General features: G+C 39.1%; 1 long non-coding RNA gene and 1 pseudogene across 1 annotated transcript; one reads left to right on the forward strand and one right to left on the reverse strand.

The window, feature by feature from the left end:
- Window positions 1-6,653: 6,653 nt before the first annotated feature.
- On the forward strand, window positions 6,654-35,384 carry LOC122213558. The gene is made up of 3 exons (XR_006199583.1): window positions 6,654-6,758; window positions 31,960-32,138; window positions 35,236-35,384. It is a non-coding gene; the product is annotated as an uncharacterized LOC122213558 (long non-coding RNA).
- A 2,523-nt stretch (window positions 35,385-37,907) lies between these two features.
- On the reverse strand, window positions 37,908-39,893 carry LOC122213216 (annotated as a pseudogene).
- Between the last annotated feature and the right edge of the window lie 32,196 nt (window positions 39,894-72,089).

Genomic DNA, 72,089 nt, shown 5'->3' on the forward strand with positions numbered 1-72,089 from the left:
ATATAAGGCTATAAAACTAGCCTCAGGTTCATTTTTAAATATTTCATGTTTTATTTTCTATTAGCTTCCCCCCCGCCCTTTCATTCTTCTTCCAACCCGTCAATCCTCTTTCGACACTGCTTGTCATAGTAATCTTTGTAACATTTGAATCTGAATCTGCCATTGCCTTGAAATAGTCCTTCTCTGGCTCATTGCCTAAAGGTCAAAGTTCACGCTCTATAGTGGTTGATACAAACTCTTCATAATCTAACTTGTATTATTTTATCTTGCTCTGTTTGGAATGTCCTCTCTGTTTCTCCTTTGCCTTCCTGTCTACTTGCTAATATAGGAAGGAGTATGGACTCATCTGGAAGGATTCAGTAAAAACCTCACATCCTCTATTACTTCTTTTATGACCATCTTCTCTGCTGGAAGAATTGACCATCTTTTCCTTTCTGCTAAAGCACTGGGAATACAGGACTTATGACGAGCCTCTTCACTCATCTAGAGGGAATTGTGCATTATTTAATGGCAAATTTGGAACCAAGTTCTAGACCTTGGGTATAGGCATAGAAATAAATTTTCAGACTCCAACCAAATGCTTGAAATGAACAGAATCATGAACCAAGCCCCATGATGAATTTCAGTGGTATGTGGGATATAGACAGCTACATTATAGGCCAAACTTACTGGTTTATTGTTTCTAATCTAGCAAAATATCTTGAACTGGAACTTAAGTGTTACATCCTTAAGCTACAGCATAAAATACTGTGATATTTAAATTGCATGTTTGTGTCACTCGAGTCCCTTATTCCTCTCTTCATAATGAGCCCAATGACACTACTAATATCATCAGCTTTATTCACTGACACCACATCGCTGCAGTGTTCTGCTTGGAACCTTATCCTAAACAAGGAGCACATGGGAGGCAAATCTTATTTCCTGTGCTGACAATATCTGATGTCTCACACTTAGACACAGTAGTGGCCTGAGACAACTATTGCTGCTTAAATGTTGGGAAAGTTGTCTGCTTTCCCCTATTATACATCTATCACATATGATTTGTAAGCTCTTAAGAAAATACAAGTAAAAATAAGCAGAAGAAATATAAATTACCTATGAGTTATTTCCTATCCCCTTCCCCCAAAGCAGGGTCTTATCTTTTGGAAAAAATTTCATCTAACACCTTTCTACATATTGTGCTTCTATGACATCATTCTACACATTGTGCTTCTTTTTTTTAAAATCTAAGATATTCATGTATTTTATTTTATTTTTTAAATTTAAATTCAAGTTAGTTAACATACAGTGTAGTCTTGGTTTCAGGGATAGAAACCAGTGACTGATCTCTTACATATGACACCCAGTGCTCATCACTAAAAGTGCCCTCAATGCCCATCACCCATTCAACCCGTCTCCCCACCACCTCCCCTTGAGCAACCCTGTATTTAAGAGGCTCTTATGATTTGCCTCCCTTTGTGTTTTTATCTTATTTTTCCTTCTCTTCCCCTATGTTCATCTGTTGTTTCTTAAATTCCACATAAGAGCGAAATCATATGGTGTATATCTTTCTCTGACTTACTTCGCTTAACATAATACACCCTAGTTCATTCCACATTGTTGCAAATGGCAAGATTTCATTCTTTTTGATTGCTGAGTAATATTCCGTTATATATATATGAGTATACATATATATACATATATGTATACATATATATATACATATATACACATATACATATATATACACACATACATATATATATATGTGTGTATACATATATACACATATACATATGCATATATCATATCTTCTTTGTCCGTTCATCAGTAAATGGACTTTTGGGGTCTTCCCATATTTTGGCTATTGTTGATAGCACTGTTATAAACATTGGGGTACATATGCCCCTTTGACTCAGCATTTTTGTATTCTTTGAATAAATACCTAGTAGTGCAATTGCTGGGTCATAGGGTAGTTCTATTTTTAATTTTTTGAGGAACGTCCATCCTATTTTCCAGAGTGGCTGCCCCAGTTTGCATTCCCATCAACTGTGCAAAAGGGTTCCTCGTTTCTCTGCATCCTCACCAACATCTGTTATTTCCTGAGTTGTTAATTTTAGCCATTCTGACAACTGTGAGGTGGTATCTCATTGTGGTTTTATTTTTTTTAATTTTTTTAATGTTTATTTCTTTTTGAGACAGAGACAGAGTATGAGCAGGGGAGGGGCAGAGAGAGAGTGAGACACAGAATCCGAAACAGGCTCCAGGCTCTGAGCTGTCAGCACAGAGCCCGACATGAGGCTCGAACTCACGGATTGTGAGATCATGACCTGAGCCAAAGTCGGACGCTTAACCAACTAAGCCACCCAGGCGCCCCTCTCATTGTGGTTTTAATTTGTATTTCCCTGATGATGAGTGATGTTGAGCATCTTCTCATGTGTCTGCTAGCCCTCTAGATGTCTTCTTTGGAAAACTGTCTATCCATGTCATCTGCCCATTTCTTCACTGGATTATTTTTCAAGTGTTGAGTTTGGTAATTTCTTTATAGATTTTGGAAACTAACCATTTATCTGATATGTCTTTCACAAATATCTTCTCCTATTCTGTCTGTTGCCTTTTAATTTTGTTGATTGTTTCCTTTTCTGTGCAGCAGCTTTTTATCTTGGAGAGATCCCAATAGTTCATTTTTGTTTTTATTTCCCCTTGCCTTCAGAGACATGTCAAGTAAGAAGTTGCTGTGGCCAAGGTAAATAGGTTGCTGCCTGTTTTCTCCTGTAGGATTTCGATGGTTTCCTGTCTCCCATTTAGGTCTTCCGTCTATTTTGAATTTATGTTTATGTATGGTGTGAGAATGTGGTCCAGTTTCATTCTTCTGCATGTCGCTGTCTAGTTTTCCCAGCACCATTTGCTGAAGAGACTGTCATTTTTCCATTTGATACTCTTTCCAGCTTTGTTGAAGATTAGCTGGCCATACATTAATGGGTCCAATTCTGGGTTCTCTGTTCTATTCCCTATCTCTGTTCTATTCTCTATTCTCTATTCTATCTATTCCATTGATCTATGTGTCTGTTTTTTGTATCATTAATGTCTTGATGACTACAGCTTTGTAATACAGCTTGAAGTCTGGAAGTATGATGCCTCCAGCTTTGGTTTTCTTTTTCAACAATACTTTGGCTGTATTTTAGGTCCACTTTTTCAATTCACATTCAAAGACTTGAAACTAGAAGGAACCGACAAGGTGATCCCATTCTGAATGTCTCATTTACTTACTGAGAAACTGAGACTACACAAATGTTACACACCTAATAAAGCAGAGAGACAGAGCTTGGACTTTGATGTCTCCATATAAAACTAAACTCTTCTCTAAAATTGAAACACATTTTAAAAACTCAGTTATTGTTTATATTATTCATTTTGGGTTAGTTTAGCTTTCGTGGTGGCATGACATAATTAAGGAAATAACTTTACATAAATAGAAGTCTAATATTTTGTCTCCAGTGCACATTAGATTTTATTAGCTTTAGTCATGTCATACATTCATAAAATCTGGCCAAATATCTAGAGGAATATAAAGTCAAAATGTATCCTGCTTGGGAAGAAAGGTCTTAGTATCTATCATTTCAACAAATTGCTTAGTTTATTGTACTGGGGGAAAAAAAGGAAAAAGAATCATCTATTGTGATGCTACACATTTCAAAACAAAATTCAAAGGGATTTCGAGGGCAAGAAATCAATCCTCTCAGAATAACATCAATGTTAGTCAATATCATTAATTGTATTTCATTGTTTTTAGAGTTCTGACAGTAGTCACTCATCATCTTTAGGTCAAGGAGTGACAAGGGAATAATGCAGGATGCTGGAACAGACATAGACAAAGTATACCCGTGGGCTACAAGTTCCGGATGTTCTTCTGTAAATTAGAAACCTAAATCTACAGAGTAGAGTTTCCACTTACACCTACTGCAATGTAAGCCTTTTATTTCCACTCAAAAACTTTAAAAGTAATGGCTACAATTTACTTGCCATGTTCTTTATCTTGATTCTTCCCTTCCCCATCATTTATGCTTAGGTGTGTATATATAGAAGCTTTCTCCTTTCTCATCACCCATCTGCTCCTGGCTGAGCTCAAACTAGGTAACAACCGCCTGTCTGTGATCAAATGTTACACCCCAAACCACACATCATGACAACAGTGAACACGTCAGGCAGGAGGAGGGAAAGGTGGCTAATTTTAAAGAATGGAAGCTGTGATTTGGACACAAATAGGAAATAGTAATAATCCCTGAAGTACCTGCCATTTAGAATGAGAGCGGAAAAAAGCCAAACAAGCAGGGTGGTTATGATAAAATACAGGTCTTTTTAAGGAATCAATATCATTCCTTTTATGACATCACATCACAAAGCTGTCCAGTGTGTATGTGCACATTTCCAGGGAGAGATGACCTCTGATACTTTTGGTAAACAAACCTGAAAGTTGAAAGTTTTCTGTGATTTCTGGCTTTGGGCTGCCTGTAATCCTTTTCCATCGGGCCTAAAGGGGAGGAACTACTCATTTTATATGACAACACTTCTATCCTCTGCATAGACCTATCAGGCCCCCGCCCCACCCAAACCTCTCTGCTCTAAGATAAGCATGATTTTACTTCATACTTTTCTGATGTGGCAGGTCTCTTAGACTTCCTAGTCATATAGTTAATTCTAGAACCTTTCCAATATGGTCAACTACCTTTAGTGGAGAAGATATAGTAGGTGTGGTCTGACAGAGTGGACTGGGACTGACACGTTGCCTTGTCCTGGTTGGTACACAGCTATGAATTCACAGCAATATTCACTTTCTTTTTGGTAGACTCACATGATTGACTTCCTGTAAGCTTACTGTCTATTCTACTATCTCTTACTCCTGTGTTGTTTCCAAAATCTATTATGTTGACTTAGAATTGTATCGAAGTGACTTTTCTTACATAGATTTCTATTAATTTCCATTTTGATAGATTTTATGAATCATTCCATTTTATTAAAGATACATTTGGATTGAAAAATGAAAATATCGGATGCTCTCAGGGGACAGGAGGGAATACTTGGCTGTGGACATCTTGACGATCTGGTTTCTTGTGGCCATTTGCGGAGACGATGTGGATTTCTGCTGGTTTTCATCAGGGTGTCCACGGTCTGAGGACCGTGTCCTCAGGGTGTCCAGGATCTTACGGTTGTGAGATCAAGCCCCAAGTCATTCTCGGCGCTGAGCGTGGAGGCTGCTTAAGATTCTTTCTCTCTCTCTCTCCCTCTGCCCTTCCCATGCTCGTTCTCTCTCTCTCTTCCTCTCTCTCAGAAAAATGAAAAAAAAACAAAAAAGATGACATATTTTACTGTGAACAGTTTTACATATATACAAAAGCAAAGAGAATAATACAATAAATTCAACATACCCCTCTTTGACAATTCATTTGAATTCAACTATTACCAATACCTGGCCAATATCTTGTTTAATCTGTACCTCTACTTACTCTGTCTGTATTATTTTTGAGTCAATCTCAGAAATCATATTTTATTTCTAAATATTTTATTATATATTTTAAATGGTAAGGTCTCTTTGTTCTAACAAAACCACCATATCAATGTCATAACTGAAAAAGCATTACCAATAATTCCTTAGTATCTTTAGATACTAAGGCAGTGTTGATATTTCCAGAATTACCTTTCACATGTTTTTTCTTTGCCTTTCTTTCTTTCTTTCTTTCTTTCTTTCTTTCTTTCTTTCTTTCTTTCTTTCTTTGTTTCTTTCCCTTTTCCCCCATTTTGTTTGTTTGAATCAGTATATATATCACAACTGGTTTGTTGGTTTCTTGTCTGTCAAGACTTTTTTCTATATCTATATCTATCTACATATAGATAGATATAGATATAGATATATATATATATAGATAGATAGATATATCTATAGATAGATATATAGAGATAGATATAGATATATGTAGATATATATATATCTCCATCCTATAGATTTTATCACAGTGTGAATTTTTGACTGAATCTACGTGGTATCACTTAATATGTTTTGTGTGTTTCTCTGTTCTTTGAATTTCTGTAATTCATTAGATCTATAAATGCAATTAAATTCACGTTCCTATTTATTTGTTTACTTTTGCAAGACTACTTCATAGGTGGTATTGTTCTGTGTTCTTCCATTAGGAGGTATATGATGTTTGGTTGCCTCTCTTTCTGGAACACTAGTAGCCCTTGAAAACCATTGCATAAACCCATTAGCCCACTAGAGGTTGTATGATGTCTGTCATTCATTTGCATTTATTAGCCATAATTTATATAAAAGGAAACATTCCTTCTTCAACAATTATGTTACCATGTTGTGCAGATTTCATAATAAAATCAGGGTAAACAGTCACCTCACTTTATATATATGAGATAATGAAGCAGTTCTCTAGCATCTCCCAGAAGTGACCAGCGGAATTTGTGTGTTGTGTTTAGTATCTGTATGCCCTCGTGGTCTTAAATGTATTGAATGTGTTTCCATTTATTATACTTATTGCCTTTATTGGTCTTTAAATTGTCCCTTTTTTGACCTGTAGGCATTTAGTTTAGATTCTTACTCTTTTTCAAAGGACTCTATTGGTCTCTGGTAATATCATTACTTTCTGCTCTCCCAGGGCCATGTTTTTATCCAGAATGCTGAAGGAGTTGTAAACAGAGACCAATATCTCCAATGGGTCCAATGATCAGAGTATCTTTATTGAAAGAACAAGAGGAGGCACTTTCATGGCCAAGTGAGTCTAGAGTTTGCTTTCTAAAGCAAATAAAGAGTTTAATTAAAACCAAGAAAGATGGGGTACCTGGGTGGCTCAGTCAGTTAAGCGTCCAACTTAGGCTCAGGTCATGATCAGTTTGTGAGTTCAAGCCCCTCATTGGGCTCTGCACTGACAGTGTGGAGCCTGCTTGGGATTCTCTCTCTCTCTCTCTCTCTCTCTCTCTCTGAAAATAAGTAAAATTAAAAAAAAAGGTAACTATGGTTTAATACTTGGTTTCATATTCAAAGATGAAGCATGGAGTTGCCCTGATAGACTTTATCTGGATGCTTAACCAACTGATCAACCCACATGACCCCAAAATAACACTTTAAGATTAGACGTTTGTTTCTGTTTTCAGGGACCCTAGGTTCAATGTCCATAATAGTGCCCAAATCATGTAATCACAGAGGCAAGTATGTACGTAAATTATGATCAAAATACCATCTCACATTTGTATAATGTTTCAAACTTCTTACAGTGCTTTAACATACATTGTCTCCATTTGATTGAAGTCTTTATAACAGATGTTTAAGGGGAAGAATTAACTCAAGGATTATACTAGTAGGTTGTTACTTTCTGGGGAAATCTAAGGGATGTTGTTTCTCTGTGGCAAAATATGTGAAATAGTAGACCAAAACCTTCTGACTTCATTCTGGTAGTTTTGGTGTTACAGTATGGAAAATATGAAGTTAGTTAGGGTTATAAAAATAGAGTAACAAATTTCCCTCTCAGTATATATGATTTTTATAATGTTCATACTTAGGAACCCAGTTGGATACACCAAGGATTTTCATCACACGATAGAGGTCAACACGATGACTTCACCTATTGCTTTAATAGGATTAAATGTTTTCCTCCCTTATATTTCATTTATCTCACTTAAAATATATATATTTTCATATTCTTTAAGAAGTCAGAGTATTGAATATCTCCAACCATTTCAGTGACATGTCTGGAAATTACGGAATGTCTTTCTGAAATCTCTTTGCCAAGAGGTAGACTTCTGGGCTTGAAGAAACTAAAGAGCAATTTGTAGTTAGCTTCACCTTTACTATGGGACTGGTCACTGCCTTATTTTCTGTTATGGTTACAATAGTTGTGTTCTTTGTCTCTACCACAAGATTGTGATTTCATGGCTTGGTCAAGAGATAATCAATTATGGAATGAGATGCAGGCTATGTGTGAGGCATCTAGCACTACACGGTGTGCTGTGTCAAGAAGATGATTGTGACAGAGTCCCCGCTCATGAGGAGGTCCAGTTTAGTGGCATTAGGGGTGCCCCAGGTGCTTAGAAGAGTACTCCTGAGCATAAAACAAGAGCTCGTTGTTGATCTCAACTACAGTTATGCTGAGATTTGTCACTATTCCATAAGAGAGGTGATTACAGTGTTCTCACAGTACATTTGCATCAATGTGACTTATTTTCTATAAAAAATTAATACACAAAGAAACACTTGTTTGACATTTTTTTCAAAAAAGGAACAGAACAATGTAGAGGGTCTAGAACCAACTTCTGCTAGGATTTAGGAATCTGAAAGCGTCTCTCACTGTCTTGGTAGCCATGGCTGATGTGGCTCATTTCATTAAAGGGGCTGTACTTCTCTTCCTGCCTTACCACACTACCAGATGCTATTGTTGTGACCATCAATGATTTTTTTGAGTGAGTGTCATTTATTTCTGAAAAATTACCAGAAGTAATTCTAAATTCCAAGACCATTGGCCAGTTGCTAGCATCTCCATTTCTTAGCATCACTAAGCTGGACAAGGCAGGGTCAGTTCTCCTTCTTGTTATTCTGTTACCCTCACTACACAGGTGATAAGGAAAACTTTGCTTTCCAGATCTTCTTTTCAAAAAGAATTCCTGATCAAAGAATTTTCCATTAAACAGATGAGACTATTGACCTTAACTGAAAGATCTAATATTGACATGCTACCTCTAAGTATCCAAATCTTAATGGCCTCTGCCTACAAAGCGCTTTCATACAGCTTTCATCTTCAAATGTAAATAAACTGTAAGCTTTAGAATCTGCTAAGGTGTCCTAATTACAAGTACTTGCTTTTATGGCTGCCTTTAGCAACATATTTGACATTAGTTTCTCTTACTTGAATGCTGGTAATTTCAGCAACTCCAACACTGTAGAGCCTTAGAGTATATCTAGTTTTTGGCTAATTGTTGGCACTTGTTAATTGATTAATGAGGTCAATGAGTTACCCAGTATCCTTTACTTTTCCAACCACTGATACTTACAATGATGATGCATTTCAGGTCTAGAGCACCCTCAAGGTCCATCAAGGACTATTGAGAGAAAAGTAAGCCTCTACCCTTCAGCGACAGTTTTTAGGAACTTGCCATTTCTCTGATTAATTTACATATATTTTTTCTAAGTCTCTGCTTTGCTGTCCTCTTTCCAGTTTTAAGTGAATATTTTCTCTTTGCTCTAGCTCTCTGTATATGCTACTGTGGATTTCACAGAGCTAGTTTCCCACTCCAAGTTCTTTGTAAAGTAAACATTGTATGCTAATCAAGCTTTACTTAGATAAAGAAGAACTTCAAAAAAAAAAAAAAAAGAACTTCAGCCCATCCTGAGATATGATGGAATTAGATTAGCAGTGTCTACTATATTCTCTTTGAACTTCTCATTAAAATAATAATGACAAATAAAAGGATATTCAATTATATTTGGAAATTATGGATAACAACCAACAACTTTACTGTAGGGAAAATTTTCTGTTGGTTACATGGATCAGCTTATATGCAAAAATTACAATTAGTTGATTAGATTAATCTAATTATCAGTTTAGCCAACAAAAGCTTGTATATACCTGGCTTAAGAAGTGAAACCCAACACCAAGCAGCCTCTTGGTAGAAATTTAGTAATTGTCTTCTGAGCTCATTCAGGTCATGTTTTCTCTTTATACCCTGTATACTATTTATACCTCATTGGAAATGCTATTTCTGTACTTAGAAAATACAATTCTTGGTATAAAATAGGGCATGAGTGGGGGTAAATAAGCAGTTGGGAACCATACACAATGATGTAGACTCTCCCTAGAAACCTTATGCTGATGAAGGAGCTATCAGAGAATGGGAGAGACCTGAAAAAAGGACTTGTTTCGGGAATATACAATATATGATCAAGAAGAACTATAATTAATTAAATGTCTTTCAAATAAAAATCCTTAGCATAGTTGGATAACCATGAGATTTAAAGACAGATGAATGGATAAATGGTGTAGGGATTGTGGTAAGAATTTTTGCAGCTAACATGGAACAGTCACTTGAATATTTGGGAAAATCATACTTATTTGAAATATACTTCCATAAATCAAGAAACAAAAAAAAATTAGAATGTGTCTTCTTTGTAATCCCATAAAATTTCAGGAAGCTCAAACATACATTTGAAAGTCCTTAACTTGGTAATTGATAATTTTTAAATTTTTTATTTTATTTTATTATTTTACTTTTTAAAATATATTTCTTTTTTTAAATGTCTATTTTTTCAATTTTATTTTATTTTTATTATTTTTTAAATAACTTATTGTCAAGTTAGCTAACATACAGTTTATACAGCGTATAACATACAGTGTAGTCTTGACTACAGGAGTAGATTCCCATGATTCATCACTTACATACGATACCCAGGGCTCATCCTAGTAAGGGCCCTCCTCAATGCCCATCTCCCATTTTCCCTGCAATCCAACTCCCCACCCTCCATCAATCCTCAGTTTGCTCTCTGTATTTAAGAGTCTCTTATGGTTTGCCTCCCTCTCTATTTTGTAACTTATTTTTCCTTCCCTTCCCCTGTGGTCTTTGGTTAACTTTCTCAAATTCTACATATGACTTAAAACATATTTGAGGCTTTCCAAATTTTTTTCTTGTGATTGATTTCAAGTTTCATAGTGTTGTGATCCAAAAGTATACATGGTATTATCTTAATCCTTTTATATTTGTCGAAGGCTCTTTTGTGATCCAGTATATGATCTATTTTGGAGAATGTTCTATGTGCACTTGAGAAGAATGTGTATTCTGCTGATTTTGGATGAAAAGTTCTGAATATATGTTAAGTCCATCTGGTCCAGTGTATCACTCAAGGCCATTGTTTTCTTATTGATTTTCTACCGAGATCATCTGTCCATTGTTGTAAGTGCATTATTAAAGTCACCTACATTTACAGTATTATTATCAATAAGTTTGCTTATTTTTGTGATTAATTGATTTATATATTTGGGTGCAATCATGTTGGGGGTATAAACATTTATAATTGTTAGCTCTTGATGGATAGAACCCTTAATTATGATATAATGCCCTTCGTAATCTCTTGTTACAATGTTTGGTTTAAAATCTACTTTGTCTGATATAAGTATAGCTACTCCAGCTTTCTTTTGACTTCCAGTAGCATGATAGATGGTTCTCCATCCCCTCACTTTCAATCTGCAAGTGTCCTCAGATCTAAATGAGTCTCTTGTAGGCAGCATATAGATGGATCTTGGTTTTTTATTCATTCTGACACCCTATGTCTCTTGATTGGGGCATTTAGTCCTTTTACATTCAGAGTGTTTGTTGAAAGATATGGGTTCAGTGTCATATTGTTATCTGTAGGTTTCATGCTTTGGTGATGTCTCTGGTCCACTGTAGTCTTTGCTGCTTTTCATCACAGAGTCCCCTTTAGGATCCCCTGCAGGGCTGGTTAGTGGTCATGAACTTCTTTAGTTTTTGTTTTTCTGGGAAAGCCTTTATCTCTCCTTCTATTCTGAATGACCGCCTTGCCGGATAAAGGATTCTTGGCTGCATATTTTTCTATTCAGCACATTGAATATTTCTTGACACTCCATTCTGGCCTGCAAGTTTCAGTGGACAGATCTGCTATTACCCTTATGTGTCTACCCTTGTAGGTTAAGGCCTGTTGTCCCTAGCTATTTTCAGAATCCTCTTTTTATCTTTATATTTTTCCGTTTTCACTATGATATGTCATGGTGTTGACCTGTTTTTGTTGATTTTGAAGGGAGTTCTCTGTGCCTCCTGGACTTGGATGTCTGCTTCCTTCCCCACATTAGGGAGGTTCTCAGCTATAATGTGTTCAAATAAACCTTCTGCCCCTTCCTCTGTCTTCTTCTTCTGGAACTCCTATGATAAGGATATTAATTACATTTTATTGAGTCACTTCGGTCTCTAAGTCTCCTCTCAGGGTCTAGCAATTTATCCCTCTTTTTCTATCCCTCTTTTTCTCAGCTTCATCATTTTCCAATTTTATTTTCTATTTCACTTATTCTCCCCTCTGCCTCTTCCATCCTTGCTGTCACTGCAACTGGTTTATTTTGCATTTCATTTACAACATTTCTTAATTCACCATGACTTTATCTTAGGTCCTTGATCTCTGCAGCAATAGATTCTCCACTGTCTTCTATGCTTTTTTCAAGCCCAGCTATTAGTTTTATGGCTATTATTCTAAATTCTTGCTATATATATGTGTGTGTGTGTGTATATATATATATATATATATATATATATATATATATATATATATAGTTTATATCTGTTTTGAGCAATTCTCTGGATGTCATTTCTTCCTGGAATTTCTTTTGAGGACAATTCTTCCATTTCATCGTTTTGGCTAGTTTTCTGTCTTTTATGTGTTTTAATACCTTGTTATGTGTACTGCACCTGTGAGTATGACTATATTAAAAAGCGGTCATACACTGTCCAGGGCCTGGCACTTTAGGAAATGTTCTTGGAGTGTGTGGCTTGCACTCCACTGTTGCCTCTTTGGTGGCTTTATCTCACTGCTTGTAGTGGTGGTTTCGACCTTCCACCAAGTGTACTTTGATTTGTTCACTGAAGTAACCTTAGAAAAAAAGAAAAAAGGGGGGTGGGTGGAAGAAGCCTTATCGCATACAAAGAGATAAATGACAGGCATGGAAAAAAAAAAGACCAGGCAGAGAATCAAAGAAACTATAAGGCTTAATCCAGAGAGAGAGAGAGCGAGAGAGAGAGAGAGAGAGAGAGAGGAAAATAAAGAAGAAGGAGGTGCAGAAAGGTGTAAAAAGAATAGAGTAAAAATGCCTGATTAAACAACCATAACAGAGAAAGAAAGAAAGAAAGAAAGAAAGAAAGAAAGAAAGAAAGAAAAAGAAAGAAAAGGAGTTGACCAAAAATCAAATCAGAAACTGTGAGGGTGTAAAAACGCAGGGCACTTGTCTGTTGGTGAGACTGGTGGCTGTCCTGGTCTGGAGGAGAGGCCCTCTGGTTTGGTCGTGTCAATCTCTGGTAGATAAGCAGTTACCCAGTTTGGAAGGGCGGGGTTTGGTGTAAGCGGGCCCCGCCTCCAAGGGGGGGTTGCTGTGCTAGTCCCTGAAGCCCCACCATGTTGGTGATGAGGAGAAAAATGGCAACACCCCAATCTCTCCTCCCTGGACCAGGTGTCTCAAACCAGGCTGTTCAGGCAGCCCTTACAGGGTGGCACGGGCAGGCTGGCTTGTCCTGCTCCATAGTCTCCTGTGCCTCCTAGGTGCTATTTATTTTTGAGAGAGTGATAGAGCACATAAGAGTGAGGGTGGCAGAGAGAGAGGGGGACAAAGGATCCAAAGCGGGCTCTGCACTGACAGCAGTGAGCCCAAGGTGGGGCTTGAACCCACAAACCGTGAGATCATGACTTGAGCCTAAGTCAGAGGCGTAGCCAACTGAGCCACCCAGGCACCCCTAAATTTTGTATTCTAAAAGCCAATATCAACATTTCGAATCACTGAAGAATAAAAGTATATAAAACCTACACTATAACACAAGATAGATGACAAAGGAACAATTAACGGAGTGTAAAAATTTTAAGTATAAATTTGAGCAAGTATAGCTATTATGACAAAATATTTAAATGGGAGAAGCTACTTTATTATAAAAGCAGTGTTTGGAATTGTGTTAGCATCAATACCATCTGACACTTTCAAGATACATAACACAAATATAGAAAAAAATTTAAAAGGGGGTGCCTGGGTGGCTCAGTCAGTTGAGCGTCCGACTTCAGCTCAGGTCATGATCTCGCAGTCCGTGAGTTTGAGCCCCACGTCGGGCTCTGTGCTGACAGCTCAGAGCCTGGAGCCTGCTTCGGATTCTGTGTCTCCCTCTCTCTGACCCTCATCTGCTCATGCTCTGTCTCTCTCTCTCTCTGTCAAAAAACATTATTAAAAAAAAAAGATTTAAAGGAAAGGTGAGTAATACAAACATGAAAATATGTGTCCATATTATTAATCAGACAATGTAGAAGTAAAAAAATGAGGCAAAGAGAGTCACTGTCAATAAAAGCATAATAAAATAGATTTAATTTCTACTGTGTTACCATTCAACATATATGATGCAAACCCTATTAGTTATGTTTTGGGACAATATGTTTTGAGGAGGGATCTCTTTGTGGAAGACTTCCATTCCTATTGTTTAGTACAGATCAACAAGGCTTAACACTGATTTGGATTTGATAAAAGCAGCTCAGAAAACACACACATCTCTCCTCGTAGAATACAATTCGGACCCTGAGTTGCATGAATAGTTTTAGGTGGATGATGTCTTCAGTTTGGAAACTTGTTTTAATTTAGAAGATGGGGGGAAATTTTACAGATAAAAATGAACTGACGGAATTAACATTTTTAGGTTTTCTTTTTTTGAAAGAGAGAGAGAGAGAGACCCGGGGAGGGGCAGAGGGAGAATCCCAAACAGGCTCCACACGGCCAGCACAGAGCCTGATGCAGGGCTCGAGCTCATGAACCGTGAGATCATGACCCGAGCCGATATCAAGAGTTGGATGCTTACCCAGCTGAGCCACCCAGGAACCCCTGGCGTTAACGTTTTAAAAAATAAATCACCAAATACTGGTGTACCATCAATATCAAAGGTAAATTTGGGCATGGCAGTATGAGATGCTTAATCCATGTAATTGATGTCACCGGTTTGCTTCAAATATTAATGGCACTTGCTGGGGATTTTTTTCTTTTTCCTTTTGTCCTTCTCCACCCCTCCCTGTTACAAGACATCCTTTGCTTTTGTCTTATTTGGGAAAAACTAAGGAGATTGTTAAAGGCGATTGGGAAATAGTTACAACTTTGTTGGGAAATGAATAGCACTTCTTTTAATATTTCACTTTAGAAGATGAGGAAATGAGTGCCTCTACCTTTTCTTTTCCTTCTCCTGCAGCTCTACCTCATAACTTCAGCCATCTACACTTTCATTTTGACGTTACTAAGGTTGATGTTCTACGACATTGCGTTAGACAACCATGAAGTCCTTTTTGAGTATGTGATTTGTCTGTGGATTGATTCCAGAATTTCTAAAATCTATATTGAACAGTATTTCCATTATAGCACCTGTGGAAATACTATTCACTGCATAGCCAAGCATTGTACTAGCACAACATTGATATTTTTTCTCTTTACTATCCCACCTATAATTTATCATGTCTTTTCATTCACGTTCAATTTTTCTTTTTATGTTGGCCTTTATCATAGTCTCATTTCCCCCTCTCTGCCCTGCATCCAATTCCACCTTCTCTAGAGTCCACTTGGCCCAGAGACCTCCCTGGTAGGGCCCTTGGCATTCCTTCCCCTCATGCAAATGTTGTCCTTTAGAATATCCAAAGAGCTCTCACCTTGACATTCCTTCTCTGCTTTTCTAGGTTGATTTCTTTTTTTTTTTAAATTTTTTTTCCCAATGTTTATTTTTGAGAGAGACAGAGACAGAATGCAAGTGGGTTAGGGGCAGAGAGAGAGGGAGACACAGAGTCTGAAGCAGGCTCCAGGCTCTGAGCTGTCAGCACAGGGCCCAACGCGGGGCTCGAATTCACGAGTCGTGAGATCATGACCTGAGCCGAAGTCGGACGCTCAACCGACCGAGCCACCCAGGCACCCCTCTAGGTTGATTTCTTACTTCCTTTCCTTCATATTTCATAATTCTTAGATTACTCATGTGTTTGCTAACCAACTTCATAAGGCAGAGTGTGTGGGAGAAAATTTTCCAAGTTCTTATGTATCTGAAATTGCTTTTAGCCATCCATGGCACTTGATTGCTAATTAGGTAGCATGGGGAATAAGCTTAGGAATCCCCAGGGCTTACCCCAATGGGTTACCAGGGATAAAGAAGGACAAAGCCATAGGATGTTCACACCTGAGTTTGGGTAAATAAGATTAGGTGAATAAGGATTAGAGAAAGGGGGTTTAGGCCCCCAGAATAGAGAGGGGGTGCAGAGGCCCCAGAATAGAGAGGGAGGGGCAGAGGCCCCAATATAGAACATAGGTATATAAAATAACCAAGACTAGATCTTCAGGGTGGAAGCACCCCCAATTTCGCATTATAGCAAAAAGCTGCTTTCACAGGAAGGAAGGACCAAGTTAGGTAAGCAGGTAAATTGGGCTAGAGACCGCTGTGCTGCAGGTGAAGCAGCCCAGATGGGAGATGATTGACAAAAGAAAAGGTGCCTTGTTACCTCTGAGGTCACGTGTCCTACCTGTCTCACCTCCTAGTCTCCCTAAGATAAACAGAGGTGCTGCCTCACGTCCTCTGTAAACAACCTTCTGCCCGACTGCCTGGTGCCCGGATTTTGTTTTATATTAACCCAAACCCCAAACCCCGAATATCTTCAAGACCCCCTTTCCCTCACATCCATGAGTTAATGTTCACAGTTTCATTGTCTCTCTGTGCCCATCCATCACCATGTTTGGAAGCCTTCTGATCCTAATAAATAAGGGGCAAGGACCCCTTTCGGGGCTCTTGTCTTTTCCCGGACATTAGCCATCTCTCGTTTTTCATCCTGCATCCCGCTCTCTTGCCAGACAAGAGAGAACTTTAGACCCAGAGTCTACAACAAGGTAGAATATGGAATTTCTGGTGAAAATTATTTTTCATGTACCTAAAGAACTTTGAAGGTATCGCTGTATTGTTTTCTAGGATTCAGTCTGACGGATGGAAAGTAGGCCGTCAGTTTGATTATTGTTTCTTTTTGGATTATGGTTTCTACTTTTCTGCCTGTGGACATTTTTAGGATCTTTCTTTATCTGGGATGTTATGAAATATTGCAGTAATATTCCTAGAGATAGATCTTCCTTTATTTGCTTGGGTGGCCTTTTCAATCTGGAAACTCTGAGAAAATGTCAGTTATTTGTTCTGTAATTTCCTGGCATTTCTCTCTTTTCTCTATTAGGCAGATGTTCTCCTGGATTGATTCTTTGTTTTTTGTTTTTGTTTTTGTTTTTTGTTTATCCTTTCTGTGTTTTTGTTTTTGCATCATGGATGATTTTTCTCAGTATTCTGAAATGTCTCTTTATTTTTTTTTTACCATTCATGTTTTATTTTCTTTTAAAGTTTTTATTTATTTATTTTGAGAGAGAGAGAGAGAGCATGCACATGGGAGGGACAGAGAAAGAGAGAGAGAGAGAGAGAGAGAGAGAGAGAGAGAGAGAAAGAGAGAGAGAGAGAGAGAGAATCCCAAGCAGGCTCTGCACTATCAGTGCAGATCCCAATGCGGGGCTTGATCTCATGACCCATGAGATAATGACCTGAGCCAAAATCGAGAGGTGGATGCTTAACCCACTGAGCCACCCAGGGCCCCCCACCACTGGTATTTTAAATTTTCAAGAATTTCCTGTAGTTCTCTGATCATTTTTCATTGCTTCTTGATTTTGAAGATGACCCAGCTTTTCAAAACCATTTGAAAAAAACTGAGTGGAGCCTTTTAAAACATTATAATTTTCCCAATTCATAATTATTCTCTGGGACATTTTCCGCCTTGTTTATCTTGGTCCCTTTTCTTTTTTATCAAGTTTGTATGGTATCTTTTGACTGCCCATTAGAAAAGATAAAGAATTTGATGCAAGTTTCCTTTCATTGCTTTTCCGTTTCTGACCCCTGGTTTTTATTGATTATTATCTTTACCTTGTCAAGGATTATGACAACAACATTTTTTGTGTAACTGCAATGAAGTCTACTGAGTTTTCTCTAAGGGTTGCACCTGAAGATTTAATCTGCAGTAAAACTGCATTTACATTTTTATGATGATAAGAATATTATACACAGCACAGCCAATGTAATGTGGTTGTAATATTAAATCACTAGGTACAGCCAACTGCTTGAAAGTGAATCTTGATGTCTCATTTTTCCCATGGATTATCTTGACATTCCTTTTGAATTTATTTAGATTCTCCAACTTAGTTACGCTTTTCAGTTGCCTTGGGAATTTTGCAAAATACTAATACCTAATCTCATCCATAAACATTGATTTTTTTTTTCTTTTTCTTTTTTTGGCCAGGGTTTGAGATGGGCAGTTTGGCTACAGGCATTTAAAATCTTCCAAGTGTTACTCCTTTGATCTCAATCACGATTTATGTGTTACTATGTTTTCTATCCCATGTTGTTCCCTGTTAGATATTTCTTCTTTAAAAAAATTCCCCTGAATTTTCTTCAAGTAGGTTTTTCATAATTTTCTTTGTAAATTTCTGAGTCCTTGCTTATTTAAAAATGTCTGATTGTAATCTTACATTGGATTGACAGCTTACCTCAGTATATATTTCTACAGCTGAAACACGTTCAGAGAAATTATATTTAACATCTAATAATGATGATGAGAAGTCTGATGTCAGGCTGCTTTTTTATTTATGTAGATTCTAGTACATAGAATTTTAATAAGCTTTTAATAGTTTGTTTTCATTCTTGGAGTTTTGAAATTTCTACAGTATATGTCTTGCTGTGAGTCTTTATTTTTCTTAGCACTAGGAAGCCTCTTTGAATATTATCTTTTATGAGCTCTGGGAAATATGCTCTGATTTTCTTGATAATCTCTGGTCTCTTTTTTCCCCTTTGTTTCTGAAACTGCTTTAGTAATGTCCAGTAGAACTATAATGCAAGCCATGTCTGCTGTTTCGAGTTTTCTAGTAGCTATATTTTCTAGTAGCCCTATTCTAAACAACTAAAATGAAACAAGTGAAGAGATTTACATATTGTACTTAGCCTCATATAACAAACATAATCCTTTTAATATTCAAACAGCGTTAAAATTATTAATGAGACATTATCCATTCTTCTTTTTTTTAATATTAAGCCTTTGGAATCTTTTGTGTACTTTATACTTAGGATATGTGTCCATTCAAACTAACCACATTTAAAGAGTTCAGTAGCCCTGTGTGGCCAGTGTGATGGGTACTGCCATGCTAACAAGTAGATGTTGGCCTGTTTGGAGTTCTTTTCCCTCCCTTTTTCAGGATACGTTCCATTTCTTTTAGCTCTATCATCTGTAAGATTACAAATTTCAATTTTCAAATTACCAGCTTGGATTTTAGTACTATCCATCTTATTGTTTAGTATATTCACTGATATGTCTTCCTTTTCCCCCTCCTCCAAACCTCCCCCCTTTCTGTTTCTCTATTTTATACATTTATTTGCCAAATATCATGTCATAGCATCCTGCCTAGTTGGCGGATGCACGATTGTCTTTTAAAAAAATTTAAATCCAAGTTAGTTAACATGTAATGTAATAATGATTTCAGGAGTAGAATTTTGTGATTAGTCATTTAAATATAACACCCGGTGCTCACCCCAACCAGTGCCCTCCTTAATGTCCATCACCCATTTAGTCATCCCCCACCCAACACCCCACCAATAATCGTCAGTTAGTTCTCTATATTTAAGAGTCTCTTATGGTTTGTCTCCCCCGTGTTTATTTTATTTTTGCTTCCCTTCCCCTACGTTCATCTGTTGTATTTCTCAAAGTCCGCATATGAGTGAAATCATATGATATTTGTCTTTCTCTGACTTGCTTCGCTTAGCATAATACACTCTAGTTCCATCCACATTGTTTCAAATAGTAAGGTTTCATTCTTTTTGATCAAGTATATTATTCTATATATGTGTGTGTGTGTGCGTGTGTGTGTGGACACACACACGCACACACTCACACACATCTTCTTTATCCATTCATCAGTCAATGGATATTTGGATGTTTGGGCTCTTTCCATACTTTGGCTATTGTTGACAGGGCTGCTATAAACATTAAGGTGCATGTACCACTTTGAATCACCATTTCGTATCCTTTGGATAAATACCTAGTAGGTGGATGCACTATTGTCTTTTTGTTTTTCAATTATTTTTTTAAACATTTACTCACTTTTTGAGAGACCGAGACAGAGAGGGAGCAGAGGAGGGGCAGAGGGAGACACAGAATCCGAAGCAGGCTCCAGGCTCTGAGCCGTCAGCACAGAGACTGATACGGGGCTTGAACTCATAAACCGGGAGATCATGACTTGAGCCTAAGTCAGACGCTTAACCGACTGAGACACCCAGGCACCCCGTGATGCACTATTGTCTTAAATCTATCTGAGGGTAATAATTAGATTTTTTTTACTTTTTTTTTAATATGAAATTTATTGTCAAATTGGTTTCCATACAATACCCAGTGCTCATCCCAACAGGTGCCCTCTTTGGGAGACTATAGATGCTGGAGAGGATGTGGAGAAATGGGAACCTTCTTGCTCTGTTGGTGGGAATGCAAACTGGTGCAGCTGCTCTGGAAAACAGTGTGGAGGTTCCTCAAAAAATTGAAAATAGATCTACCCTATGACCCAGCAATAGTACTGCTAGGAATTTACCCAAGGGATGCAGGAGTGCTGATGCATAGGGGCACTCGTACCCCAATGTTTATTGCAGCACTTTCAACAATAGCCAAACTGTGGAAAGAGCCTATATGTTCATCAACTGACGAATGGATAAAGAAGATGTGTTTATATATACAATGGAATACTACTTGGCAATGAGAAAGAATAAAATGTGGCCTTTTGTAGCAACGTGGATGGAACTGGAGAGTGTTATGCTAAGTAAAATAAGTCCTACAGAGAAAGACAGATACCATATGTTTTCACTCTTATGGGGATCCTGAGAAACTTAATAGATTTTTAAAACAATTTTTTGAATTTCCACTTTGGCTCTAAATTATCTATTTCCCCTAGGATCAGTTTTGCTTAGTTTGTTGCTTATTGTTTTATAGAAGTAGTTTTTCTTAAATATGCAATGAACATTTGTTTTTAATCCATATTTCTGAAAGAAGGATTTGGTTTAGTACAGGTGATGGGCATGTCCCCTGGGAAAGATAGTGCTCCCTATGAATACCATGTTGACAGGAAGACTTCCCTGAAGGCGCACTAGAGGTTAGAGAGGCAGCCTTCAAAGCAATGAAGATTGCAGTCTGGAGTCTCTTTGTGTGTGTGTGTGTGTGTGTGTGTGTGTGTGTGTGGTGTGTATATGTGTAAGCTCTTGGACTATTAAATTTCCTAGAGATGAGGAAGATGTCTTTTTTACTCTCTATTATATACTCCCAAATTCATAGTAGGCTATTATTTCAATAGTTTGAATTAGTAGGTGATTATTTTTCTTTCTCTTTACTGCTTCTTTTAATTTTTCTGTCTTTGTTATTTGATCTTTGTTTTTATGTTATCTTTTTACTTGGAAGCTATGCAATGCTACTAATAGGTAACTTAAGAAAATGATGTGTTTAAAGCTATATGTCACATATGAATGTGCTTACATATATGTATGCATATATATGTGTAATGTCAAATATAAAAGCAAATATATTGACTCACTTCACAGCACATAATAAAGTTACTTCATTTGTATCACCTCCTTTCTCCTGTCTTTCCTATAGGCATGTCTGTGACCTTAATTCTAGTCCATTATCAACAATTTATTGTTATTAAATATGTAGATTTCTTTCAAGATTTATAAAATATCCATCTGTCCTTATTAGGAGTATTGTTATTGACCTTCTTATACACATTTATTCAGATTTAACGCTCTCTGCCAGACGTTTCTTTCCATAATTTAACCATTTAACCAGTTAGAATTTATATATTCTTTTTATTTAAAAAATTTTTTAACATTTATTTATTTTTGAGAGAGAGAGACGGAGTGCGAGTGGGGGAGGGGCAGGGAGAGAGGGAGACACAGAATCTGAAGCAGGCTCTAGGCTCTGAGCTGTCAGCACAGAGCCCGATGCAGGGTTCGAACCCATGGACCACGAGATCATGATCCGAGCTGAAGTCAGACGCTTAACCAACTGAGCCACCCAGGCACCCCTAGAATTTCTATATTCTAATGCAGCTTTGGTTCCTAGGATTTTCCAACTTCAAGTAGGAGTGAAATGAAGGAAGTATTACTCCTATGTTTTCTAATTTTTTTTTGTTTGCTTAGGAAAATGTTTTCCAGTTTATGAAAAATGTCTTCCAACTGGAATAAAAACTTAAATTTGTGTAGAATTTTTGAATTACATAATTTTGTTCCCGACACACTGTAGATCAATCAATATACTGGAATCTAATTTTGCTTAGGAGAAAAGTCAGAGGTCACCTATATTCAATTTTCCTTCTGAATTACATGCAGGCACTTCCGGGATAATTAGGAAATTCTTTATTTTCAGACTTCTGTAAATGTACCAGGATATGCTTTAGGTCATCTTGCTTTTGAATCTGACTCTTTAGGAATGCCCTATTTATTTCAGGAAATTCTTTTATTTCAGGAAATTTTCCCTATACTTTATACTTGGGGGAAAAAAAGTTCTACTCCTGGGTGTTCTAGTTTGTCTTCCCGAGACCAATTATCCATAAATTGGATACATTGCCTTTTCTTCTGAGAATTGTTTTCTGTCTAGTTATTGTGATCTCTTTATCTTTTTATTCTGAATCAAGGAATGCCTTTTGGCGAAAGTCATATTTAAATTGAGAACTCAGCTATAAGAAACAGTTGACCAAGGAAAGAGATATCAACACATAATCGAGATATCAACACATGATCATTAAGCCATGGCTATATACCAGGCCAACTACAAGTCAGGAGCCAGGGAAATAAAGGACGTGGTTGTTATCTTGAAACTGCTTACGACATAGTGAGGCGTCACAAAAAATGAATACACAGTACAGTATTGTGATAAATCCTAGAAGAGTTGTACACTCTCAGTAATGATTTGGAGCTTAGAGGGGAAGCATCTGGCATAGCCAGGGGACAGAGGCTTAGATAAATCTTCCTGTGAAAGTTGATTTATCAGCTGAGTTCTAACGGGGGAAGGAGCCATCCACTTGAGGAATGACCGGAAGGCTATTCGAAGCAAAAACAGCAAAATCGGCAGGGCCTTGAGGTGGCAAGAGAGGGGGCTGCTTTCAGGAAGTGCATTCTGTAACAGAGCTTCTCAAAAGTGCCCTGATTAATTCAGGGATCTCTAATGGGTTCAATCTTTTATCTATTTTCTAACATCATATAGCTTTGGATCATCTCCAGTTACGAAAGATGTAGCTCCGTATTTTGCCTGTGTTCATTTTATACAAAGCATTTTAATGAAAGCTGCAGTATTCTAGGAATGCAACTACCTCATCACAGGAGATTGTTCTGCATTGTTGCATGTTAAAATGAATCATTGTGTGTAGCACTTATTCCATATCCGGGAGATTACTCTGTAGATCCATATTTAGTTAGGCTTATTGAGTTTGGCTCATATTATTAGCATTATTATGGAACTAATAATGGATGTACATTTCATTCTCCAGTGGAAAAGGCATTCCAGTCGTAATACTCGGAGCAATAGCTCAAGAGATATTTTTAATAAAATATCCCATTTACCGTCTCTAGTGGAAAAATAAAACACTCACGCCTCTGGCATAAAAATTTAAGTTTACTGAGGTGCATTTTACTTGGCGACTAAAGGGATATTTCACTGAGTCAGGCCAGGTACACCTCTGAAGAAAAGTTAGGGGAGGAGAGAAGCCAGGATTGGTACCAGAAACTAGTGATCGAGGGCTCAGTTATAACGTCACAAAGAAGATTTATCAGCTACACGAGAAAACTCCTGGGGCTCAGATTCGTATCAGGAATTTGTCCAGAACACATTGGGATCCCAACTTTGTTTCTATGCTCTCTTTCTAGAGTATAATATGGGGAGGTACTAACGGAGCAGGTTTAGAAGACAACGATGCATGACCAGCACAGTGAACCCTCCTCATGAAAAGCCTAGTTGTCTTTGTGGTTCAGAGTATGTTGGAGGGAGATGGGGAGCTGTGGCTTCTATTGCTTTTATTTGGATAGGTTAACATCTCTGAAAAAGGTTTTTCCCTCCAATACAACAGTAATATGATTAGGGCATCCTCATTGTTCACTGAAAACTGGGGGGAAGTCTACAGATCCCTAGGCTGTCATGGGGAGGCCAGTTCCCTAGGCTGTTAGGGGAAATTTTATCTCTGTCCTCTTCCCAACTCTCAACTTACACTCCTCATATAGTTTTCTACCATTTTTTTGCTATTGTTGGTTTATTAGCTTTTTTGCCTGGTGCCGCAGAGAGCCTCAGAATAACGGATAATGTTCAGGAGCAACTACCAAAATATATCTCGATGTATATACATTCAAAAGGGGGATCTTATAAGGTGTATTTATAACCTAAATATTTGCTGAGCGGCTACTATGAGCAAGCCTCTTTTAAATGGAGGTGATCAGTAATGAGCAAAAAAGACCAAGTTCCTAACTTCATGGACGTTTTGTCTTAGTATTTCATCACAGTCTAGATGGGTCACAGGATCAAGTAGGTGACCTTGACAAAGCAAGCTTCCTTCATGTCCCTGGATCCCTTGCTCTCTTGTATTAATGTTCAGCACATGCAAAGGTTGAAGCAGTTGGATTTAGATGGCAAGTGCTGAAGGAAACATCCATTACAGGAAGCCATAAAAAGAACTTGACCGAGAGACATAGCTGAAGAGTAAACTATTCTTTGTAGGAAAGATAGTGTAACTTCAAGTTGCTATACAGGCTTGCCTTAATTTAACTATCTTCAGCCTCATTTTAAACTAGTTATTTTCTTCTTTATTAATTTACTGCCCTTCCACTATTGAAATAGTTCAGTCACTCTCTGTTCCTTGTTGTCCTGAGATACATAAAACAATGTAACTCAAAATAAGAGGATTTTCTCTCCAAGCTGTGTTTTAAAAGCTTAGGTCCTGAGGAAAACCAAAAGCACACTCAACACAGGTAAGAGACTTGGAAAAGTGAAGTAGAATCAATTGAAGCCAAATCATCAATTTCTCCAGACTGGCTTTCCCCTGGATAAACCCTGAAATGAGGAAAGAACTCCCCATTAGGTGTCCGGGATATGAGAATAAGACTGAAGTCATTTTCTGCTGAAAGCAAGGGGAAATATCTGGACCTGGGAGAAGAAATGGCTGGCTGATACCTCTGGGGAGAAGTGGTCTCAGGTAATCTCACATCTCCTCAACCCTAGCACACTGTCAAAGTAGCACAATGGTTGCTTTGTACCTGAGATGGAAAGACATAGTAGAAAGCACCATCGGCCCAAAGGGGCCAGGTGAAGAGAAATGCATTTTGTAGCAGTCTGTGCAGTCAGCTCTCCAAGGACCAGGAGTGATGGCAGGTGCCTTAGTGGATTTATGTGTGGTCAAACTGTATTGGCCATCTGGTGAGACTTCCACAACTTAACCCCCAATGATATCAGAGGAGGTCATTGAGAGGATGTGACCACTGGTTGACCCAGGAGCTGGACCCCAGGCAATTGTAGGCTCTTAATCCCCTTGCCTGTCCTTGGATTTTATGTTCTTCCCATTGTGGGAGCCATTTCCAAGAATGTATCCTCGAGAAAGCAAGGTGTTCTTGAGACCATCTGGACTGAATATGTGATCGAATCCCATTAAGACCTCTGTATAAACTTTTAGTCTTCTGGAGGGCAGATGCAGAGATCTATGCATCTCACAGCATATAAGACAAGCCTTGTATGTATAAGTTTCCTTGCTTCTTAAACCTGTTACCTACCAATTTGGGTGCGTTCTGTCTCTTCAGCCTTTCCATGTCCTCTGTGTACAGGAGCCAGTTTCAGATTTCATCAGGGGAAATCTTGAGTTTACAAACCAAGAAATATACATAGTAAGCTCATATCTGATATCTACATGTCATGGACCAATTTTGGCAGAAACACAACTCTAGCTGGATGAAGGTCCTAAATAGAAACAATGGGAAGACAGTGTGTGGACTGAGATTCCTTCTCGCTGTATTTTCTTTCTGTTCACTCCTATCTCAGGGAAGCTAGAGGCCATTATGGAAAAGGTCTTGGGGATCCAGCTTGAACTAGTTTAGGTCACTTTTCCTAAGTGAAGGATATCTATCTATTTCCAAGTTTAGTGGACCTGGCTTTAACATAAAAAGATAACACTTTTTTTAACTCCATGGCATTTCTTTCCCCGACCCCTAATTTGTAGTATTCTATAGTATCATTTCCTCCAGTTATTCTCTAGTCTCTGCCTTTTAAGGGTATAATAACACATATACTTGAACAAATATAAAATAAATTTAAAGTACTTTTATTCTGTATTCTATTTTGTGTATTTCATCACTTAATATAAACATATCCTTGGCATATTATAAAACATGATATAATCTGGGTCTTGGTGGGTGGGGTTCAAGTTGTATTTACTTTATTTATAAGGAAAGAAGACTTTTTTTTAACCACGACCATGGATTTGGGGGTGGGGGGTTGGGTGGCAGAGAAATGGTCTCCTTTTGTGTGGATTGATACTGTTAAGAATTGCCTCCTAGATTCTTTACTGGGAAGATATGTCTTGGAAAAAAGTGGGGATTAAACTTCTTTACATTTATCTTAGTTTAATCATATCTGTAAGCACCTCTTTCTTTTATTGATTTTTTTATTGTTCTCTCTTTTTGAATTATTAAAACCTGATAATGCTGAGTGAAGAACAAATCCTAAAAGGCACTGATGGTTCTCGTTTAAAAGATATAAAAAGGGAACATGGGATATTGTTATCAAAAGCTTTGTTAGATTATTAAATGAAATGCAAGATGACATAAGAAAACTTGCATTTAAGCCTTTGGGAAGATAAGCATTTGTAGTGGTGTTGAATAATTTTACTTTTACTTTTGGATTTTATATTTAAAAATGTCTCTGTGAATAATGAGATGTTTGGGCTGATAAGAGTGCACTGAGGCCAAAGGGAAAGGAAAAAAACTCATTTGTATGTGATGTGGAAGAGAGGGCTGATGTTAGTTATCTGGATGCATTGGTGATATGAATCCATTTGGATTCATGGAGTGCTGCATGAGAAGCAGGAAGGAAATCCAGCTGAGGAATGATTGTGTCTGGGCCTATCATGGTGGGGATGGGAATATGAACAGTGTGTGTGTGAGAATTGTGACCATCAAGTAATCGAAACAGGTGTGATAAAGAAAGGATGATTGAAGGGTCAGCTTCATCAACTCATATTTTATTAAAGAATGCCCACATGTCCTGTCAATGAGTTATGTTTTTTTTTTCCCCCTCAGTTTGAAGCATAGAAAAAAAATCACCCTGATGCATGGATGTTCCGTGCCTCTGGATTTCTGACCCTATTACACAAAGACTTCTCTGCCTCTGGACAGGGATCTGCCTTTTCCTTTACTCTGTGGCATAAGCCCTAAACAGAATACTGCTACTAACAAGGAATTGAGGCAAGACTGGTAAATGCCACCATGAGAATTTTCCTAGTGGTGTTAGATTGACTCAAAATTGCCCCTCTCAAATTGGATAACAGTGTATAATGGACAGACAGACAAATTAGTGCCTCTAAAAAATGTAGTGGTAATAAAGAATGTAATGGAAGGAAAATAAGCTAATTCTCAAGACAGGTAACAGAAAGAATGATGAAGCTAAATTTTCCTCAATTTACTATGATGGAGTTGACCCTCTCTCATGTCAACATTCAAAAGATACAAATATCAGTATTTTACATAGACTGCTGATGTTGGCTTGAAAACGTATGGTTACAACGTGAATTAAAAACAAGTGATGGAAATTCCATTTTATCCTGATGAAAGCACCTGAAGAAAGTGATATCCACTTGCTTTAAGACAGACCTGTGTCTATTTCCTTTCATTCCTATTCTTGCTGAAGACTGACGTCCACATTCTATGCTGCCATTTGGGTTTCTAGCTATTTAAAGTAAAAGTTTTTATTAGGCTTGATGCTACTGTTGAATATCCATAGCCATATTTTGGCAAGGAAATCAGAGCCTGGCAGCCTTTTTCAATAATTTCCTATAATGTAAGAGGGCTTAATGCCCCTATTATAGAACTGATTTTATTATACTCTCTGCTCCAGAACTAATGGAGCACTCGACTTACTCATGTTAAAGAAAATGATTGAATATGAAAAGCTTCCAGATCCTGCTTCTTGCCAGGATTAAAACTGCTCTGTCCTTTATACTGACCAGAAAAGTCACCCCTTAATTAAGTTTATTGTTATTTTTCACCTGCCAGGAAGTCCCATACAAAGCATATAGAAATGAATTTGTTGAAAATTATTTTAGATCTCTTTTTAAATCCTTATTTTTGTTTTATAATATGTAATAATATAGTCATTGACTGCTTAAAGCATGATAGATACTCTCCCAGTTCTTTATATGAATTGATTCAAATAATTCTCACAAAAACCCTAGGAGTTATATACTGTTCGTATCACCATTTTATGGATGAAGAAAAGAAGGCTCAGAAAGTTAAGTAGATAGCAGAGTCAGGATTTAAATACACACCATCCGAGCCCTTAACCACCGTGCTAAACTATTTTTCCATTTAGCTAAGCGCATATGAAAGTGAATTAAGCTAGTGAGTTGATAATCACATCATTTATTAAAAATTTACCGAGTGACTATTGTTTGCAACATAATAACCGTAGCAGTATAGACTGGAGAGTAAGCTAGATAAAATCAGACTGCTTAATTAGGTGAGCTTTTTGTCAAGTGAATGAGATGGGAAAGCACAAAGCTAAGTAAAATGTGAGGTGGTGCGTATTGCCCTATCTATGCAAGCACAAACTGAATAACAGGAGCAGAGAGAGAGGTTTATTATAATTATTTTTGTGGGGTCAGACAGCACTTTATGGAGAAAGGGGCACTTGGGCATGCCCTTACAGCGTGTGAAAGATGTGGACAAGTAGGGTTAGCAAGCTACAATTTCTGGGTGGAGGGTAAAATATGAACCAAAGGAAAGAATGGCCAGTCTGGTTTGCTGTTTCTAGTTTGAGATGGAAAGTACTATAGAATCGCATAATGTTAGATTTGATTGTGTTCACAGAGATTATTCGCTCTACATAAACGCCACTGATAGAGAAGCGAAACCCTAAAGAAATATTATGCACCTATTGTACTTATATGAGCTCTTATTACAGAAAGGATGAGGGTCGCAAAGAGAAACATGAGCTTGAAAAGGATAAGTGGTATTCATCTGACGATTGAAATTGAATGCCTGATTTAGGAATTTAGATTTCAGCAGAGAGTCAATGAAAGGTTTTTTTTTTTTTTTTTTCAAAGTGTGTTCAGTAGGGGCGCCTAGGTGGCTCAGTTGGTTGAGTGTCCAACCTTGACTCAGGTTATGATCTGTGCTGACAGCTCAGAGCCCGGAGTTTGCTTTGGATTCGGTGCCTTCCTCTCTCTCTCTGCCCCTCCCCTGCTCATGCTCTGTCTCTCTCTCTCAAAAATAAACATTAAAACATTTTTTTGAAAAGTATGTCCGGTAGTCTTTGTTGATCTCTGGATGCAGATCAGAGTTTAAATTGCACCTGTCACTTCTGTCATTCACAAACTATATTGGAGGCAAGTTCATTAATGTCTCTCTTGATGATAATGCTATTTCCTCAAAGATTTGTTCAAGGATACCTTAGATACCACGTGTGAGTGTTTATCTAATACTGGCATAGAGTATATATAAGAGTATATGCCATTGAGGGACACCTGGGTGGCTCAGTTGGTTGAGCGTCCGACTTCGGCTCAGGTCATGATCTCACAGTCTTTGGGTTTGAGACCTGCTCTATGCTGATGGCTCAGAGCCTGGAGCCTGCATCAGATTCTGTCACTCTCTCTCTCTCTCTCTCTCTCTCTCTCTCTCTCTGTCCCTCCTCCATTCACACTCTGTCTCTCTATGAGATAAATAAATAAAACATAAAAAAAAGAACATAAGACATCAAGTACATATTAAGTGTACTTAGGTACACAATTATTATATTTGAGTTTTATGTCAGTGGCTTGATAAAATCTATGTTTTAAAACGATAACTGACAAGAAGTGAATCACATTTTTCAAGTGAAAAAATTGGAACCATGTTGATCTATATTACAATGTCCCAGGAAGGAAGTGAAAAGTTACTGAACTGGATAATTAAGAAAAGAAAAATCAAAGTCTTAAGGATGCAGAGTCTATAGCATTTGGTCACTGATTACATGTGAGAAGAAACCGAGAGAAAACATAACTCATTGAGAGGGCAAACGGGTATCCCTTTAATAAAATGAATTAGGAAGCTAATCCCTACACCCATGGGTTTTAGGGAGAAATGAGGGACAGTGATCTATGTACAACTCTTGAAAGAACTACGTGAAAAGAATTATCCCCAGGAGAAGTCATGCTTTGGGAAATTTTCACAGATGAGGATAGGGACACAGTAGATTTTTCGGGTGACTGATCGTGTGGTCTAGAAGACACAGTGTCTCACTTTGAGGTTTCAGGTGGCATATGAGATTGGGTCAATTCAAGATTTAGTAAGCCATATATAGGCAGGACAATGTTTAGATGAGAGAATCTGGGGGGCCCATATTTTCCGTGGTGACTGATACAAACAGGGACAGAAGGCTTGACGGGATTGTCTCTGATGGTCTCCAAGACAGATTTAGATGTTGATACTACAACTGTTGGAGAAAGGTGGGGGGTAGGGTGGGGGAAGCTGCAGGAACACATAAAGTTATGTTTTCATTCCTTGGCATCTTCTTGCAAGGCAGTTTTGAGAACCTAAAAGGGGCCACAACATACAGAACACTGTGAGAGCTCCATTACCTTTGACGGCATTGAAGCTGAAAATTTTATTTTGAGAAAGGAAAGAAAATGAGAAAACTATTCTGTACAGCATTCCGAACATCGGTGAAAAGATCCTTGGTGAAATGGAAGTGGTTGAAACCTTAGCAAATATGCTCAAGCAATATTTGAGGTTAATGTATCAAAGAAAATTAAAGATCAGGCTTAATCAAATATGGTTCATAGACTTTAGAAAACAATTAAAAATGCTCAGTGATCTTATAAACCAATTAGAAAAATAGGAAACACCCAAATGTACATAAAATAATAAATAAGGGTCAGAAACCAAAACAGAAATAAAAAAATAAAACAAAAAAGCTTAGGGAAAAATATTCAATATAGCTGTTATTCAAGAAAATATACGATAAAATGAGATAACACCCTTCCCTTAACATACGGCAAACTTGCAATTAAATTCTACCTAATAAATATCTAAATATTAGTGTATAAGTATATTGATATATATGTGTGTATGTATTCATCTCCGTGTTTGAAAAGAGGCAGGAAAATGAAATTTCTCTTCTGTTTCTGAGGAGAGTAAAGAGTTAACTTGTAAAATGTTTCCAACAGATACCTGATTTTATATACTAAACGTGTTTATAATGTTCACATACTTTGACCCCTTGAATCCACTTTTGGCATATATCCTAAGGAAATCAGATGTATACTCAAGGATTTATTTGTGTGCATTCTAATTACAACATCATGAAATGAAATATTGGAAGTACTCTAAATATTCAAATAAGGATAGAAAGCAGTTATGTCTCTAAACATCAAAGTCTATTAAAGGATTTGGACAACACTGAAAATATTTTAAATACATTTTATTATGTAATATTAGATCCACATGAAAGAATATTCATAATATGCATGTACAATCTGATGCATGATTGAAAGAACATGCATGAACCACCTAACAACCTAAGCACTAGAACATTCTCAAATATCACTGGAGCTATCAACAGGACTCTTACTTATACAACTAGTATACAAAAACATATCCCTAATTTCTTGATTGTGTTTATAGAATTATTGAAGGGTGACATACATACAGAAAAATGCCCAAATCATACATATACAGGTAATGGATGTTATAAACGGACATAACCAGCACCCAGATCATCAAACTGAACATTAGAAGTCCTCCTTGGGTTCTTTTCCTCGTGCTTCTCCCCAAAGGATAATCATTATTCTGACTTCTAATATCATAATTAGTTGTGCCTGATTTTGAACATTATATAAGTGAATTCACACTGTCTGCATTTTTGTGCGCATCTCACTTTTTTCTAAGCATTGTAGGTGTGGATATCTCACTTCCAGAACGGTGGAGTATGGTATTCTGAAAATCTGCTCCTCCCTATAAGAACAAGAACATTGGCAAAATCTGTTAAAATCAGCAGTTTCAGAATTCTCGAACAACGTGCAACAAAATGAGTAATGTTTTTACTCAAGACAAGCAGTGGAATCTTGGTAAGAACAGAGAGTCTTGTGGCTTTTTAACTTGTTCTAATCCCATCCCTTCTCCCCAGCTCCATAGTAGCTTTAAAAAACCAACCATGGTAGCTGTGAAAGCAGACAGCCTGGCACCCACAGGATGGGGAAGAATGAGTTTGGAGCACCCCAAAAGCCCATTCCCACTGATTTGCCACATTTGACCCTTCTGGAAAAGCTTCATTCTCAGAGTGTGTTTTTATTTCACCTGACCTGGAGCTCACTCGAAGTGAACTACCTACAGGGCCTTTTACAAAAACAAACGAACAAAAAACAAACAAATCATTAGCAAATGTTTAACTTGCAGCTAGCTGCTTGAGGTGGCATTACCAGTTGGGGTTAAGAAAAGCCTGACCAGACAGAAAACCTTAAAAGGAAAAGCAACCTGGGGAATCAGACATGCGTCAGCAGCTTTGAGAAGCTCTAATATATTCCTGGGAATCTAAAAGGCCACACACATATGCAGAACTGAGAGCATGTGCAAAGCTATGCACATGTCCAGGAAAGACCTGAGAAGGCCCCAAGCTCTCACCTCTGGCTGACCTTGAGACTCTGTACAAGCAGGAAGTAAAGGCTAATGCAGAGTTATAAACTGCCTCTTGGAGCACTGAAAACAAATCTCAACATATATTAAACATGCAATAATCAGGTTCAGCAAGGGCACAGAACACAAAATCAATACACAAGTATCAGTGGCATTTCTGTACACGAGCACTGAACAATAGGAAGATGAAATTGGGAAAGCAATTACTTTAAAGGGCATCCAAAAATAAAATACTTCGGAAACTACTTAAACACAAGGCATGCACGGGAAACTACAAAATGTCATTGAAAGAAATTATAGAAGATTGACACAGAAAGAAAAACATCCCATAGTCCTGGATCTGAAGAATTAAAACTGTTCAAATGAAAATACTCCCCAAATTGATCGATGGGTCAAATGCAACATTCCTGGCTATTTCCTGTCTCCTACCGAGTAAAAGGCTGTAATGCTGTTAATACTCAAATACCATGGCTCTTAGAAGTCTATTCATATGAAAAACAGTATGGATCTTTTTGCTTCTGCAGTCTCCTCATAACCATTTGTTTAATGCTGGTCACATTATTATCCACGATACAGCATCTTCATTGTGCGGTCCATGAATACTGGTTCCCAATGACTCAAAAGTTGTTACTTTGCTTCACTGATGATAACCACAAAGGCCAACATTATCTAGAGAACAAAGGAAAGTGTAAACAATAATTCTTTATCTGGTCATATTAATGTTATGATTTGACAACATAAAACAACACATTTCCAACTCCATCTCTTGAACTCTTTAGGCCGCAATCACTACATTCTTAGAATGTGATCTCGTTTCATGTTGTCCATACCTTCTACATACTGCCACCGGTAGAGAAGAGAGGCAAGGACCCAGTGTTCAGAACAAGCATGGATCCATTCATGTAAGGAAGATCCATCCCTCATTGAGGATAGTATAAGCTTGACTGAGGAAAGCACAACCATGCCACATTGGTTGGAGTCCAGAGGACATTAATCAGAAGGTCCCTTGGGCATTGTGGAGGTACCGTCTCATCACCTTCAGAGGAATTAGGTGCAGCCATTCCTGAGGGACTGCCTGGAACATGATGCAGAACTTGTGAAGAAAGTGGGTGACCTCCCTGGGGACTGATGGTGGGAATCCTAAGAATAAGTATTGGCTGCTGCCATCCCTGTTACCCTTGGGTGCTACACACCTGAGGCACAACCATGGTCCAACACAGAAGGGTAAGGGGTCCATGCAGGGTCCTACCCATGAGACTCATTCCCAACGGCTGACAGCGGACCATTGCTAACTCAGAGTTCTAAGCTTGTCCTATGTTCTGTCTTGGATAAAAGTCATCCCAAACCAATGTGCCAGCACTATGCACATTGTGCATAGTGGCCCCGTCTCATTGGAGTGTCTAGCCAACCCCACTGTCTGTTTAGAGGGTCAAATATCTGAAGTGGAAAAGCAGAGACTGTGGCCCACATAGCCCCTGGTATTGACTCAGGGCACCCCGGCTGGAGAGTATTACTAGCCATGGTAGGTTTGAGCTACCGGGAGTTAGAAAACTTTGAGTTTGATGCTTCCAGTGATAGAAACTCATATGGGACCAGGTCTAGACTAGGTACACTGCCCAGAGAACAGTGCTGGCCCTGATGAGTTCCAGGCATAGGCTGGTGATGACTTAGAACATTTTGGGAAGGCATTCTGAAACATGGGGATGCCTGAAGCGTGGGGGCACAGAGCAGGAGCACCTCTCGCACAGGTCTCAGAATGGTATTGGCACAGACTACTACTATTAGTTTACCAAAAATCCATTTGCTTTTTCTTCTAGGCAGGCAGCAAGATGATATTTTCTAGATTTCCTTAGAGTTAGGTATGACCATGTGAGTTGTAGCTAGTGAGTTGTATGTAAATGTATGGAAAGAAATGGTGTATGCCACTCTCTGACTTAACTTACATACCCTTCCTACATGACATTCTGCTCGCTTTTCCTTTGTTTTATTGGATATAGGTAAAAATTCAGGGTAAGCTTGGGAACTATGGACCAAAGATGACCTAATTGGTCTTGGTTATATGAACCATTTAGTGAAACAGAGCCCTCTACCTGCACTGCAGGTAAATCTTGAGAAAGATATAGGCTTCTATTGCATTAGACCACGGAGATAACAGAGTCTATAGTAGCCAAGCTCATACAGTAATATTTTAAGACCGTGTATATTTATGTCAGAGTTCTTAAAGTTATTAAAATTAAGCCTGTGAAATAATTTAGAAAAGGAAATTGGGGCCACTGAAGACCAAAATAAGTCTATTGAGCATTTTGCCCTAAAATTAGATGTGGATGGTAATATTAACTTCACATATAAGAGAAATACCATGGATGTAGTTTATCCTAGTTGTAGTAAGGCTATTGACCACATTTCTCATGGGTCCCTTTTAGCTGTATCCTTACGAATACAAAGGTAATGTATAAGGAGCTATGTCAAGATGTGAAAGTTTCTAGTCAAGTTCTAACAGCTCTGTCATTGTTTTTCTTTCTTCATTTTTAGTAGCAGCTTGGATGGAGGCAGATGAGAAATGTTTATCTAATTTGCAGGTGATGAAAACCAAGATGAGATAATACGATATGTCAGAACCAAGATTCAAAATGATAGACTGAAAAGATGGACTGAAATAAAGAAAATGAAATTCAGCAAAAATAAATGTAAGATACAGAATTTAGTTTTAGTGTCACTTACCTCAATATGACAGATAGGGCTTAGTTTAAAGGGTAAAAAATTGAGGACAGTTCTCAAAGAAGAGGTTGAAAATCCACAACCTGCCAGATATGTCACCAAAATGATACTATAGTTGCTCCTAAAAAATGGCTCAGATAAAGATTAGGAGCACAGATAGATCTAGAACCCTTAAAACAGTGATTTGCGGTAGAGGTGTTTTGGAAATTTGCAGATGTAATTTTTTTTAATCATTCCAGACCTTTTGGCAATAGTGAGCATTACTGTCCAGCAATGCTACTCATCCTACAGTACATGAACCAGGTCATGTTCAAAGAATTTTCCTTTGTCATTTTTGACCTTCAAACGTCCTACAGGATATTATTATAGGCAAACATTGCTTATAATCACCTAAGCTTAAAACCTAACTACATGTAACATAAAATCTTAATATATTACTACAAAGTATTAATTTTCCAGGTGTATAATTACTAGGTGTAAAAAGGGAAGCTTATACTTTGGTTTTTGATCAGAACTTTACTAGGAGCTATTTACAAGTTCAGAAAATTATGTCCCTAGTAGCCATACTATTCACTCCTGTATCAGCTAGCATTTGAGGTTGGTGCATCAATGCAGATTTTATGTACAGGTGCAATCATCTCTTTTCTTCGTCATGTCTGCCATTTTTTTGTTAGCCTTTTGCATACTGAAATACACATTATTTTGTTATATGCGACTCTTTTTTTTTAAAGATAAGAACTTTTTTTTTAACGTTTATTTTTATTTTTGAGACAGAGAGAGACAGAGCATGAATGGGGGAGGGTCAGAGAGAGGGAGACACAGAATCTGAAACAGGCTCCGGGCTCTGAGCTGTCAGCACAGGCGCCCGATGCGGGGCTTGAACTCATGGACCGCGAGATCGTGACCTGAGCTGAAGTCTGCGCTCAACAGACTGAGCCACCCAGGCGCCCCTGTTATATGCGACTCTTTAAAAATGTCTCCTTTATATTACACTTAGGATATTACATTAACTTTTTTTACTATCTTTAGCGTGCTTCATCTCATTAATCTTTTCCCAAAATACAAAACTCAGAGATCGTTGTCTATGGCCATCACAAAATAGAGTAAGATACGTGGTTAGCATACAGACATAATGATCTTTTTCATTTTTAAAAATTGAAATAACAACAATGTTCAAAGCTTTACAGTTTTCTTTTATATGTATGTTACTTTTTAAGTCTTTAAGGCTTTGCAGACCCTTCATGAGGACTATTTTTACTTGTCCTCAGGGGACACTGCCCACAAGTAAGGAACACCATTATGGCTACATTCCTGAAGGTGACACACACTGATTTATGTTGCTTCAGCCTTTTAAAAATGAAAAATAAATAAATAAATAAAACAAAAACTGAAACACATCGAACACCCTCCAATCAGTTCTCACGATTTCATGAATTCCCTTTCTAGTACAAAGTAATAATAGAAAGGGGTACTTTCCTGACAGCATTCAAGCTCTCAAAGGTCAATCATGAAGAGTGAGAAGGAAAACATTGGCTTTTTACAGGATACAGTTGTTTCCTTTTATCCAGAGGAACCCCACTAATACAGTTTAAACTGCGGTTTTACATTGAATCCTTTTTTGGCTAAAATTGTATTGAAATCAAGGGCAATCTTTTGGTTGGGTATTTCAGAAGAGGTTAAAGTGGAGAGGAAGTTAATGTTGGGAAAGTGTCACTGAAAGTACACCACCCCCCCCCCCCCCCCCCCCACACACACACACCAGGAGTCATTTCACTGGCAAAGTTGGGGGGCAGAGCCAGAGTCCAGGCCTGAGGAATGAAAATCCAAGGCAAGAACCTCCAGCGGACCCGTGCCTTGCCCCGGGCCTCCTGTGATCTTGTTGCCCAGCTTTTGCTGCTTAGGGAGGAGGGTTGACTTGTTTTCACAAAACGCTGGTCATCAGAGTTGCTCTTCAGAAAGGCAGTTGGTCAGGGGCGCTTGGGTGCGTGGCTCAGTCGGTTAAGCTCAGGTCATGATCTCACGGTCTGTGAGTTCGAGCACCCTGGGCTCTGTGCTGACAGCTCAGAGCCTGGAGCCTGCTTCCGATTCTGCATCTCCCGCTCTCTCTGCCCCTCGCCTACTCAAACACTCTGTCTCTCAAAAATGAATAAACGTTAAAAGAAAAAAAAAAAAGAAAAAGAAAGAAAGAGAAAGGAAAGTACTTGGCCAGGATGTGGAACACCAGGCATTCCCACGGGTCCTGGAGGGTCGTGGCACTCCCTGGGAAACACAGCCCCTTCCTCTGCGCGCCCAGGGGCTTCGGCTCAGTCTATCCTGAGACCCCCACCTCGGTCATGTTCTCAGGCTTCCAGTAGGAGCTGTTGGGGGTCAGGCAGGGGGACCGAGGGCAGGCTCAGCGAGGACCCTAGGGGGTGGGAGCGGGGAGGGGGGGTGCCGACGGGGGTGGGGTGAGGGGGTGGGGTGGGGTGGGGTGCGGAGGGGCGGGGTCACCCTCCCCTGGGGTCACGTGGTGCGGCTCCCGCAGGGTCTGCGCGGAGACAGACACCAGCTCCCCTGCTTGAGGTCGCCTTTCCAAAGTAGGTGGCCTCGAGAACACAGGATTGTGTGTCCCCCATCCCCACCCCTGGGCTGTTCTCGTCAGCGTGGGCGACTTGGGTGGAGGGCCTGTCGTCCCGCCACAGGGCCTCCTCGTCCTGGCTGCGGAGCTGGTGAGTGTCCTCGGGCCCCGGGTGGGGGGTGGCGGGCCAGGCCCCTGTCCGCACCCCTCCTCAGCTGTTCATCCTGTGGCTGTCAGGAACCCTCTTCCAGCTTTGGCTCCCGCCCTCCTTTTTTTTTTTTTTTTTTTTTTTTTTATTAAAAGTTTATTTTTCAATGTTTATTTATTTTTGAGAGACAGAGCGTGAGCAGGGGAAGGGGCAGAGAGAGAGAGGGAGTCACAGAATCCGAAGCAGGCTTCAGGCTCCCAGCTGTTTTCACAGACCCTGCTGCGGGCTAGAGCTCAGGAACCATGAGGTCAGGAACTGAGCTGAAGTTTCAGGCTTAACCGACTGAGCCACCCAGGTGCCCCTTGGCTCCCCCCTTTTAAATTGCTGCTTCCCACTGTCTAGGACTTCAGGAAATTCAGAAAACCAGGTGTTGGTATCTGTCTCCTCGAAATCACCTCCCAAGGTATTGGGAGTTGGGAGGGCCCTGTTGGGCCTGTGGTTGTGGCTGTAACGGAAGCTGCTGACACTCGGGGGTCCGGGCTTCCTTGCTTCTGCTGCTCCATCTTGGAAACCTCCAGCCCCCAGCATGGTGTCTCCTGCACGGATAGCCCCGCAGAGCCTGCTCCCGCCCAGAGTGGCTGTGTGCTGGTGTGGCAGGCAGGGTGGCTCCTCTACCTGGGGTCTGGATGGTAGGAAAGTGACCAAGGTGCGGGTTCTCCCCTCAAACCTTGGATAGAAAACTGGTCTGTCCACCCGGCTCCTGTGATCAGTCACGGCTTTCCTTCCAGCGTCCTCTGCCTGGGCGTTGGCTGGACAGGTGGGCAGGCCCTCCAGGGTAGCCCTCCTGGGCTCCCCCTCCTAGCCCCAGTCTGTTTTGCTCCTCAGACTTCCAGGAATGTTGTGGAGAGAGGAAAAGGCTGCCTTGGTCCCGCCACAGTTGCTCGACAGGCTCTGGACTAGGCCTTCTCTCTCTAGCCTTCATTGTGGTCTTTGTGGAGATCGTCCTCCCAAGGCCCTGAGATCCTGGAAGATCCCTTATCTTCACCCACTTGCTTGAGGGGGTTTGAGGCTGTGGGAATTGCTATATGATGTCTTGCCCTGGGTGCCCTTTCTCTCACTGAAATCTGAGCTGTTGCCTTGGAGAGGTGTGGGATGTCTCTTTAGAGAGGTATTCTCTTCATTTTCAGGTAGGGAAGAGAAATAGACTTTGTAGGAGATACATTTGGCTAAAGTTTCAGGTTTCCTCTCTACTGAGGACATTGAGTCATATTCTAGGGGCTCATCGAAGGCAAACTCAGGCCTTCTAGATGCATTTTGGTTTCCGTTCTCATCAAGGGCGGCCATCTTGTTACAAGCTTCCCGAGGAACTGTATGTCCACTTTCCTTGGCCAATGCAAGGTGGAGTGTGTTGCTGTTACCACTCGTGGGAGGCTGGGGCACCTGGGCAAAGTGTGCCTCCAGGGAGGGTACCAGGTGGATGCCCGTCAGCGGCAGAGGTTGGAAAGGTTGGGCCTTCTGGGTGTGATTCTGCTTGGGCTACACCGGAGGGCTATTTTCTGGACTCTTCTCTAGCGCAGTAAGCAAATACTCCTCTATGAAGGGAGTTTTTAGGGAGCCTGCAGAACTGTAGAACTGGGAGAAGGAGGAGCTATAAGCCAAGTCCCTGTTGTTACAGAGGTGTCTGAGTTGGTCAGTGCTGCTGCTGGACTTGCCAGGGGAAAGAGAAGGATGGGGGGGTTACCCCCCATTGGGTTCCAGGCTCTCCATGCTCTTCTGGGAGTAGCACCGTCAGGGCCCTGCCTCACAGAAGCACGGTCTTAGTTGTAGAAGAGCTGAAATGGTGGCTTTGGGGTCAAGGATTGTCAGTTGTGCCTTGAGATGTTTAGCATCATGCTGGCATTGGGTTGGTTCTCCCCAGATTTGGTGTGAATACCAAGAGCGAGGTCAGCCTGCAGGTTCACCGCACCTTGGCCTCAGCAAAGCTTTGTTCCTCCTGTCTACGCTACTTTCCTGTGCTGGGGGTCAGAGATGAGGTGCTTTGGGCTAAAGGAGTCAGAGGTGACAGTGTCTACAGGGTTCAGATGTGCATACACATCTCATCGCCTCTGGTGTGGCCAGAGCCATCCTCAGGGCTTCACAGGCTTCAGGCCAACTCCAAGTTCAAACCTTGCTGCCTCTCGGCACTTAGCCACACTCAACCATGGGCCACTTGGCCATGTTGTGGCTGTAGCAGCTACAATGGTCAGGTCTGTGGTTCAGGGCTTGAGGGCGCTGAATCCAGATATATTCAAATATTAATTACTTAAAATTTTTTTTACAGGTAGATTAATTTTCTACTAATACATTTCAAGGATTGTGAAGAGAGTTTTACAAAATATTTATTAATACAAAGAGGTATTGAATCACATAGGTTTGAAAGCCACTGCTATAAATGTCTATATCGCATCTATAAAAAATTTTGATGTCCTTTATAATTTAGAATTAGAGTGACAGTTTGTGACATGCTAATAAAGAATTTAGAATATAGGCCATTTAAGGAAAATGTCAGATATCTGGGGATAGAGACGGTGTGAGAGGAACTTTATTGAACACATAATATGCACCAAGTATTATGCTTGTTTATTTATTTATTTTGAGGGGGTAAGGAGCAGAGAGAGTGAAAGAGAGAATCCCAAGCAGGACCCCTGCTGTTAACTCAGAGACCCAGTGGAGATGAACTCCAGGACTGAACCATGAGATCACCACCTGAGCCAAGGTCAAGAGTTGGATGCTTAACCGACTGAGGCACCCAGGTGCCCCATTGTCCTTTTTTACATATCATTTAAAAAAATGTTTACAATAAAATGTTTAGGTAGATATTCTTTTCCGATTTACAACTGAGGAAGCTCAGAGCATTTAAGTAACTTGTCTGGGTGGAAAAGCTATCTTGTTATGAATACAGGATTCAGACCCAATTCCATTTGAGTTCAAAGCCTAAACTCTTAACCACTGCGCAGGAGAAGATTAACTGGGGCATGATAGCTGTCTGCAGTCCCTGAAGGACTGATTTTCAAAAAGGATACGTTTCACCTGGGCCATTCCAGAGGCTCTAAAGCTTGGAATAATGAAGAGAAGTTAAATGGTGGATTTTGCCTCAAAGAACTCTATCACAATTGATTATCCCTGAGGAGAACAGACCACCGCAGGAGGTATTGCCCAGAAAGGTAACAGCAAACATAAAATCTAGTGATTATCTCGATCAAAGTTATTGAAGAAAGATTTTCTGCATTTGAATAAGATAGCTGGTCCAGAGGTTAACACAGTTTTAACTCTGAGATTCAGTGACTCTTCTGAATTATTTAGTTCACCCTCCTACATGGAAGTCCCTTCTAGAATGCCCTGGCATGTGATCGTAAAGCCAGTAGGAGCCTACTATCTCTTACATATTCTTGCCTGCAATTAATTCACAGAACTTTCCAAAGTTTTATTTATCCTTGAATACCACCTTACATTCTTTTTGGAGCAAGGTGGCAGGGAAATATGTTTCCTCAAAAAGTTCATGCCATCATAAGCACAAAGGATCAGGAGGACTTTTCTTACATTGACCTTTATATTTCTATTTGTTGGATCTTGAAGTATTTGAAGGTGGTGGTCATGTCTTCAGGTTGCCTTTGATAATGAACCATTGCTCATTTGACCTCACTTATTCATTGGCCAACTTCTCTCTTAAAAATATTTTAGTTTTTAAAAAATTCCTTTAGTGGCATGGACACCAAAGTAAAACATAATTGTATATACCATCGTCACACAAAGTTTAAGAAGCTTATTAGCTCTGGTGAGCATCTTGGCCCCTCTTTCAAAAAAATCTTGAATTAAGGGGTTAAAACTCTGAAGTACAAGAAAACTTTGCTTATACCAAATCAAGTATACATTATATACTCACTGGTATAACAAAAAATCTTCTAATGATCACTCTTATGATGGATTATTATCCAACACATCTACAAAAGTCTTGGACAGATGATGATGATCTTTCCCCCCTGAGTGGATCAGAACATGAATTTTAAACAGTTCGAGACTTTTCAACTCCAGGACAGTCACCTGGAGTCATGCCTTGTAGCTCTAGTGGTAAAAGCAAATGAAAGAAAGAAATTTTTTGACAAAAGACTCAGTGGTGGATTGCCACTGAGTTGCCCTGGGCACTGGTCTGGAGATCTGACCTCAGTGTTTTCAGACTTTATATTTCACAGCCTTGAACTTTGTTGACATTTGCTTGTTTACTCTGCTTTTTGCCTGCTTCAACATAATAAAGGAAATGGGGAATATAAGTGTCCTTTCAGTTACATACAGATATAAGCTACATAAGGGACTTTTGTGGGAGGATAAGCAGTATGGATCCCTCATTTGGAAAAAAGAATTTCCTAATTGTAGGCCAAATATTTAAGTTAAAAAAATCACCAGTGTCTTGAGTTTCTAACTTGTGCCTGGCACTCTAAAAATCAGTGGAACTTGTTATACTGTTCAGAGATAATGGCTACTCTCTGACAGCAATAGAAAGCAATTAGGTTTGTATAACAGTAAATTTTTTAGAATTTAAAAGAATTATTTCAATTCCAATATATTATAGCCTGAGAGGAGAGGGTAATTTTAAAGCCTGTATAAATCTGTGATCATTTATTAAATTCTCAACACTCAGTGGCCAGAAGAATTAAATGGTTTTCCAAGGCTACCCACCTACAGATTGACCTCAAAGTGGCATCTTTTGATAACCTGCCTGATTCTCTTTCCACAGCTCCATATAATTATGAGATGTTGGGATATAGGACTCTCATATGTTCGTCTATGCTTCATATACCTAGCAAGATACTTTAAACTCAAAGACTGTGTTATGGGTATGTTGAATTGAATAGATAACGTATGTTTTCCTTTGACCTAAACTTCTATTCCCAGTGGGCCTCCCTTAATGTTAGTTCGTTCCTTGTCTTTTTGCTCCCATTGGTAAAGTTACTGTTCTAGAAAATCTGTTAAAATGCCAACTGAGAGAAAACCGAGGGCTTTGGAAAGGTTCTTCTCATTATAATCGTAGCATGGAATTATCAGTAATTTAGCTAATTGAACAGAGCGAATGCAACAAGATATGTAAACCTCTTTTGAAGGATGAAGGATATTACTTCTGATAGGCTGGTGAGATCAAGTTTCAGACATGCACAAGATGGGGAAATTTGAGAATCACCAACAGATGTAAACCACCCTGCCTCAGCAAATCAGAGACTTTATCATGCTAGGCACGTGTCAGTGACGTGGAGAGGATGTGAGGCTCCTGGCAGTCCAAAAAAATTAGTGTCCCTAAGGCTTCCCTGGGGAATGGAATTGTGGGTTTGTAGCCTTTAAATGGGAGAACGGCTGACTTAGGCGATGAAGCTTTCACTTAATCCATGGTGCTGCCCAGAGAAGCCCTTGCATTTTCAAAGCCAAGTCTATCAAGCAAAGAAACCAATGCAAAACAGGTAGACCAAACAGCATAGCACCACTTTGCTTGAATCCATAAATATCAGAGCAAACTTTCTCTGAGCCTCGATCTCCAGCCTACTTGCGAATGATGTCATTATGCAGACCTAGCTTTGGCATGAAGGCATAATTAGTATTCAGTCTGACAGAAAACCATTTCATTTAATTCCACTGGCTGAGATCCAACCGGCAGCATATATATGACAGCATACGAAACAGGCACTTTGGGTAAAAGCAGGCTTGGCATTAGTACGCTGAACAGTGACCTGGAATGGGAACAGGGACAGAGCAAGGTTGGAAGGAGCAAAGGAACAGAGGGAGTTGTCATTCCAGTTCAGAAACCCACTGAGTTTGTGTTTTAGATGCAAAGAGTGAGGTCTATTTCATAAAGACTCTTCTACCCGGTTAGTCATGCTGTCTAATTTACGAACATAGTCCTGATTAACTTTTAACCTGAAAAAATTACAGGAATCCTCCTAGGAATTTACCTGGAACGAGAATCTGATTCCACTTATTCAATTTCTTTCGCAATATGTGCTGAAAGTTGTATGCTGTCTCTTGAACATACTTGTTCTTTCTCTGTGACCCCCAGCATTTAACTGATCTGGGAACTGTCTGTGAAAAGTATTTAATTGGCATAGAGATTACAGTTAACCAGTGATGCCATTTAATGTTCTAGATTCATCTCCACGCTTCTCTTTCCTGTTCTCCGTCCTGGGAAAGTGACCCATGTAGACTCTGTCGGCAGTCTTCCTTGTCCTGTGACTTCTAGTTGGATTTTGTCAATAGGAGACACCAATAAGAGATTAGGAGATGGAGAGGAAGTTCCTGCAGGTTATCTGTGGGTAAACTGCCCTCTGTTGAAGGCTACAGTTCCTCCTAGGTGGCCTTCTCTGTAGAAGACTCTCTCTAAGTTCTATTATCACTCCTGTCTCTTGTCTTTTTCATGCCTAGGAGTAGCTTCCTGATCTCAACAACCCTGGGGTACTACATCATTGCATTTTCCCCCTGCACCCTGCCCATGTCATTGAAAATGGCCTTTATTAAATTCACCTCAAATGGTCTAATGTTGGCTTTTCATCTGTTTCCTGATGACTATTACCGACAGTTACAGCTTCTGACATGACTGGACAAAAGTCAGAATCATCCAGAGAAAAAAGAAGAGAATGTAGCCCGAGAATTCCAGGGGACTGTTGCTTCCCAGGAATGGAAAGTAGTAGAATTAATTGGTGAGAATTTCAGTGGAAAGGAGTCTCAGATGTCTGAGATCAGTTGATGGGTTCATTGTCCTGAAATTCATGGGCAAGGATGTTTCTATAAATTCATTGCTAGTAGAGTATGTGCTTTGATGTGCTTACAGAAGTAAGGATAAATTAAGGTTGAGTTATAGTCTAGTTTTTATTTATATCTATAGTTATAGAATTGACAGTCATGAATGAAAATGACAGTTTTTATTTGGTAAATATGAGAATCAAGCTTTCCATGATGGCCTCACTAACATCCTTTTCAAGCCCCATCCATATCCCAGCATTAATATCCATGCCAGCCCCTTGCACGGGGTGATTAGTAATGGCCATTCCATCTTTAAATGGGAGTGGCCTTCTGACTCACTTTTCTGATCTTTTACCCATTCTTTCATTAATTTACTCTTATTTCCTAATTCATAAATAAATCTTATTGATTGATTGAATGGATCTTTAATTCAGAATATAAAGTGCCTTATCCTTTTTTTCTACTTTAACCTTTCATTCTCTCTCTCTCTGTCTCTCTCTCTGTATGTCTCATAAATATTTTTGATATGAAGAAAAATAGGGGAAGTGGACAGGGGAGAGAAGGGCAGACGTGTGTGACTAGAAGAGGGGCACTTTACTGTGAGAAGATTAACAAAGTGAAGCAGTTGCTGAAAGACATAATAAAATATTCTACTCTTGTATATCCCTGCTGAGAATGCTCGCCTCTTACACTGGGTTCAGCTTAGGTAAATAGTAGAATGAGGTTTGTGATGGTAACAATAAGCAACCAAAATATATTGCAAGTCAAAAGAAAACTTTGGCATTTTAACGTTTTAAAAGCAGCCACAAGACTGCAGAGAAGATGCATATTTATATGATCAAAACCTAGCAGAGTTCACATGAGGTTATTTCTTTGGGTCAACAAATATTTTTTGAGTGCTTACCGTGTACCAGGCACAGTCATACGTACACATGCTGGGTACGTTGCTGTGAATAAGGTGAGCACACATTCCTATTCTCATGGATCTCACCTTAAAGTTGGGGTAGACAGTCAATAAAACTTGAATTAAATATATAATAGGCTAAATAGTGATCAGTGGAGGAGGTCTTCAAGAAGACGTGACCACCAGTCGACCTGAGAGCAGGACCTGGGCCATCAGAGTCTCCTCATCCCCTTACCATGTGCTCAGATGTGTGTTCTGCCCACTGTGGGGACTGTTTTCAAGGACAGGTATAGCCTTCAGACAGCAAGGTGTTGTTGAGACCATCAGTTGAGAGCACCTGAATACCTGACTGGACGTTGTTAAGGCTTCTGTCTAAACTTTTAAGAATCTCGCAAGGGGGTGCTCAGATCTTCCTGTCTTGTGGCCTCCCAAGACACGCTCTGTACATGAGTTATCTTTCTTGTTAAACCTGCGACCTACAGGTCTGGGGTGGTTGGCCTGTTTCTTGAGTCTCTCCATGCCCTCCGACAGTAAGGGCTCTAGAGAAAAATGAAGCAAGGAAGGAATATAGGAAGTGCCATAGAGGCGAAGCGTTGCTGTTTTAAAAGCATAGGTGGCTCAGTTGGTTAAGTGTCAGGTCATGATCTCAACATGGAGTCCCCCTGGGATTCTCTCTCCTTCTCTCTCTGACCCCTCCACCCCTCTCAAAATAAATAGATATTTAAAAAGGGGGGTGCAGTCAATAAATGTCTCATTGAGAACATGGCATTTGAACAAAGACCAGAAGTAAGTGGGCATGCCCATGTATGGATAGGCAGGGAAGGCATAGAATTGGGAATAGTGCAGAAGCCTTGAAGCAGAAGCATGTTTGGAATATTGATTAAAAAAAAAGAACAAGAATATTAATGTGATTAAAGTAGAGGAAGTTGAAGAGTTAGAGATTAGAGAGAGACAGCTTGTGCAGGTCAGGGGATAGCAGTTAAAGAACCAGACAGTAAGTATTTTAGGCTTTGCAGGATGCATGAAATCTCTGTCACATACGCTCCCCCTTCTGTTCCTTCTGCTTTTCCTCAATTCTCCTCCTCTTCCTCCTCCTTCTCCCTTTTCTTCATCCTCTTCCTCCACTTAAGCTCCTGCTTCTCCTTCTGCTTCCCCGTTAAAGGTGGGAACATCACGTTTGGCTTGTGTGTTGGAGTCTTCTGTCTGGATTTAACCTGCAAACAGGAGTTTGACCACTGCTGGTATACATGAATTTAAGGGGGGTCACGTGGAGATCGGTTACATTTTATGAGGGTCAATTTCTTGGCTTTCTAGAAAAGACCGTAGAAGACAAAGACACAAGCAGGGAGGTGGTCAGCAAGTCGTGCCAGCTCTCCAGCCATGGATGATGGTGACAGCACAGATTCCACGATTGCTGTGGATGTGGTGAGTTTGATTCTACTTAGCTTTTGAAAGAACTGATGGCAGGATTTAATGATGGATTGGATGTGTGTATGAGGGATACAAAGACCTGGATAGTTCTATTTTTTTTTTTTCTCTGAGTAGTTAGAAGAGGAGTTACTCTTTGCTGAAATAGGGCATCCGGTGATCAGTCAAGTGTGAGGAATATTGAAAAGTGACCTTTGAGTTTACCAAGAAGAGATTATTGCTGACTTTGAAAATTTTAGTGGTGTTTTGAGGGGGAGGACAAACCCCTCATTCAGTCAGCCTTTTGTTTTCTTTTTTGAAAGATACCAGAGACCTACAGAATGGAGATAGTGAATAGAGACAACTCTTGGGAAATTTCTTCTTTTAAAAGTAGCGTAGAAATGATATGGTAAACGAAAGGTGGTTTGTAGTAAAGAAAGGTTTTTTTTTTTTTAAATTATTTGTTTTAGATAGTAGAGATTGCAATAGGTTTGTGTGCTTACTGGAATGTTGCTGTAGCGAAGGGAAACTGATGATACAGGAGAGAAAGAGGAGAATTGCTAGAATGATATCCTTGAGTAGGTAAGAGAGGATGGGAGCCAAGGGACAGGTGGAATGTGGCCTTAGCTGGGGCTTGAGACACTGTAGCCATCGAACAGGGAGGAAAGCAAGGCACAGATAAAGGTGAGTGAATAGATGTGTTGTGGAAATTGGAAAAATCCCCCTTGGTTTCTTCTGTTCTCTTTCTGAAAGAAAAGCAAGGTCATCAGCTGAACCTAAATACTGGGGAGAAGGGGTTGGGGTTTTTAGAAGAAGGTAACTTACAAAACAGTTATGTGTGAGAAATGTCGAAGGGTTGCCATCAGTGAGTGGTCCGTATAAGGTTAGTGGATGCCAGTTGGAAGTGAGACTAGCCAGCATGCCTATATTTTTATCTAGCCATTTTTCACCTGCAGAAAGGCAATAGCACTGTATTTAACAAAGTAAGTTGAGGCAAGAGAGGGACAAAATATTCGAAGCAGATGCGAGGGATTGCTATAATTTGGATTATGATATTTCAACTAATTAGAGAAGGAAGTAAAACACTGAAGAAAATAACGGGCAGTGAAAAATAGGCAGGATGAATGGATTTATTGGGGTCGAAAAATTGTGGGAGTTGTGGCACTAGATGGAAGGAGCTAGAAAGATAGGTAGTGGATGAAGAGTGGGACCCTTGAAAATGAGGTTTGAGGAGGTTGTAGGTTTGGGTGGTGACCAAATCTGGGATATGAGCATGAATTATGGCTCTGGTAGGGTGGGAAATAAACTCCTTTTAGAGAATTAAGGAATTAAGAGTGTGGGTTTTAGAATAATCATCTACGTGAAAATTTAAACCACTAAGAATCGTCCCAGGTATGTTGTTGCAGAAAGTGACAGTCAGCCGGGAGCTAAAATCTTCAAGGAGTAAGCATGAGTGACAGTTGGGTGATGATAAATGGTTATAACAAGGAGAAATGGTGATGGTATAGTTTGACGACAGAAGAGTCAAAGTTTGTTTTGTTTTGCTTTCGTTTTTAGAGAGGAAAGAAAGATTATGTTCTAGAAGCAGCAAGGAGTGCACAGTCCCAGTGATAGGAAGGGAGTGAAAGACAAAACAGATCCTGGTAGGGCTGTCAGGAAAGTCAGGTTTCAGTAGAGAAGGATGTTGGAAGAGAAATACAGAAAAAAGATAGAGGATATAGGGAATTTTGCCGATGGCTGGCTATGAATTTCAGGGGGAGGTGTGGCTGGGTTTTGGAGCTGGGTGGAAATGAGAGATGAGGCATAAAGAATGTCTAGGGAATTCGAGATGGAAGTAGAGGGGTAACCTGGCAGCTGTGGGTTTCCTTTGGTGACTGAGTACAAACAGGTACAAAAGGCACGGTGATCTTGGTGGTGTTAGTCTCAAGGCAGTCAAGACTGGGTTGCTGGGAAGAGAGGGGGTAGACATCTTGTCAGAAGCCACACAGAGATTGGGACTGCATTTTGCTCCTGCCAGAGTGGTGTGGGGGAGTGGAGGGTAAGGGGGGAGTGCAGGTGCATATGTGTGGGTATATTAAATGGCAATCTAGTGAGTAAAAATTACTGTTACGGTACTATATGCAACACAACTCTTTGCCACCCTCATCGTCATACTCAACTATGAAATATCGAGTACTTATTCCCTGCCATGGATTATAACTGGAATTTACAAAAACTTTTTATTATGAACTAATCACAAATGTCCTAGGAAGTGGACACTGTGAAATCAGTTTGTCAGTTTTTAAACTTGAGACAGCTGAGATCCAAAGAGTTTAAATAATTTGTCCGAGGTCTCACAGTACGTGCTAGAGTTCAAACCTGGGCCACGTAGCTCTCAAATCACTCTTTTCCCAGTAATACTAACCATTTCTCCATTAATACACATACCTATTGTCTCACTTTTTAATTATCTCACTTGAAATTTTCTCTTCTGTGACACCACACAGAAATCTGTATATGGGAGAAGTGCAAGCTTATCTATTGATGGATGATTTTCTGAGGTTATTTTCTTTAGAGAAAACTAAATATTAATTGAAAACCTATCTGTTTTATTAGTGATGTCAAATGTAATGATTTCCCCTTGGCTTGGTATTGTCTGACAGAAAAAAAAATCCAATTATAGACTAATTGATTTTTGCCAGAACTCAAACAAATAGAGATTTCCATGATCTTTGCTTAAAATAGAATGTAATTATCCTTCCTTTATTTATATGCCCTGCCCACTCTAGTCTTCAAGTCCCCCCTTCATTTAAACGCCCTCTTCAGTAATTCACCTCTGGACTTTTTCTGGTGATTAATGCTGGGTTCATTTAATATGTTAGTTGAATTTGATTATCCAAGGGACCAGTGCTGTAGAAAGTACAGCATCTGACACCAATAAAAACTATTTCTCATCACAGCTTAGTAAATAACAAACTCCGCTGTTTTGGACAAGAATGAGTATCTGCTTTAGAAACTGGCTTTAGCATTTCCCTCTTTTCATGCTTAGAATGGAAGAGTAACCGCTCAGAGCAAGATGCAAAAAGTTTCTGTTTTCGTATGTGAAAGAATTCAGAAGTTTTACACATTTTAAAACCTGTGTTCTATTTGGATAGAGTTCCTTTGTTAATCTCGGTGTCTCCTTGCTGATCTTCCCATATCCTTTTCTCTCATATTTATGCTAATTCTTCCCCCCCTGAGCATCTTACATAAGTTAAATAAATTTTTAAATTAACAGAAGTAAAAAAAAAAGTCATGTGTAGATTATCTTTTCTACCCTTACTCAGAAATGTGCATGCTGAAAATAGTATTCTGAAACTAACAAAATCATTTCCAACAACCCAAACATGAACTGTGAATGAACGTTGACCAAAAGCAAAATATTCAAATGGCTCTTTTCTGAAGGAAGAATAACTATCTCCTCTAAGGCTATAGCTGTATCTTCTTTGTTTGGGAGTGTGATATTGTGATTTGTAATAAGAAATATATATTTGGTCTTGGACCACATTCCTGGCCAGTGCTCCTCAAACACTTGGAATTTTCTGCAGTAAGAATGATAAGGTGTCTTTTCTTATGTTAATGAGGTAACTTTTGGAAAGCTCAGTGGTAACCTAGGGATGGGAACTGGTTTTCAGGGAATCAGCCACATAATTAGATGATTGAAACTTGGAGCTTACACTACCCCCTACCCCAGCTTCTAGGGGTATGTAGGGAGAGCAGAGGAGCTGGAGGTGGAATCAGTCGCCAATGACCAATGATCAGTCATGCCTATGAAAGGAAGTCCCCATAAAAACTCCGAAAGATAGGGTTTGGAGAGCTTTCATATTGTAACATTGTGGAGAAGCAGGGAGGGTACAGATGCTCCAAGACCTTTCCCCATACCTTGCCTTATACATCTTTTCTATCTGGCCGTTCCTGAGTTATATACTTTATAGTAAACCACTGATCTAGTAAGTAAAACATTTCTCTGAGATCTGTGAGCTGCTTTAACAAATTAATTGTACCCAAGATGGGAGTCCTGGGAAACTCTGACTTATAGCCAGTAGGTCAGAAATACAGGTCACCCTGGACTTGTGACTGCCATCTGAAGTCCAAGGAAGGGTCATTGGAACCTTCCATCTATAGCCAGTTCATCATGGGCATATTTATTCATTCGCTCATTCATTCATTCATTTATTCATATATTTATCTTATCAACAATAATTGTGTAGCCACTGTGTATGTGTCAGGCACTGTGCTAGATATAGAAATATCAAGAGGAAAACTTCATGGACGCTATTTTTATTTTCTCACTTGTTTACTCACTGATTTAACAAACATTTATCAAATCTCACTGTTTTTCAGGCATTGCTTTAGGCATTTAGAATACATCAATGAATAAAACAGGAATCTCTTTACCTGTGAAGATTTGATTTTAGAAGAGGGAGGCAGAAGATAAATAACACAATAAATACTATCTTGGAAGATAATAAGTGCCATGGAAAAAAATGGCTAGATCAGTGTGAAGAGGCTCCAGAGGGCCAGTGTTGGATAGGGGTTGTCTGATGCAGTTTTAGGAATGGTGAAAGAGGATGGAAGGCAATAGCCCTGAGAAAGTTGAAAATAGACACAATTCAGAAACTGAGTTGATGTGTGCAACTCTAGGTAAGTTATATTAATTAGATACAGGAATTCAGTGTGTCTGGTTTATGTAATCTTCGCCTCTAATAAGATCTTCTTTTTTTGTATGTATGCTGCTATTTTAATAAAAATATGTGTGTTGTAGTCAGAGCCTGGGAATTCTTTTCCTTGCTTCCCATGGAAGAGATATCCTTCCCACCTGCTCTGTGCCTTTGTCCTTTTTCTTTTCTTTTCTTTTCTTTTTTTTTGTGGCAGAAATCCAACTGAGGAGTGCCGGTTGTATAGAAAGCATCCACTCAGTGTTAATGAGTAAAAGTAAGAACAATCTCAGTTCAAAAGGGGTGACTAGTCACTTTAAGTCTTATCAAATGGTGGCTGATACAGTATATTTATAGTAGGAACTTTTCCATGGACATGGGTCCTTTTCATTTCTAACCGTGGCTACCTGTTTGCAAATCATGCCATTGGATATGAGGAGAAGGGTGAATAAAGAGGAATAGTTCAGAACTAAACATTTTCCTCTTAGAAAACCAACTCAAAATAGAATTCCCTCCTGATAGGTGGGTCAGAGAGGCCACACCATATACAATGTTCTGGAAATATATTTGTTGCTGTGGGCTTGCTAATCGTTTCGTCTGACTTTGTCCAATGAACTAAAGTACTTGTTTTCTTACGTTTCAATTTATACTTCACATCTATCTTTTCTGGCTTTTAAAAATAACTGTTAGTACAATTTTTCTAAAAGTATGAATAATCCTAATAATAGACCAATGGAATACAGGAAAAAAAAATATCCCAACTACTTGCCCAGGAGGAGGATTGGTCCAAGTTAACATTCTGCATGACAAAGAGATAACAAATGTCTGCAGTACTAAGAAGTAGACCTTAAACTCAATCTGACCTAAGTTTACAAAGCATGTGAGAGAGATGGCTTTGTCAGGACCTCAAGAATACCAAGTGTCTGTAAATGGGTATGACTAAGGGTAGATTTTCAGAAATATATCATCCAAATGTTTTTTTGTCCACATACCTGGAAATGATGAAAACAAACATCTACCAGAAACACTGATTAAAAAAAGGTTTTAAACCTACGAAAGTTCTTGGTCTAATGTGCAAAGCTACCACCTGAGACAAAGAGTTGTCCTCTACCTCAGTTATGTCACTATGTGTACCCTCTCGGGCAAACAGTTACTCTTCCTGATCCTGAAGATGAAGAACATAAATCGGAATCATTAAGATCTGTTTTCTCTCACTGTTATGAACACCTTGTCCCTTGACTTATTTTTTCTTTCAAGTCTACAGCGCATTTTGTGCTTGAATTATTCTCTCCAGTGGCCTCCTGTAACTTGTAACTTAGCTTTGGTGTTCTCCAACCAGGCTTTTCAGGGAAGACCTGAAAAGAGTCTGAAGAGGGTTGAGACCATCATACTGAGATTGTGAGCTATTTATGCCTCCAGCCAAAGGCCACATGCCCACTTCTTGCCCCCTTATCATTCCCAGCCCTGGAGACACTGGAGTTTGCCCCGACATGGAGGATGAGCTTGATCCTGGAGGTCCAACAGTACCAAGTCTAGGGCCAGAGAAGAGCAAGTCTTAAATTCAGAGTGACCGTAGATCCTTAATTCCCTGCTCTACTTTGTTCCCAGTGATTCCTGATTCCCCTAGCCAATCCACCACTTGTTTTCTGCACAGTGCTTCATTTATTCATCCAAAGTGTTTTGAATGCCAGTTCTGTACCCAGCTCTATTTTTGTGCCAGGACTGCAGTAGTGAGAAGCATACCCATAACCTTGAAGAATGTTCAACATAGTGAGAAGAATAAATACTTAGTCCCGCCCTACAGGGAAGGGGCTTACAGGCAGATGTTGGGGAACTATGTCCTCTGTGGCCAATGGTGTGGAACAGCCGAGGGAAAATATGCGAGGAGCCATGTTTGCCTGGGAGATTAAGTTCCCTCTGCGTCTGTTCCACGGTATAGAATGCTTCTATACAATCCTTTTGTTTATTTATTTTTCCATAGGGCTATTCCTAACTTCTGAGATCCTAGATATGTTTAAATTTCAGCCCAACATTGTATAGTTTTGCTGTTTAATCTATTTTCAAGCCTTCCCCAGTAATAGCCTTCAAACAAAGGGGCGTCCAATTTTGAAGGATCTTCTTTACTGTCGTAGCCACCAAGGAGCCTTTCCTGTTGTCCATATTAATTCTTCCCCTTGGAAACTCACATAGCACTTTGTTCCCCTTTAATGGCAAATTTTCTTATTCAAAATTGTAAAATAGTTGTTTGTGTGCTATTCCTTCTTTAAATCTTTGCTTATTATTGAGAGAGGGGAAGGTGGGAGGGGCAGAGGTGGGGGGGGGGACAGAGGATCTGAAACAGGCTCTGTGCTGACAGCAGAGAGCCCAACGTGGGGCTCGAACTCATGAACTGCGAGATCATGCCCTGAACCAAAGTTGGGCACTTAATGGACTGAGACAACCAGGAGCCTTGTATCCTATTCTCAATTTGATGCTTTTGAGAATGTAATAAAATTAATTAAAAATCCCTTGAACAGAACAGCCTTCTGAAGCTATTTCCCTCTGCCAATCCATACCACATTGCCCTTTCCTTTCTAGAAAAAAGGCTAAAACCAGCCCAGCCTTCAGGACCAATCTTGGTAAACCACAGGACCGAGTTCTCTGTGCACTCAACATAGTTGTCAGGTGTCAAGCTGGGATTCATTCTGAAGTTGGCTGATGGGTGGGATTTTTGTATTTGATCCCCCAACTCCAGCAGAGTCACAGGATGGAAAAATGGGAGGGACCTAAGAAAGTTGGAGATCAACACATTTATTAGAGCTAGGGGAAATGCATAAGGGTTAAGTATACTGTAACATCAGCATAGTTCGTTCACAGGCCAAGGTGTGGTTGAGGGTTAGGCCTTTCCTATACAGCTTTGATAGTGCCTCAGACATTGGTGGTACCGGTAGGTGGCTGTGGAAACTTTTGCTTCTCCTCTGTGATATCCATGAACATTTCTTCTCTCTCTCTCCATATTCCTTACATACAGACAACTGACATTTTCTGCATCCTATGTTATTTGCTATGCAAATCTCTCTAGCCGAAGCCTCTTCCTATCTCAGTAAGATTCCTTACCGTAATATTACCCCCAGTAGAAATGCTAACCCCACCATTGGCCTCAGAAATTCAACTAAAAAGCTGTGCATGCATTTGTCAGTACTACCTCTGGCCTGAGTCTGGACATTGATAGGGTCTCCCAAGCAGTGTATTATAGGAATCAACCCTAGATTAGTTCTGTGGTCTTTCAAAACCTTCAGATTCATCTTTGTCTTAGAAATATAACCTCTAATCACTTAATCTCTAAAATGGGATCTATAATATTACTATCTCTTTTGTATGGGTATTGTGATAATTAAAGAATGAGTGTAAAATGCTTAGCACAGTGACTAGCCCATACTAAATACTGAATATGTGTAGGCTGTGATAATGATGACCGTTATGATGCCATGGACCTATTTGTTTTCAGCCAGGTATTACCAGTAACCTCCAGTTACACTAAATCTGTCTCATGTCCCTCTCGATAGTATACTGGACTATGTTCCATATTCCTCAAACAAAAAATATCCCTATCTTATGCCCAGGGAGTGCCAAGGCATTTCTGAACTAACTAAAGGTAAGTTACTTGTTCTACAAGAGAGAAGAGCTCTTAACAGTGGTCTTAGGTTGGCTCTTAATCCATTCAGGTTGGACCATCAATTCTATATGAGAGATGGGAACATTACCACGTTCTAGCCCATCCTGAGCAAACTACAGAGTTAATTCCTTTTGAGTAATATATACACAGCCCACCCCACTTTTCTGAGATCTTTAAAAATTTAATTTTTACATTTGTAAGGTTGATATCCAGAGAGGGTATTTGTGGTATTATCAGCTGAAGATTTTGGTATTAACCTTATTGAGCAAGGATGTAGCTTTTTTGTGTTAGCATGTAGAAAGTGATGAAGTCAGTGGCAAAGGTTGGGGGAAGGGAAAGGATGGCATTACATTTCAACAAACGTTTGGAAATCTTTGGAACTTGAGGCTGTACAAATAGAATCAACCAAAAATGGAAGAGTTGTGGCTATTTTTGATGGATATTCCAGCAGTGACATATTATGTTCTTTTGCATTTTTGTTTATTCAGCTTGACGGAGGATATAAAAAGGTGCTTTGGATTAAGCACTTTCATGTCTTACATTGATATAGTACCTTTCACCCCAAGGGGTTTAATAAACCATGTTTAAACTGCTTTATAAATCTTATACAGAATTGGCCTTTTCTTCACCAGAAATAGTAGAAGGCCATCTGTGGTAGACATCTGCCCCCCTGAAGGAGGTGAGGAATTCCAGCCAAGCTCACCAGGGTAGATTCAGCTGGTGCAGGAGTGTACTAAAATACTAACTATTGGGCAAATACTGGCTTGGCTTATGAGTTTGGGGGAAGAAGTCCACTGAGATCGTTAATTAATATATTGTTTAATTAATTCATTAATCTACTATTTAGACAGTTTGTGTTGAGTTGCCTTGTTCTTTCTAGTATGTAGGGGGGGTTCATGAAGTTTTGACATTACCTGTATTAAACCATTAACTCATTTCTATCAGCTTGATTAAAATGTAACAGTAAATAAATACTTTACCAGTTTTCATTCCCACAAACAGTGCATGAGGGGTCCTTTTTGTTTACATCCTCACCAACACTTGTGTTTTTTATTTTAGTCATTCTGACAGGTGAGAGGTGATCTCTCATTGTGGTTTTGATTTCCATTTCCCTGATGATAAGTGACACTGAGGATCTTTTCATGTGTCTGTTGGCCCTCCGCATGTCTTGTTTGGAGAAATGTCAGTTCATGTGTTCTGCCATTTTTTTAATTGGATTACTTGCTTTCTTAGTGTTGAGTTGTATAAATTCTCTCTATGTATTGAATACTAACCCTTTATCAGGTATGTCATTTGCAAATAATCTTCTTGCATTCAGTAAGTTGTCTTTTAGTTTTGTCTGTTTCCTTTATTGTGTAGAAGATTTTTATTTTGATGCACTCCCAATAGTTTATTTTTGTTTTTGTTTTTCTTGCCTCAGGAGGCATATCTAGAAAAATGTTGTTTTGGCTGATGTCAGAGAAGTCACTGCCTGTGCTCTCTTCTAGGATGTTAATGATTTCAGGTCTCACATTTAGGTCTTTAATCCATTTTGGGTTTGTTTTTGTGTGTGGTATAAGAAAGCGGTACAGTTTTATTCTTTTGCATGTAGCTGTCCACTTTTTCCAAAAGCATTTGTTGAAGAGGCTGTCATTTTTCCGTTGCATGTTCTTGTCTCCTCTATTGAAGATAATTGACCATATAATTGTGGGTCTATTTCTAGGTTCTCTATTCTATTCCATTGATCTTTTTGTCTATTTTTGTACCAGTACCATACTGTTTTGGTTACTACACCTTTATATTATATCTCGAAATCTGGGATTGGGATACCTCCAGTTTTGTTCTTCTTTTTCAAGATTGCTTTGGCCATTCAGGGTCTTTTGTGATTCCATACAAATTTTAGGATTATTCGTTCCAGTTCCATGAAAAATGCTGTTAGTATTTTGATAGGGATTGTATTAAATTTATAGATTGTTAGGGTACTATAGGCATTTTAATAATATTCTCCTAATCCATGAGCATGGAGAATCTTTCCATTTGTTTGTGTCATCTTCAATTTCTTTTTTCACTGTCTTATAGTTTTCATAGTACAAGCCTTTCACATGCTCAATTAAATTTATTCCTAGGTGTCTTATTTTTGGTACAATTGTAAATGGGACTAGTTTATTAATTTCTCTTTCTGTTACATCATCATTATTATTGTATAGAAATGCAATGGATTTCTGTATATTGATTTTTGGCGATGATTTTAAATGATAAACATCACCTTGGTTATAGCCATTAGTGTTAAGTAAGTGGAAACTGTTACAGGATTTCATATTGGGGTCATATTATAGGTGTCATGCACTTATAATAGTTTTATTAGCTCATTCTTGACAACTTAAAAAAACCAAACATAGCTAATTAGATGCAATAATGGAAGTAAAATTGTAATCCATAAATAACAATTTATTATTATGTTCTTGAGACTTTAAGTAGCATTTGATCTTTAATATTCAATATGACATCTTTCTCTCTGTCTTTGTCTCTCTCTCTCTCACACACCCCACTCGCATCCTTGATTATTGCCATCCTGAATCAGGATTCAGAAGACCTCTAGATTAATCTTGATTTTTGTCAGAGATTAATTTGCTGGTCAGTCTCTCTTAATCTCAGTTTCTTAGTTTATGTTACTTCCTATGGAATGCAGTAGTGGGAAAAGTCCATATATAATAATATTGTTATATTAAACGTATGAATCTTCTGAGGAATATGTATGACTCTTGAAAATCTCACTTATCAAGTTAAAAATAACCAAATTGTTCTAGGTCCTACACATTTTTTAAAGGTGTGAGCTTTACAACTTTGTTAACCTTTCCTTCTACTGTGTTATCACTTATTGCATTAAATCAGGATGAATAAATTCATGAAGCTTTAAAGGATGCCCACTTCCAGTTGAGAACTTTAAAATTCTTACTCATTTGGTACGTATCTGTGCTATGTTCAGCTGAATTGAAGAAGATACCAAATTCAATATGTTATATTATAAGCATCGTAAAATGCTTTGTGAATATCCATATCTTGGAAGGACAAGAGTAACACCTACCTTGAATAGATAGGTTGAAACTGTATTATTTCTTAGTTAATACTTCAAGCTCTTACGTATCCAAATTTCTGTAAGCAACTGGATTGTATTTGGGACATTCCATATTTATATAATTTGCAATGATGACTTTCCTTCCATTTTTATTGTTTTTCAGCAAGTAGGAACATGACTAAGCTCTGAAGTTTGGAAGTTCATATTTTAAATCAATAGATTAGAGTAGTATTTATGAAGAAGTAAAAAAGCTAAGTATCATAGTCTGGGGGAAAAATCCATGTGTACTGTTTCATTGTATTGTGACAGGTATAATTTCAGACGACAGGTATGTTTATCTTGTTGTTCCCAAAAGTACAACAATCTCATGCCTTGTTCATACTGCTTAGGAACAATCAACTCCACTTTCTTTGTAGCCTATTATATTTTTTAGAAAACTGCTTGGGTAAGGAACTCCCCCACATTAAATTGCTATGCGCTAGGAAATGGATTATGGCCGTGCACTAGGAAACAATTGATCCCGTAGGCTGGATTTCATGGGCAAATAAAAACCAAAAAGAAAATACATTTTGATAAAGCTGACTGGGCTGATACAGTTCCTCAATCAGCTGCCTGCGTGCTGGTTTTTACTGGGTGCCATACATTGTGAACAGTTGGATTAGAAATAAACTTGGCATTTGACTCTATATCCATCTTATTAGGAATACCTGTGCTTATGACAAGAAGGAGAGTTCAAATAGTTCAACTAAACGTTTTAGTGAGTCCTTATTTAGAGAGTCCTCTACTACGTACCGTGTAGAAAACAAAGATAGAAAACAGACCCTGCTTGTACTGTCTTACCTAACTTCTATTCTGCATTGTAGTAAACATAGCTCGTTTAAGTAGATTATTATTTTTTTTCCCTGGAGGCAAAGGACTATGTCATGGTTGTTTTCATTTCTCTCCTCACCCAAGTACCATGCCTTGTATGCAGGAGGTTCAATACATTCCTGGAACATAAGACACTTAGGAGACTAAATATTAGAACAAAAGAATATATTTTCCCTTGGTTTTTAGATTTATAAAAAGGAAAACAATGATAAGACGCTTAATACGTCAAATTAATAGAACTGTAGAATGGTTTCCCAGCACCTAGAGAGAAAGTCCAAATATATTTGGCACTCAAGATCCTTGATAATTTGTCATTGCCTACATCACTAGTGTCAATTCTATGACTTCCTCCTCTGTATTCCATTTTAAGCCATTTTGAATTATGCTTGGATGATCATACTTCCTGATTGGCTCAGAATGGACATGGTTTATACTTGTTGTGAAATAATTATTAGTAACTCCACTTTTCACTTTTATAAGTGTATTGGTTCAATCAAGCGTGTAGTTACCTTAATTTTTTTTAAGTTGATTTCTTTCTTTTTTTTTTTAATTTTTTTTTTAACGTTTATTTATTTTTGAGACAGAGAGAGACAGAGCATGAACGGGGGAGGGTCAGAGAGAGGGAGACACAGAATCCGAAATAGGCTCCAGGCTCTGAGCTGTCAGCACAGAGCCCGATGCAGGGCTCGAACTCGCAGACCCCCGAGATCATGACCTGAGCCGAAGTCGGCCGCTTAACCGACTGAGCCACCCAGGTGCCTCTGATTTATTTATTTCGAGAGAGGGAGATCTCATGAACTGTGAGATCATGACCTGAGCTGAAATCAAGAGTCGGCTGCTTAATTGACTAAGCCACACAGGTGCCCCGGGCACCTTAATTTATATAGTTATTTAATGGGTGTGTGCTCCATGCTTCTTCATAGTTTCAAAAGTTACTTTTAGAGATTCTGTCTGCCCATGGGTGACACATATTTGGGTACATGTTCACATTCAGCCTAGAAGGTGAGTTGGCTTGAAGTTTCTGGGAGCTTCAAGTTTCTTAAGAGCTGTTTAAAACCAGAGGAAGTCTGGTTGTTTTAGATATTCTCTAGAGCAATTCTGTTGATTCCATTGAAGGAGTGCTTTTCTTTGCATAATTCTAGGAACACCTTGGATCTGACTTAGTTGTCAATTTAGGACTACAGTGACCCCTTCTTATACTGTTCCAGAAGGATCTAGAAGCATGGAAATTTTACCAGTTTTTTTCTTTTTTTTCTTTTTTTTTCCATTTCACATCTGTAATCCAGCCCTTAATTTTATTTTTTTTCAAGTGTGCTATTTTATTTATTTATTTTTTTTTATTTTTATTTTTTTTAATATATGAAATTTATTGTCAAATTGGTTTCCATACAACACCCAGTGTTCATCCCAAAAGGTGCCCTCCTCAATACCCATCACCCCCCCTCCCCCCCCTCCCACCCCCCATCAACCCTCAGTTTGTTCTCAGTTTTTAACAGTCTCTTATGCTTTGGCTGTCTCCCACTCTAACCTCTTTTTTTTTTTTTTCTTCCCCTCCCCCATGGGTTTCTGTTAAGTTTCTCAGGATCCACATAAGAGTGAAACCATATGGTATCTGTATTTCTCTGTATGGCTTATTTCACTTAGCATCACACTCTCCAGTTCCATCCACATTGCTACAATAGCCAAATTATGGAAAGAGCCTAAATGTCCATCAACGGATGAATGGATAAAGAAATTGTGGTTTATATACACAATGGAATACTACGTGGCAATGAGAAAGAATGAAATATGGCCTTTTACCAGTGTTTTTCAATGTGCACCCTATATGATGTGTGCTTAGTAGTTTGAGGATTCCTTTATTTACCATATTTGTTTACCATATCAGTGTTTCCAGAGTGATTCTAGTCTCTTCTGAGAGAGATAAGAATGTCAGACAGGAAGTACTGAGGGACCACAGGGTGTACATTTGGAGAATTAGTAACTTTGATAAATCTTAGGTTAGTTTCTGTCTGCTTCCTCAAAAAAAAAAAAAATGCTGACAGCCAATAGGAACAAATCCAGAACGTCTGCCTGGTTGAGTTACTTTGATTTATACGAATGTACGTGTGCACAGATTTACTGAACTGATCTCCATGGCATTGCCTTCATCCATGATTTTCTGTCTACTTGCCTCCCACCCCTGCCTTTGGTTTTCAGCTTTCCAGCTGGATAGTAAACATTTATTTTCTCATTTGGCTCAGGACATGCAACTTCTGTCACAGTTAATACAAGGCATTGGCATCTGTTAAAACTGCAATGTTGCTCTGAAAGCCTGTAGTTCAAATGACTGTTCCAAATCTTCTTTTCTCTTGCCTTTATTTTTAGTCATGAGAATATAGGAGGAGGAAAAGTTCACAGTCCTGAAAGTTCTAGGAAAATAATTTGTTCTGCCTCTGTAGAACCAAGAGAATTGGAGGAGACGTTGGATGGTCTCACAGGAGCCAAGGGCACCTGTAGCCGCTACAGCTGTCTACCCTGTGTCTCAAAATGGAAAGCGAAAAAGACTGTGAAAAACATTGATAGGATAAATTGGCCTTATTGTGAAGTGAGAATGATCTTCAATGTTGAGATCACTTAGGAAAAATCATTAGGACTATTTTTAAAAGTTGTGACCCAAGGCATGTGTGACTATGTGTCTATGTGATCATAGTCTGTCCCCTGAAAAGTGTTTCTCAAAGCATTTTCCAGACTCAAAAAGAATAATTAAATCTTTGAGTTAGATAAGGTGCTAAAAATAATAATAAAAATACATTAACCCTTTCTTCTTCAACCCCCTGTTATTTCTGTACCTAGAGGTCTATTTGCATTTCTATTTACTCCTTCTCAATAGAAAAAATTAAAACAAATATTCGTAAAGAGGGAATATAATTAATCTGAGTGATAGAAGAATCTTGAGTAAAAATTAAATATTGAATAGATAGATTAAGGTTTAGGGGAAACGTGCTTGTTATTCATAAAATTATGAACTTCATATCAATCAAAACCCCAAATAACAAAATTAGTTGGGTCTTGCTTTTACAAGTGCTCTTTGGGGGATGAAAAAATTATTTCCAGAAATATGGGCAGGGTTAGGGAACAAAGAATGATGTGGAGTCTAGCAATAGGAGGATACCATTACTACCCCCAAACCTAAAGGAACCAGGAAAGAAAGTGATGGTACTGGAATCCAAGAAGATCTATTACTGAGGCGAGAGCTTCTAACAAGAGCTGGAGAAGTCGTGGGACACAATCCCTGCTGGAACCACAGTGTTAAATTAGAGCTGGAGAGGCTGTTTTGGTCAGTGTGGGCTTCTGTAGCAGAATACCAGAGAATGAGTGGCTTATAAATAACAGAAATTTAGGGGCGCCTGAGTGGCTCGGTCGGTTAAGCGTCCGACTTCAGCTCAGGTCATCATCTCGCGGTTCGTGAGTTCGAGCCCCACGTTGGACTCTGTGCTGACAGCTCAGAGCCTGGAGCCTGCTTCAGATTCTGTGTCTCCCTCTCTCTCTGCCCCTCCCCTGCCCACCCTCTGTCTCTTGCTGTCTCTCAGAAATAAATAAACATAAAAAATAAAATAACAAATTTATTTATGATAGTTTTTGAGCCTGAGAAATCTAAGATCAAGTGGCTGGTAGAGTCGGTCTCTGGTGAGACCCTACCTCCTGGTTCATAGAAAGCCACCTTCTTACTGTGTTGTCATGTAATGGAAGAGGCAAGGGAGCTATCAGAGGTCTCTTACAAGGTCACTAATCCATTCATGAAGCTTCCACCCTCATGACCTAATCACTTCCCCAAAGCCCCACTTTCAAATACTATCACAGTGGGGGATTAGAATTTCAACATATAAATTTGCCAGGGACAGAAACATTCAGTCTATAGTACAAGGGGAAGTACCCTGATTTGTTTTTTCTTTTTCTTTTTCTTTTTTTTCCCCCATTCTTAGATGTCCTGCTGTTTCTCTCCTTAACTGAATCCAATTAAAGGATAGAAGACAAGGGAATCCCATGTAATTGAATCCCTAGGGATCAATCCTCTGGGGGTACAGAGCAGAACCAAGAAAGTTGTTCTGTGAGTAAGGAAGGGGAAATAAGGTAGAGAATTCTAAGCATAAATTTATACAACGTTATGACTTAGGTATTACTTTAGTTCCCATTTCCCAGATGGAGAATTTGAGCCTAGGATCATTTAGATAATTTGCTCATGGTCGCACAGCCTGTGGAACTCAGACTATACTGCCTTGAATTTACGTTTCTTACTCAAGAGCCAATGTTAAGTACTGTGATATGTTGTCATTCCAATATTTATATTTTTTCAGTTGATTGCCACTGTTAAGAATAAGTATTTAAAGAAAATTTATGTATAAAATCAAAATTTATGTGATTAAACTAAACCTAAAGCAGAATATAAGAAAAATGGAAGCTAGATTTTGTATGGAGGTGGTATAGAGAAATACTGCTTTCATCTTTTCCATTCTTTGCTTCCATTGCATGTTTTATTTCTTACATTTCCAGCAAAAGCTTAGAATTCCTGTCACATCAATCCCAAATTAGCTTTTGCAGGCTAAGGGCCTTAGGCATGAATGTTTCTGCAAATTGGATAGAAAGAGCATTGCAATGGTCCAAAGGCTCCCAAGTCAGCTTGAATTTACAGCATAGCTTGGACAATAGCCTGAACTGCCAGTCTGGGAAGTGTGGGTGTGAGGGAAAGGATTTGAAACTGTCTCCTGTTTCATACTTTCAACATTAAACAGAAACATTAAGAAGGAAATGGCTTCAATATTTTATCATATATATATATATATATATATATATATATATATATATATATATATTATACATTCTAAGCTGAAGAACTGTTTTTAACTGGGTAATAATGGACAAAACATAAATATCTATGGATAAGTAAGTTGCGGTAAAGCCATATGAGACACAGCTATGTAGCCATTAAATGAATAAAATATGTTTATATGGATATGAAACTGATAGATCTCAGATGTATCTTCAAATGAGAAAAGATACAGATCTACAGAAAGGTACTGAAATAAGAAAGCATTTGCCGTACGCATGACAACAAGTGAACATATGACATACGGCATATCATGTAAATGAACTATAGCAAATGAAATTTTCTCAAATACAAGTGAGAAACAAACCTGCATTATCTTGATTATAAAATGTAAACTCTTAGATATATTGTTTCTTACGATATATTGTGTTCTACTTTTCCATAAAATGTAGGGGTAGTCCCACCACCATGTGAAATTACAAGTTTGGAATATTTTAACTCTTAATACAATGTGACATCATGACAGGCTATAGTCCTGAGTTGAGTTCATGTCGTTTATTTATCTATTTAATTTATTTATTTTATTTATTTCTTTAATTTTTTTCAATGTTTATTCCTTTTTTGAGAGAGAGAGACAGAGACAGAGAGAGACAGAGAGAGAGAGAGAGAGACAGCATGAGTGTGGGAGGGGCAGAGAGAGAGGGAAACAAGAAGCTGAAGCAGGCTCCAGGCTGTCAGTTGTCAGCACAGAGCCTGACACAGGGCTTGAACTCACAAACCGTGAGCTCCTGACCTGGCTGAAGTTGGATGCTTAACCACCTGAGCCACCCAGGCGCCCCAAGTTCATGTCGTTTATATTTTCTTTTCAATAATAATTGTCGGACAGTAGAGGCCTAAAAGGATAACAGAGCCAATGAACATCACTAAGTATTGAGCAAGCAGTTCGTTAGTGCCTAAAGAGACAAAACAGAAGAAGGAGGGGTCATCCAATGGGCAGCTTTTCTGTAATGTGTTATTTAGTAAAGGGTTTATAAAAGAAAGGAAATAGGGAATGTATGATCAAACACAGGAGAGCAAATTAGAGGGTGTAAACAGATCATTAATGTTTTAAAGGAAGGAAATAACATGTTTACTAAGAAAAAAAACCCACTTTTTAAAAGATGACTTACAAGAAATGTGACATGAAAGACGGAGGAGTCAGTTGTCAATAGAGAAAGAAGTATGTTCCGGCCAGAAGGACTGGTATGAGCAAAAACATAGTTTTGGGAGGCAGCAGCTAATGCGGGCTACTTTTAGGAATCCTGTCAGGAGATTAGTAAGAAATGAGGACTGTTGGTTTTTGGTTAAGGTGGTTAAGGGCAGACAGAAAGTGGTGGGAGAACATGGAGGATGGATGCCAGATCGAGAAAATGGAAAAGGAAACACGGACTCTCTAGGCCCTTTGGATGTAGCAGGAGGGGTACAGGTTGAGGTCATCGCTTCCTTGGTAGTTCATTTCCTGGAAATACATTCAGTCTTGAAAGATCCATGAAACCTGCAAGTTAATTTTACAAAATGTGTAAAGAGGCTGTATGTAACCTCCCAGTCCTTACTCTTTTTAGTATTATATAGATATTTACATCAAACAAAACTGGGTATCTCATGTCATATGTTCATTTGGATAAAAAAAAGCAAGACACCTCAATGTGCTATCTACAAGAACACACTTCAAATACAACAAATATGTTTAAAAAAATATCGAGAAAGGTATCACACAAACACCAACCAAAAGAAAGCTGAAGTAGCTATATTAATTTCAAAGTAGACTTAAGCACAAGGAATGTTGTCAAGTTATGATACAAAGGGACACCACATAATGATGAAGTGTCAGTTCTCCAAGAACAGAAAACAATCCTAAGCGTTTGTTCATCAACAGGGCTTCAAATACGTGAAGCAAAACCAGATGGTTCTGGAAGTAGAAATGGACAAATCCGCAATGACACTTTTAGACTCCAGACTCCTCAGTGACGGACAGAACAAGGAAGCAGAAAATAAGTATGCATATAGATGGCCCGAGTAATACTACCAGCTGTCAATCGAATTGATGTTTACAGAACAACCCAGCGAACCACAGTATACATATTCTTCTCAGGTGCACATGAAACATTCACCAAGATAGATCATATTATGAATGGTATAAAACTAATATTAATGAATTCATCACTTAGACCTTTCTGCAGGATCAGACTGCTTCTAGGAATCTTACGGACATGCCTGGTAGACACTTTGAACCGTGTAAAAGTTTTTTTTAAGAATGTCAAAGGCGGGAGGAAGACTGAAAAAGTTATTCAATTGCAGGTGTGCACCATCTATTATGGAAAAGTCAGAATGACTCAGAGGCCAGACTACAAAGTGTTCGTCCCACTTTGTATCCCTACCAGCAGTGTATTCGAGTTCCAGTTTATTCACACCTTGGACCTTCTCCAGTATTTGGTATTGCCAGTCTTTGGAATTTGAAATATTCTACTGGTGTCCAGTGGTGTTTCATTGTAGTTTTAATTTGTATTTCCCTAGTGGGTATTGATATTGAAAGTTTTCCCATGTACTTATATGCTATTTCTTTTTTTTTTTTTTTCTGGGTGAAGTTTCTGGCTAAAGTTTTCTGGGTAAATCTTTTGCTTTATTTTTTAAATGAGTGGGTTGTTTTTTTCTTATTTTTAAATTATAGAAGTTATCTGTAATCTAGACATACATCTTTTATCAGATACATATTTTTCAAATATTTTTCCAAAATATGCCATGTTTTCATTTTATTGTAATATAAGTGACAATGAATGAATTAGAACAGTAGAAAAAAGCACTAAAATTTAAACCAACGTTAGTGCTCTGACAAAGTTAACAAAATAAAAAATTCTGCAACTGTGACCCAAAAAAGTCTAAGTACAAAAATATAGAAATGTTGGGATTTAGGAATCCCAAATGATTCAGATGATTTTTTAAAGTTATAAAACCCTAAGCAAAAGTTAAAACTCTGGTAAACAGATAGCTCAGATATCAGATGTTATCAATACTAGATTAAATAGAAATGTTTGAAAAGGACAGGAACTATAGTAGGAACATTCTATAAAATTATAACTTAGAAATGCTCTGGGATAGTTGCTAGATGATTGTTTAAAACTGTCAGTGAAAAAATAATTCTCTTTTAGAGTCTTCTATGCAAGGAATAAGTAATATTCTTATGTATTTTATTATGTTACGCACATTTTAGTAATAATATCCAGGAAACTTAGCTCCTAAAATGATGAAATTGCCACTTTCGAAGAGAGATACAAATACCCAGTAAAAATAAGGCTATTCAAATGTTCTATGCAACAAAAGTATAACATGTACAAGCAGGGTTTATTCTGGGAGTGCAAGGATAGTTTAATGTTAGGAGATCCATTTATATACACTACCATGCATTTAAAGATACTTACCAGACATCCAACTCTTATTTGATAAAATGCCATAGTGATAATTAATTAACGTTTTATTAAGTTACCAGATGTGACATACTACTTAAATCTCCATCATTAGAAGCATTCTCAGGAGAGTTACAGATAAGACAAGGATGTTTGTTACCAGCGAGTTATGCATAATACAATTACACAAAATATAAATTAAATGTTCATCAGAGAAGTGTGACAGTTAATATCCTTCAATATGTACCTGCATATATTTATCTTTTTCCTTTTTTAAAGAAATTTTTTAAGTTTATTTATTTATTTTGAGAGAGATGGAGAGAGAGAACAAGTGGGGGAGGGGCAGAGAGAGGGAGAGACAGGGTCCTGAGCAGGCTCCATCCATGTCATTAGCACAGAGCCTGATGCAGGGCTCGAACTGACAAACTGTGAGATCATGGTCTGAGCCAAGATCAAGAGTCGGATGCCTAACCAACTGAGCCACCTCGGTGCGCCAATCCATATATTTTTCTGCCTGGAAAATTCACAGTCAACTGAAAGCAACTGAGAATTAATCCACACTAAAAGAAAGTTCAAACAGCAATAGAAAACAAGCAATAGTTTTTTCATATCAATAATAATCACAAGTTGGGGTACCTGGGTGACTCATTGGGTTAAGCGACTGACTCTTGATTTCAGCTCAGGTCTTGATCTCATGGTTTGTGAGTTTGAGCCCTGCGTTGGGCTCTGGGCTGACAGTGTGGAGCCTGCTTGAGATTACCTTTCTCCTTCTCTCTCTACCCCTCTCCCTCTTCTCTCTCTCTCACTTTCGCTCACTCTCTCTCACTTTCAAAATAAATAAGGTTGGAAGATGGCAGCATAGGAGGACGCTGGGCTCACCGCGCGTCCTGCTGATCACTTAGATTCCACCTACACCTGCCTAAATAACCCAGAAAACCGCCAGAGGATCAGCAGAACGGAGTCTCGAGAGCCAAGCGTAGACGAGAGGCCCACGGAAGAGGGTAGGAAGGGAAGCGAGGTGGTGCGCGCTCCATGGATTGGCAGGAGGGAGCTGGGGCGGAGGGGCGGCCGGCCGGCCAAGCAGAGCCCCCGAGTCTGGCTGGCAAAAGCAGAGGGGCCGGACGGAGTGTGTTCCGACAGCAAGCGCGACTTAGCGTCTGGGAGGTCATAAGTTAACAGCTCTACTCGGAAAGCGGGAAGGCTGGAGGACAAAGGGAGGGAGAGTTGCTGAGCCCCGAGACGACAGAGTTATTTGGTGGGGAACAAAGGCACTCACCAGCGCCATCTCCCTCGCCCATCCCCCAGCCAAAATCCCAAAGGGAACCAGTTCCTGCCAGGGAACTTGCTCACTCTGCGCAAATACCCAACGCTGTGCTTCTGCGGAGCCACCCCTCCGGCAGCGGGTCTGACTCCCTCCCGCTGCCACAGGGCCCCTCCCGAAGTGGATCACCTAAGGAGAAGCGAGCTAAGTCTGCCCCTCCTGCCCCCGTGCACCTTGCCTACCCACCCCAGCTAATACGCCAGATCCCCAGCACCACAAGCCTGGCAGTGTGCAAGTAGCCCAGACGGGCCACGCCACCCCACAGTGAATCCCGCCCCTAGGAGAGGGGAAGAGAAGGCACACACCAGTCTGACTGTGGCCCCGCCCACCAACTCCAGTTATACACCACAGCACAGGGGAAGTGCCCTGCAGGTCCTCACCACTCCAGGGACCATCCAAAATGACCAGACGGAAGAATTCCCCTCAGAAGAATCTCCAGGAAATAACAACAGCTAATGAACTGATCAAAAATGATTTAAATAATATAACAAAGTGAATTTAGAATAATAGTGATAAAATTAATCGCTGGGCTTGAAAACAGTATAGAGGACAGCAGAGAATCTCTTGCTACAGAGATCAAGGGACTAAGGAACAGTCACGAGGAGCTGAAAAACGCTTTAAACGAAATGCAGAACAAAATGGAAACGACGACGGCTCGGCTTGAAGAGGCAGAGGAGAGAATAGGTGAACTAGAAGATAAAGTTATGGAAAAAGAGGAAGCTGAGAGAAAGAGAGATAAAAAAATCCAGGAGTATGAGGGGAAAATTAGAGAACTAAGTGATACACTAAAAAGAAATAATATATGCATAATTGGTATCCCAGAGGAGGAAGAGAGAGGGAAAGGTGCTGAAGGGGTACTTGAAGAAATAATAGCTGAGAACTTCCCTGAACTGGGGAAGGAAAAAGGCATTGAAATCCAAGAGGCACAGAGAACTCCCTTCAGACGTAACTTGAATCGATCTTCTGCATGACATATCATAGTGAAACTGGCAAAATACAAGGATAAAGAGAAAATTCTGAAAGCAGCAAGGGATAAACGTGCCGTCACATATAAAGGGAGACCTATAAGACTCGTGACTGATCTCTCTTTTGAAACTTGGCAGGCCAGAAAGGATTGGCACGAGATCTTCAGTGTGCTGAACAGAAAACAAATATACAGCCGAGAATCCTTTATCCAGCAAGTCTGTCATTTAGAATAGAAGGAGAGATAAAGGTCTTCCCAAACAAACAAAAACTGAAGGAATTTGTCACCACGAAACCAGCCCTACAAGAGATCCTAAGGGGGATCCTGTGAGACAAAGTACCAGAGACATCACTACAAGCATAAAACATACAGACATCACAATGACTCTAAACCCATATCTTTCTATAATAACACTGAATGTAAATGGATTAAATGCGCCAACCAAAAGACGTAGGGTATCAGAATGGATAAAAAAAAACAAGACCCATCTATTTGCTGTCTATAAGAGACTCATTTTAGATCTGAGGACACCTTTAGATTGAGAGTGAGGGGATGGAGAACTATTTATCATGCTACTGGAAGCCAAAAGAAAGCTGGAGTAGTCATACTTATATCAGACAAACTAGACTTTAAATTAAAGGCTGTAACAAAAGATGAAGAAAGGCATTATATAATAATTACAGGGTCTATCCATCAGGAAGAGCTAACAATTATAAATGTCTACGCGCTGAATACCGGAGCCCCCAAATAAATAAAACAATTACTCATAAACATAAGCAATCTTATTGATAAGAATGTGTTAATTGCAGGGGACTTTAACACTCCACTTACAGAAATGGATAGATCATCTAGACACACGGTCAATAAAGAAACAAGGGCCCTGAATGATACATTGGATCAGATGGACTTGACAGATATATTTAGAACTCTGCATCCCAAAGCAACAGAATATACTTTCTTCTCGAGTGCACATGGAACATTCTCCAAGATAGATCATATACTGGGTCACAAAACAGCCCTTCATAAGTTTACAAGAATTGAAATTATACCATGCATACTTTCAGACCACAATGCTGTGAAGCTTGAAATCAACCACAGGAAAAAGTCTGGAAAACCTCCAAAAGCATGGAGGTTAAAGAACACCCTACTAAAGAATGAGTGGGTCAACCAGGCAATTAGAGAAGAAATTTAAAAATATATGGAAACAAACGAAAATGAAAATAGAACAATCCAGACGCTTTGGGATGCAGCGAAGGCAGTCCTGAGAGGAAAATACATTGCAATCCAGGCCTATCTCAAGAAACAAGAAAAATCCCAAATACAAAATCTAACAGCACACCTAAAGGAAATAGAAGCAGAACAGCAAAGACAGCCTAAACCCAGCAGAAGAAGAGAAATAATAAAGATCAGAGCAGAAATAAACAATATAGAATCTAAAAAAACGGTAGAGCAGATCAACGAAACCAAGAGTTGGTTTTTTGAAAAAATAAACAAAATTGACTAACCTCTAGCCAGGCTTCTCAAACAGAAAAGGGAGATGACCCAAATAGATAAAATCATGAATGAAAATGGAATTATTACAACCAATCCCTCAGAGATACAAACAATTATCAGGGAATACTATGAAAAATTATATGCCAGCAAATTGGACAACCTGGAAGAAATGGACAAATTTCTAAACACCCACACTCTTCCAAAACTCAATCAGGAGGAAATAGAAAGCTTGAACAGACCCATAACCAGCGAAGAAATTGAATCGGTTATCAAAAATCTCCCAACAAATAAGAGTCCAGGACCAGATGGCTTCCCAGGGGAGTTCTACCAGAAATTTAAAGCAGAGATAATACCTATCCTTCTCAAGCTATTCCAAGAAATAGAAAGGGAAGGAAAACTTCCAGACTCATTCTATGAAGCCAGTATTACTTTGATTCCTAAACCAGACAGAGACCCAGTAAAAAAAGAGAACTACAGGCCAATATCCCTGATGAATATGGATGCAAAAATTCTCAATAAGATACTAGCAAATCGAATTCAACAGCATATAAAAAGAATTATTCACCATGATCAAGTGGGATTCATTCCTGGGATGCAGGGCTGGTTCAACATTC

Source organism: Panthera leo, chromosome A2 (genome assembly GCF_018350215.1).
Source record: "Panthera leo isolate Ple1 chromosome A2, P.leo_Ple1_pat1.1, whole genome shotgun sequence".
Classification (NCBI taxonomy): domain Eukaryota; kingdom Metazoa; phylum Chordata; class Mammalia; order Carnivora; family Felidae; genus Panthera; species Panthera leo.